This window comes from Lactuca virosa, chromosome 4 (genome assembly GCF_052849685.1).
Source record: "Lactuca virosa cultivar CGN04683 chromosome 4, Lactuca_virosa_CGN04683_v6, whole genome shotgun sequence".
NCBI lineage: Eukaryota > Viridiplantae > Streptophyta > Magnoliopsida > Asterales > Asteraceae > Lactuca > Lactuca virosa.
The window spans coordinates 133703204-133775292 of NC_136429.1; the positions used below are offsets into that span (position 1 = coordinate 133703204).

The 72089-nt window shown below is 34.0% G+C and overlaps 9 protein-coding genes across 9 annotated transcripts; all 9 read left to right on the forward strand.

The window, feature by feature from the left end:
• Positions 1–14752: 14752 nt before the first annotated feature.
• Positions 14753–15841, forward strand: LOC145105060 (uncharacterized). Its single transcript, XM_079042194.1, has 2 exons — positions 14753–14951; positions 15434–15841. The coding sequence occupies exons 1-2, from the start codon at positions 14753–14755 to the stop codon at positions 15739–15741; spliced, it is 507 nt and encodes a 168-aa protein (XP_078898320.1). The 3' UTR covers positions 15742–15841.
• A 1482-nt stretch (positions 15842–17323) lies between these two features.
• LOC145107431 (auxin-induced protein 15A-like) lies at positions 17324–17900 on the forward strand. Its single transcript, XM_079044329.1, has one exon. It carries the CDS (start codon positions 17402–17404, stop codon positions 17708–17710), a length of 309 nt encoding a protein of 102 aa, XP_078900455.1. The 5' UTR covers positions 17324–17401; the 3' UTR covers positions 17711–17900.
• Positions 17901–25708: 7808 nt separating this feature from the next.
• On the forward strand, positions 25709–26274 carry LOC145107434 (auxin-induced protein 15A-like). Its single transcript, XM_079044331.1, has one exon. The coding sequence runs from the start codon at positions 25775–25777 to the stop codon at positions 26081–26083; it is 309 nt and encodes a 102-aa protein (XP_078900457.1). The 5' UTR covers positions 25709–25774; the 3' UTR covers positions 26084–26274.
• Positions 26275–32181: 5907 nt separating this feature from the next.
• LOC145105061 (auxin-induced protein X15-like) lies at positions 32182–32594 on the forward strand (the record flags this gene model as incomplete). Its single annotated transcript, XM_079042195.1, has 1 exon — positions 32182–32594. A coding segment is annotated over one exon (306 nt), but the record flags the coding sequence as incomplete, so codon positions are not given.
• Positions 32595–34074: 1480 nt separating this feature from the next.
• LOC145107432 (auxin-induced protein 15A-like) lies at positions 34075–34652 on the forward strand. Its single transcript, XM_079044330.1, has one exon. It carries the CDS (start codon positions 34153–34155, stop codon positions 34459–34461), a length of 309 nt encoding a protein of 102 aa, XP_078900456.1. The 5' UTR covers positions 34075–34152; the 3' UTR covers positions 34462–34652.
• A 7796-nt stretch (positions 34653–42448) lies between these two features.
• Positions 42449–43026, forward strand: LOC145168483 (auxin-induced protein 15A-like). The gene has a single exon (XM_079087279.1). It carries the CDS (start codon positions 42527–42529, stop codon positions 42833–42835), a length of 309 nt encoding a protein of 102 aa, XP_078943405.1. The 5' UTR covers positions 42449–42526; the 3' UTR covers positions 42836–43026.
• Positions 43027–50826: 7800 nt separating this feature from the next.
• LOC145168484 (auxin-induced protein 15A-like) lies at positions 50827–51349 on the forward strand. The gene has a single exon (XM_079087280.1). It carries the CDS (start codon positions 50905–50907, stop codon positions 51211–51213), a length of 309 nt encoding a protein of 102 aa, XP_078943406.1. The 5' UTR covers positions 50827–50904; the 3' UTR covers positions 51214–51349.
• A 7853-nt stretch (positions 51350–59202) lies between these two features.
• Positions 59203–59780, forward strand: LOC145168485 (auxin-induced protein 15A-like). The gene has a single exon (XM_079087282.1). It carries the CDS (start codon positions 59281–59283, stop codon positions 59587–59589), a length of 309 nt encoding a protein of 102 aa, XP_078943408.1. The 5' UTR covers positions 59203–59280; the 3' UTR covers positions 59590–59780.
• A 7796-nt stretch (positions 59781–67576) lies between these two features.
• LOC145168486 (auxin-induced protein 15A-like) lies at positions 67577–68153 on the forward strand. Its single transcript, XM_079087283.1, has one exon. It carries the CDS (start codon positions 67655–67657, stop codon positions 67961–67963), a length of 309 nt encoding a protein of 102 aa, XP_078943409.1. The 5' UTR covers positions 67577–67654; the 3' UTR covers positions 67964–68153.
• The last annotated feature ends 3936 nt before the right edge of the window (positions 68154–72089 follow it).

A 72089-nucleotide genomic window follows, 5' to 3' on the forward strand; every position in this document is an offset into this window, starting at 1 on the left:
CTGCATCAATCTAAAGAGTTGGTGTTTGGCTGATGGGTTGATTACTTTTCTTTGGCGACATGATTATGTTACATGAAAAGAAAATGAGTTCGTGAGCGATTATGGTTGAACCTAGATGTATTTCGATCGCTCATGAAAAGAGTAGAAGTATGTTCTCGAGGGTTTGACCTACACCCCTATGATGTAGTCATAGTACATGGTAGGAGTAAGTTCATAGAATGGGTACAAGACGTCTGTCGTTCAAACCGGGGTTCCATTGGTTGGTGGATAACATGATCCAACCTTCGAAAGAGAAATGGGAATGATCCCTGAGTTAAATTACCCTAGTCCAATAACTTGACTAGAGTGGGTTTCAGATAGACTGCAACGATAGTATGATGAAAGTATTTGAACAAAGCGTGACACGGAAATTAGCCGACTGCCACAATCATTGATATTTAAGATGTAATACGCTTGGGAAAAATGACCTTGGAGTAGGTCTTACATCTTATACGAGGTAACAAAAGTTTTGACGGCATACTGGCCTAACTAGAAGGTACTTACAGTACAAAGTTAGCTACTTAGAAAGGTAGTACTTAGATGCATAGCTAAGAAGACTATTCTTTCAACTAGTGAAAGAAAGGTGGAATGTTTCCTACTGGGGACGGTTATCCCTTGGGTGAACCCTTAGTTCAGCCAGTTGGCGCTCCATATCAATTAGGTGCCTTTCGTACACCCTTTGGCGTACTCGGAGCTCTATGACTTCAGCTCGAGTTTCGGCTAGCTCTTGCTGCAGGGTCTCATGGTCTACTCCGGATCTGTCACGAGCATCTTCCAGACAAATGGTGCGGAGGGTATGCATTCTTGCATTGGTAACAACTTCCGTGATTTGATGGAGAGCTGTCCTGCCTTGAATCTCATTTCGGGCCACTCTGCGGACCAGGATTGGCAAGACTCTGTCTGCTGAGCCCCCTTCGCTCAGGTCATAAAAGCTTCGGTCTCCATTGAATGGCATGGGCTGATCCTGTCCTTGGCTCCATGTTTCCAAGCTTTCCACCCACGGAGGCGTTGGGCCTTGAAAAGCTGGACGAGGGTTAGGATTTGGAACAAGAGCCATCGGGGGTAGATTCTCAACTTCTGGCTCGGAGTCAGAACCATCTGCAAAGCCTTCAGCCTGGTGACCATCCATAGGGATTGGGTGATCATTTTCTGGCTCTTCTCCCAGCCATCCTGCATTGCCGTTGTTGGGATAGTACGGGTCTCCGGGAAAATGGAATCCAGCCATTATATCTACGCGAGAAAAGGGATAAGGAAATAATTAATAGACGAACTAACTAGATAATTATAAGATGATCTTTATCAGTTACTCCAACATTTGCGTAGTGCATACCAGTCATAGGTAACCTAGACATGATAGACCTTCGAATAAGTGACCCTAACTCTAAGCCCACAACCAAACAAGGAACAGGAAGTAGAGCAAATATCACATATTCTAAGTGTATGCCATCCTAGTTACCTATAACCTTAATGTATCCACCCCGCAACTATTGACATACCAATAAAGACCTTTTTAGTTCTCAGATAAGTAATTAATAGTCACACAAAATACTCCTATAGTATTTTAAGTTTATGTTCTGTTCTACTGTTCTCGTTGTAGTAGTGTTGGTAAGTTTTTAGACTTGTTGCAACCTCACAACCATACTTAGGCACATGCTAATCACTCCTCGGATAATATAGTTGATCAGGCTACATCTTCCCAGGGTTGACCATATGTCTCTAAGTCTACTTGTGCTGTCCAACAATCGTAATACTTTTGTTCTGTCCTAGTGACACTGATTTTAGTATGAATGAAGGTATGTATACTTAGTTAAATATTTTATTATTTAAAAGTATAAACTCTTTATCAGAGTATTTTAATCCCGCTGTGTTTATAGTTCGTATATCTTTTATGGGTTGATACACTCGATTCACTATAAACAATGCTCTGATACTAATCTGTCACACCCCAAAACCGGAACGGCGGAAACGTTCGGGGGTGGAGGACGTCATGTTCAGTATCACAACAATGCAAAGTAGTAAACAAGGAACAACATCATCCATTGCATTAATAAAATAATTTCATACAAGTGTGTTCTGTCAAGTTATATAGACACCAAAAATATACATCAAAAATAAAAGATGAGTCTTGAACGAACTCCATCTTCTAAGAACCTGGCACCGGTTCCTGTCTACTGGTGACCTGAGAATACCAGTTATTTTGAAAGAGTTTATCAGCTTTAAAGCTGGTGAGATCATAAGTATATCAATGTCTGTGTTTGTAGGAAAGCATTTGTAAGATGTTTGTAATGTATAAGTTTTGTAAAAGTTTGTATTTGTTTGAACTCTCCTAGAAAACCCTATGTTTCCTACTAAAAGTAGCCTTCTACCAAGGCATCTAGTGTCTGTGTGTGTGTCTCTTGTAAGAGTGTGTATTTTCCCAAATCTGACTATCATTAACCAAAAATATAGTTCTTACATTATTCTTTATTGTGTGAATATCACAAAGTAAATGTAAAGGGAAAATAAAATAGTACTGTAGTGTTGTATTAAGTAACTACTGCTGTACTAACTACTTTAAACTAATTGTTATTTAAAGTACCATGTGATCGGCCTGTATCCTGCTACCGACTCTAGTAAAACGACGATGTAAGACGCCGTAAGAAATGACGTTTGGCACCCGTAGACTTGCAAGTCCCACTGTAGCGAGCAACGAGGTGTAGGATAGTCAATCCAGTATAGATCTATACGCAAACTCATACGCTCCCCAATTAAGGAGATTCTGGATACAAAACGGGTCATGACAGGTAGTGCCATGTTCCCCCGTTAAGTGGCTCACATAACTGTATTTAATGTATATGTATATGTATGTGCTAGCTGTATTGTGTGTTCTTTCTCTGTCTAGCTTGTATGTTTTGTTTCTCATCACTGTGTATTATGTTTGTTTCTCATCACTATGTATTATGTTTGTTTCTCATCATTATGTATTATGTTTGTTTCTCATTACTATGTATTATGTTGGTTTCTCATCACTATGTATTATGTTGGTTTCTCATCACTATGTATTATGTTTGTTTCTCATTACTATGTATTATGTTTGTTTCTCATCACTATGTATTACTCATGAATGAACTGACTCATTGAATGTTTCATTGTTCTAGTAATAGTATCTTCCTAAACCATACCTATTATAGTTTACTAGTAATGTTGTTTGTGTATATGAACATGTTTGTATACCTTTGCTACCCAAAGGCATTGAACTGAATGAAAGAAGTAACCTTTTATATCTATACACATATACATGATATATAATTAGGATTCAAACGACCTTCGGACAAATAACCCGAATACCCTAAGTCCACAACCAAACAAGGAACAGGAAGTAAGGTGAGCTATCAGTCCTAAGTCCTTTCAATCCTACTTATATAACTATATCTATATAGATACACATAATATAAGTTAAAAGAGTTTAAGTAAAAGTATTTAACATGTAAACGAGTTTGATAAAAGCATTTGGTATGTAAAACAGTTTGGTAACACAGTTTGAAAAGTAAGAAATCCACTTGTTTGGTAGTTATTAATCACATGTGATTGATATAATAACTATAATTGTTCAACTTGTATTCCCCCCCATAAAAGCATTTAAAAATATTTAAAAGGTTAATTAAGGGGTACGAACTCACCTGTAGTGAGTGGTTTGGATGAACGGAATGTAGAGGATGCTAGGTGTCAAGTGAAGACTTGTACACACACAATGATCCTAGTTAACATATAATAACACATATATGTATCCAATTAGTCTTGAAACAACTAATTAACAAAGTTAAGACATCCTAGGACATGTTAAACACCTTCTATAAGTGTTATAAGTGCTAAGGATTGCATCTAAGTGTTGTAGGACATTGCTATTGATTTTAGGGTTCAAGGGAACCCTTTATTTGAGTTTACGGTTTTGTGACCATAACTCATTGAGTTTACGGTCGTAAACCCATGAGTTTACGGTCGTAAACCCATGATTTTACGGCCGTAAACTCATGTTTCTTTGACCATTTGCGTTTTGAAGCTTTACAAGTCCTTAGAAGCCTTTCTACTTGAAGTATAAGCCTTAGGAAGAGATTAGGGCACCATTTCACTCCTAATTGGAGTTTACGGTCCCTGGACCACTTCTCCTTGGGTTTACGGCCGTAAACCCATATGGTTTATGGTCTTTTGATGTTTTCAAGTACTAAACTCATTAAGGAAGGGATCTATGCAAGTTTCCAAGGCTTAGAAGGGACTAGGGCACACTTTGGCACCCATTTTACGGTTTACGGTCCAAGGTGTTCTTGGACCGTAAACACCTTTGATCCTTGGTTTCCTTGGTGTTTTCTTGATCTATAGAAGTGTAACAAGACTTATTATACTCTAGGATAGAAGTACTTACAATATAGAGGCTTGAAAAGGTGCTAAAAGTCCAAGAACACTAGTGTATGTTCTTGGTGTTCTTGGTGAAACTTGAAGATCTAACCTTTTGGAATGATTTCACGGATGGAAGTGTGTTAAATCACTAGATTAAGTAATATATCAACTTATTAGGGCTAGAAACACTTACAAGTTGAAGATCTTGAAGAATTGTTGGATGATACTTGAGAGAGAATTGAGTTTGGATCTTGAATTTGTGAAAAATGGTAAATAATGACTAAGTGTCATATATATACCCCCAATTTAGGGTTTACGGCCGTAAACACCTTTGTTTAGGCCGTAAACTCCAAACTCTTGGAGTTTTGGAATAATATTGTTGCACAATAAACCCTAGGGCATTCTCTCTCCTGTTATCTCTTGAAGTACTAATCTTAAAATACTCAAACTTATTCCAAAAAGCTTGAAAATTAGCAGAAACAGTTTTGACTCCTATTGAAGTGAATGGTTGTACAGAATAGAAATATCGGGTTGTCATAGGCACACAGCCGACCGCACACCCTCCCAGCCTCACACTCCAGCCTATATAAAGGACCCTAAGTCAACCTTACACCCTTTTCCCACTCCTTCAAAGCTGGAACTTTTTCTCTCAAGAATCCTTCAAGTTTTCTTCTCCAATCGGCAATACAAGTAAGTAAACATCCTTAGATCATTACTACAACACATTAGAAAGCCTTTGCCTCGAGTTTGATCCATGAAATCATCGTTCTAGATGATCTTCATGTGTGTACGGCCGCACACACATCATGTGTGACCATACACACATATTTTGGTCCTAAAATGGACTTAAACGCTCATCTAAGCATAGCATCGGCCAAAACATCTTCTTAGGATCATCACAAAGCCTTAAAAAATCGATTTGGACACATTTGTATGGGAGTGTACGGCCGCACACAGGCCTGGCCGCACACCCCTGGCCGCACATGCCATGTGCAACCGCACACACCCTTTTAAGGGTCCAAAATAGCAACAAACTTCCATTTCGGCTAAGAAATGGTCAAAACACCTTCACTAGAACATTCCTAAGGCTTGGAAACACGTTTTTGACACACTGCATAGTGAGTGTACGGCCGCACACAGGCTTGGCCGCACACTCTAGCCGCACACACACAAAACCCGTCGCCTTACACTCCAATATAGGGCCATACACCCCTTATGTGCAACCATATGAGTTGGTAACACTTAATTCTAAGTGTTTTTATGTCCTTAAGGCATGTCCCTATTACCATTAGTGGTTATATACATAAATGTATTCATATATGTGTAATTACATGTAAAATAGGATTCGTTTGTGCTCAAGACTCCAATTAACACCCGACGATCCTATATCGATCTTTCATTCGAGTTACTCACTGCAGGTGAGTTCATACCCCTAATCAACATTTGAAATGATTTTAAATGCTTTTATGGGGGGGATACAAGTTGAAATATTCTAGTTATTATATTAATCACATGTGATTAATGACTAGAATAAACAGAAAGATTTACTATTACTTTCAAGTTGCTATCAAACTTACGGATTTCAAGCACTTCAAAACCTTTTACTAAACTCTTTTAAATGCTAAAACTATTTTCAAAACTCTTTTAAACTTACATTACTGTCAAACTCATATCTATACAGCTATATTTATATAAGTAAGGTTTGAAGGACTTAGGACTGATAGCTTACCTTATTTCCTGTTCCTTGTTTGGTTGTGGACTTAGGGTATCCTGTTATTTGTCCGAATGTCGTTGAAATCTTAGTTATATATATCATATACATGTGTTTGGATATAAAAGCTTTCACATCAAGTTCAGTGCCTTTGTGTAATAAAGACATACAAACAACATTACTATTTAACTATAATAGGTATAGTTAAGGGTTTACTACTCACTACTACTATTACAACGACACATATAAGAGTCAGTACAGTTACGAGTCAATACACGCTATACACTATACAAGAGAACACACCATACACTATACAAGGGAATATACTATATACTAGTACAGAGAAAACATCACTACACTATGACATACAATACAAACTTTTGAATACGATAATCAGAATGTGACATACTACTTCTCGATACGACACTTCACTGTGGTATCACTTTGTAACCAGAGTCTCCTGGAGGGAGAGCGGGCATTGTGTGTATAAATCTATACGGGACAGACACTCCCACACCCCGACTGCTAGCTACAGTCCCAACCGATAAGGCCAAGGGGTGACAGAATGTTACCTCACTACATATGACACCGGAGAATCATCAGTTATTCAACCGTCGATTAACATGGTTACATACGAGTTCACATTCAAACCTTTAATTAACTAAGTAAGAGTTAAAGGAAAACGCTCTCCCCGAGGTGTATTGTACATTTAATACTACCTGGAGTCTGCATTTTCATCACATTTAACCGGCAGTGATACTGCTGGGGTAAAACATTATTTTCCCCTATTACCTCTACTTTGTATTCATCTCGCATCAGTGGGGTCCTAAACTATATTTTTCATAATGATAGTTTTATTGGGGAATACTCTTACCATTACAAAAGAACAAAGATACAAACAGTCGGGTCTTGGTAGAAGACTACATTTCAGTAGAAAATATAGGATTTTCTAGAGAGTTCAACTATTTACAAACATTTACGAACATCTATGAATAATTACACTACGTTGTTACAAACATTTTCATACAGGCAATGACACTAAATACTTATGAACTCACCAGCGTTAATGCTGATAAACTCTTTCAAAATAACTTGTATTCTCAGGTCATCAGTAGGCAGGTACCGATGAAGCTTTTGAGAAGATGGAGCACATACAAGACTCATCTTTTATTTTGATCATTCATTTTGGTGTCTTACAAACTATACAGAACACGCTTGTATTAAAATTATTCTATTAATGCAATGGATGTTGTTGCTTGTTACTATTATGCTTTGTTGTGATACTGTACATGACGTTCTCCACCCCAGAACGTTTCCGCCGTTCCGGTTTTAGGGTGTGACAGACCTACATTTTAAAGTGACCATAAGACCCATACGATGACGTCACCTTCCGTCACACTTTCAGTGAAAAAATAAAATGTCACTATACACATATGGTCACACTTTTTTGGTGTGACTGTATGTGATTTTTCTTGTAGTGCAGTCACAGGGATTTAAGACCATTTTTCACTTAAAACTCGATTCCATCAAAATCAGGCCTTAAACACTTGTATTTCTCCATTTTCTTTGGACCGTAAATATCATATATGATTTTTGAATCTCTTGATGATTAATTTACTCAGCCCATGGTCTTCATGCTTTGGGATTTCTAAAAAATCTTGGTGATGTTGTCTTAATATCAATATTTTTACTAATTATTGTTGATTCTCATTTACATAGTATTGGTTCCATACATTGGAGATATTATTTTGGATTATCAAACCATATGAAGATGCATGTTCGATTATTTGGAACTTTAAACTTCGACTGAGTTTTACCAATATTGATAAACTTTATTATTTTTGTTCATTTTTAACGAATATTATTGTGAAAGGCTTGCTAAAAACTAGTAGGACAAAGATGACATACAAAGGTTCTTTTTGACACGTCACAATTCGACTTTTTTTTTTAATTGTTATTTTCGCAATGTCAAAAAATATCTTATAAACAAGTTTATAAGCTAGGTTTTTAAAGAGCTACTCAAACTCACATTTCAATAAACTTTAAAATCTTTTTTAAAATCCTCCCTTCATATATGTTCATTTCCCTAGACAAAGGGCAAAGGAGCCAAAAGCGAAGATAGAGGAAAATTTGTCTGTTGGTTAGCTAGTTAGTTGGAGAAATACCTTTTTTTTGTTTTGTTTTTTTTCTTCTTTTTGTAAAAGTTAGCTATGCACTATTACAGAAAGCATTTGTTTATGTGGTTAACATGATTAACTAGTGTGAGTGTGGAACCACACCTTTTATAACCGCACCAATTAAACTTGCAATCACCTCCATTAAGCCTCCATAGACGATACTCTTCAAGATATAAAAAGATTTAGAATGGCGTCATTATGTTTGACCTTAGATCAATGCAGGAGAGGTGGCTACTCGAATATGTTTCATGTTTTATGGGTGCTTTACTTTTACCACCCAAATGAGAAAGGACATCATTAAAAGCCGATGAGTCTTTTCGCTTTGAATATGCTCCTACACTCGATCCATCATTTTCACCTCCACAACATTAGTTCATATTATAAGATTTTCAACCACAAAAAACTAGTAACGAAAAGATAGACAGAATATAGGATTTCATTTGGTTCCCTGACTTTTGGATCATTAACAATATTGTCGGGTTATAACTCGAAAGATGCTAAAACGCTTCCCTTCTTACATTTAACCAAAGTGTAAGACTTAAATCAGTACACAGATATAAAAAAACAACTAACTTACAACATGAACCAGACAGAATATAGTGATGAGGGTGGTAGTGATGGTGCTTCAAATGTTGGTAAACGAATGGTCGTGGTGACTAGAGCTTGTCTGCCTAAGCTTGAATGAAATATTAGAATGAAGAGGGAAGATTTGGGAATGCTATCTATATATACGGAGGGCACTAGCGCGAAATGAAATTTTTGAATGAAACTTTTAGAGGGATGATTACATGATTTTTTGGTGCGGTTTCTATGATAAAATGGTGCGGTATTGAGCTAATGCACCAATAAATACGCTTTTAATGCTTTTTATTGCGGTTATAGGAACGACAACGATAAATGCTTTAAATGGTGTGGTTGGTTGGTGTACTGATGCAAAATTCTTTTACTAGTACGGTTTAGCTACAACGGAACCAAAAAAACCCTATCACACCAAAAAGTTTTAGGCTACCACCGCACCAAAAAAAACCCTACCACACCAAAAAATAGGTTATGTTCTAGTGGTGTCATAAATGGTTGATATGAAATGGAATGAAAATTCTAGTCTTATATATGTGTAATACTACAAAAAGTGTAATTTGGTCAAAAGCGACAAAAATAAGAAAGTATGATTGTTATTACCTTTATATATGTTATTATAAGTAATATAATTTATTAGAAATGAGTTTCATGGAAATGAGGGTAAAATGAGAAGAATTGTGAAAAATTAAAATTTACTTGAAATAATGAAAGAATTAAATTTGGAGCAATGGGAGGCTAACCAAACGAAGGTGTTAAGGAACAAACAAGGTTGAAATTGAAAGAGTACGTATAATACTAAACAATGAAAAATGAATCAACTTAATTCGTAAAACAATGAGCAAATTATGAGCTTGCAAAGTTAAAAGACAATTCATTCATAAGTTATGGGTTATTTCAAAATTCCAAGGTACTAACTTTATAGGTTATTTCAAAATTCCAAGGCTTACCTACATGTTCATATGCTATGTGTACCACGCTGACCTCATTTAACTACCTAATTAACCTTATCGCTGCCCGGTTTCAGTTCGTTTAATTAAAAAAACACTTCCTAAAGTCATGTATGTGTGCTCTTGCTGAGAAAACTAGGTGAATGCTCTTAATCCAAATTTAAGATCAAATCAAAGGGATTATGATTATTAAAAGAAAAAACAAGGTAACACCCCAATCATTTTCATTTGTATGGATCAATTTCAAAATCATGAAAGTTCACATGAACCCTACTTAAGCACTTATTTACAAGTTTCAAATTATCATAGGGTAATTACTCAAAGATAAACATTAACATGTTATTAGGGCATATTAACATGTTTTAATCGAGGGCTATTGCTATATGATCATGATGCAAATTGTCATTACGTACTCCATAAAGTACATCATGATTAGTCTTGAATTATTGAAACTGGAATAATAATTATGAAGTAATTAGTGTGTGATTAGTATTAGTAAATATCATGATAAATTAATATTGGACCTAGCACATTTATAAATTTTTTTTAATAAAAGAGCAAGACAATTTTATAATAAAAGAAAATCCAAAAAAAAAGACACAATCCAAAATGCATATGCCATTTTTAGGGTTTGAACTCTCACAAACGAGTATGTATAAAGTGTCATATACATTAAGAATGTCTATTTTATTAACTTATTCAACTGTCTTATTAACTTATTCAACTATCTGGATATAAGTAGATGATGATTTTACCTGTATAATTGGGAATGATGATAAATATCAAATTGTCAACATAATAGATGTATAAATTAATATTTTTTTCAAACAACAATATATAAATGTAACTATATTTAATCACCAATATATTCAACTACTTAAATTAAACACCATTTACATATGTTTAACATATGATGGTAACCAAATTGAATTAATCATGACATAATCAAGCACATTTATTGTGTTTTTATGAATTAAAAAGGAAAGGCAATTTAAGAGCAAAAGTTTCTAAACACAAAGTTTTCCAAACCGGTAATTATAGATGATGAAGGGCTCTTGTGTCATCCTATAAGCATCTTCCTTGGCAAGCTATTGTAGTTTTCAAAAGAACAATTTGAGATACAACAAGATAACAAAAAATCGATTCACACCACATAAACATCAAAAGTTAAGAACGAAAGAAAGATTCACAACATAACAACATCAACGAATGAAATGGTAAATAATCTTATTTGAATCCACATCAATCGGTTAAAAGGTATACTTGTATTAAAATATAAGGTTATTTGCTAAAATGACAATATTAATTCTAACATTTTTATAATTTTATTGACAAACACCGAAAATTTCTAGCAACTTTATCAATTAGGGAAGTCACAAAGTTAAAAATAAAAGAAAAAAAATGGGACAAAAACTTTAATTCAACCACACCGTAAATAGAATCTTAAAAAAATAATAATAATAACAATCTCAAAGAGTTTTTATTTGGATATTATAAATCGTTTCAAAAACCATTGAAATTTCGAACTTATAGCTATGCAAATCGAAGGTTGGATACTTCTTGCCCACACAGTTGGTTTGAAAGCCAAAAAATTAATAACTATGATATAATAACCTCATAATAAAAGAGTCGAGAGGGAAACCAAATTGGGATATCAATTAGAACGTCCTTCGTCAAAAGGTACCAAAGTCAACATCGATCGACTAAAGTGCAAGTTGGTATATTGAGAAAGAGAAAATCAAAATTTTGGGATTTTTCAATATCAAAACGTTCACGGTCTCAATATGAAGACTTTTCCCGTCTTTCAGCATAAATCTAAAACTTGAGAAGAGAGTCAATTTTTTTCATTGCTCTGTGGGGTTTAGTCGGGATGGTCAAGAGATGATCAACGACGCTAAACATGATGCGGTCGGTCTCAAAAAGTTCAAGACATCGGTGAGAAGAGAAGGTGGTGACTATGGTTGTACCGAGAATGAAGACTAACAAGAAGAAAAGGAGAAGATATGGATTGGAGGCTGAAGTGAGATAATCAGGAAAAACCTGTCCCAATTCTCATTAAAGAAAAAGAATATATACTTGTAAAACATACATAAGCCGTATGTCAACATTAATGGGCCGGGTATGTATAAGTACATAGATATACATACCGAAATTGGCTAACAAATATGCCAGCTATAATAGTTACATGGAGTTTTGAGAGATAACAAGATTTTTAACCTAAGCTACCAAATTAAGATTAACATTTTCTTTCTGTTCAGCATCTACAAGAAATAAAAAATATAAAAATAAACCACATTCAAACAACTCTTCCTTTTTCAGGTTAGATGAAAGAAACAACATTTTCTTCTTGAATGGCCAAATTCCCCATAAATACATCCAATAACACTCTCGATTCCCATTTAGTTAGAGTGGAACATTTTCTTCAAAAGCATATTAGTAGGTGGTTTATTAATATTCCTAATTAGATTTGATCCCTTTTCATTTTTGATAGTGTTAACCACTTCACCACCTAAAATGGTGGAATGGTTATACTTCAAAAAATAAATTAATTATAAAGATGCAAAATATTACGATTTTTAATGAAACATAGCCATGTGAAAATATACATATGGGCCATAGTTTTGCTCACTCTTTTCCGCTTACATTGCAGAAAATATGTGGCATACTTCATTCAACGTCTAATCCTTTGGGTCCAATAACAAATTGGAAGACAAAACCATGTGATCTTGCATTTTGCTAGAATGTGTCACAATCTCTTCGCTAAAATTCCTACTATTACCCAATCTTATTGAAATCTTCTTACACCTATATAATGCATCCAATTGTGCAGATATCAAGCACAACTCTCCACAACACCTGCCACAAAAACGAAATCCTTTCATATTGCATTTCTTTACCAAAACAAATTAAGTGACCTTACCCTTCATATATACATGGCTATTCGTATGCCTCGGATCATTCAAGCAAAGAAAGTTCTTGGTCGATCATTGTGTTAGGATCGAGACACTTAACACACGGCTCTAAACACACACACAGCTCACGAAAAACAAGAACACAAGGATGAACACGAGGGATTTAACGTGGTTCGGTCCTTCTCTGACCTACGTCTACCGGTAACTAGGAATTTATATTTCTTGGTGCTAATCTGCACTCTTTCTGTGTTACTCTAGATACAAGTTTTACAAATACAGATGAATCTCTTATATAGAGATGGAAATCAGAAGTAGTCAAAAAACACAACCGGGTCTTCAGCCAACCTTTGAAAAAACTTCACATTCAACAATTGTGGCTTCACATTCAACAATCTCCCACTTGAAGCCACGGAACAATCTTCACCTGTGCTTCAACTGTGCATCTGTATTTTAAAAAAATTTGATCTTAACTCCTTCCTAGTTACCCGACCTTCTCTTCAATTTACCTGTTCTCTGTCTCCACCGGCTCCCACTGAAATGAACTGCCCGATCCTGGAACATCCTGAGAACAAACGACACTCTCCATGTGAAACAGATAATCTGGAGAGACTTTTACAGATGGAATACTGGTTCTCTTAACCCACTGTGTTCTGGGTATTCTAGCTGAAACAAAGCCCATGCTCCCACTGCTATGAATGCCCTTGACTGGTTTTTCTGAACCGTTCCAAACACGTTCAACCTGAATCTGACCTGTGACTCTGGGTTTGCCATCTGCAAAGCAAACCTTCTTCTGTCCACGAGACTCTATGAACCGGATTTTGTTTTTCTTATGAACTGGGACGGTTACTCCCTCAGACGGTAAACTGACCATATATAATGAACCCCTCTTATGTCCACGAGCTATCACAAGATTTCCTTTGACAACCTTACACTGCCCATTCCTGAACTTATCCTCGTGTCCCTGTTCATCCAACTGCCCAACAGAAATCAACTGTTTCTTCAGACTTGGAATTACCCGGACATCCTTCAAAGTCCATGGACCGACTGGAGTCTTCAGATCTAAGTCACCTATGCTTGTCACATCAAGAACCTCATCGTTCGCCAGTCTTACCTTACCAAAATCCCCTTCTTTCAGATTTCGCAGTGCTTCACGGATGTGGGTAGCGTGAAATGAAGCACCCGAATCCATAACCCAGGAATCCACATTGCTCTCCACACTACAGATCAAAACATCATCATCTGAATGGTCTACTGCAACGTTAACTTCTTTCTTGTCTTTTGGACATTGATTCCTGAAATATCCAACCTCTTTACAGTTCCAACAAGTCACATCATTTCGAGTCCTTGACTGACTCCTTCTCCTATTCCCGCTCCCACTACCTCTGTTATTTCTTCTACCTCTGACCGCATTCAATTGTTCACTTGATGATTCCCCGGAATTTCTTCGTCTGACGTCTTCGCCTAGAATTAAATCCCGAATTCCCTCAAAAGTGAGCTCTTTCGATCCTGCGGAACTAGTAACGGCTGTAACTGTTCCGGACCAACTGTCAGGTAATGATGATAACAGTAGTAAAGCTTGAACTTCGTCCTCAAATTTTATTCCCACTGACCCAAGTTTGGATAAAATCGAGTTCAAATTGTTGATGTGTACTGTAACTGAACTTCCTTCCCTCATCCTCGTGTTGACTAGTTCCCGAATCAGGAAGACTTTATTTGCTGCCGACGGCTTCTCGTACATATTAGACAATGCCTCCATGATTCCCTTTGCCGAGGTCTCCTTCAAAATATTGAAGGCAACATCCTTTGACAACGTCAGTCTAATAAATGCCTTGGCCTTCTTATCCAAAGTCTCCCAGTTTGCCTGTGTCATCGCCTCCGGTTTTTCACCTAAAACTGCGTCCAAGTCTTTCTGTACGAGCAAATCTTCAATTTGCATCTTCCACCAACCAAAATCTTTCCCATCAAACTTCTCAATCTGAAGCTTACTGCTTTCTGCCATTTTCTGAAAGAACAATGACCTATCTTGCAATTTTCTGGAAATTCAGGGGCCAAATTGCAAATTTTCAAATCTGCTACAGTGTTGCTACAGTGCCTGCTACAGTGTCTGCTGACGTCACTGCTGGCGTCGTGCTACAGTTCCTGCTACAGTGTCCTCTTCTCCGGCGGACTGCTACAGTGTCTGGTGCTACAGTGTCGTCTTCTCCGGCGAACTGTTTTCCAGTCACTATTCCGACAAACCTTTGACCGGCGATTTGGACGTCTTCCGGTGGTCAAAAAATTCAGAAAAAAATATTTTCGGAATCTTCGGAACGAGACCTTTCCAACGGTATACACCAAAATCTTTTTTGACGAAAAAAAATTTCGACCAAAAAACAGAAAATCACCCTCTGGAGCTAAACCAAGGCTCTGATACCACTTGTTAGGATCGAGACACTTAACACACGACTCTAAACACACACACAGCTCACGAAAAACAAGAACACAAGGATGAACACGAGGGATTTAACGTGGTTCGGTCCTTCTCTGACCTACGTCCACCGGTAACTAGGAATTTATATTTCTTGGTGCTAATCTGCACTCTTTCTGTGTTACTCTAGATACAAGTTTTACAAATACAGATGAATCTCTTATATAGAGATGGAAATCAGAAGTAGTCAAAAAACACAACCGGGTCTTCAGCCAACCTTTGAAAAAACTTCACATTCAACAATTGTGGCTTCACATTCAACAATTGTGGCTTCACATTCAACACATTGTCCAACGGAAGCCGTCCATGGTCATCTACAGAAATCATCCCTAAAGGACATTTTGCAGTTTATGTTGGTAATCAAGAGAAAAGACGATTTGTTGTTCCTTTATCATTATTAAACCAGCCTTCGTTCCAAGACTTGCTACATCAAGCAGAGGAAGAATTTGGATTTGATCATCCAATGGGCGGCCTCACAATTCCGTGTCGTGAGGAAGTGTTCATTGATGTTGCCTGCCGCCTTAGCTCGTTATGATGAAGAGCTTGGCATGCATCGTGTTTGCTAACAGTTTTGTACAGTCAAAATCACCATGATGATTAATTACTTGTAAATCAGAGGGAGTAATGTGGTTTCCAAATTAATTGTATGATAACAAAATTTAGTTTCAGCATTAATACATTAATGACGAGCATAGTTCAACTTATGGTGTTTATGTCTATGCCATTAGGGCTTTCTTTATCAATGTCCTCTAAGCCCACCAGAACCACGTACTTACTTTTGTTCTTTAGCTTGTATTTTCAATCTGTTCAAAAAAAGTGTGTATGCCACATCTTTCTCCATATATTATAGCCTTAAGGCCTGGATCAGTTGTTTCTATAACACCACCTACCCAAGAGCTATCAGTTATTGTTCTTTTCCTCTAACCTGTTATGATAGGGACTGATTGGTGAAGAGAAATCGGCCGATGACCAATGATCAATAGTTAGATAAAAATTCATGGTAGGATCTCACATGTTAGTGTATTAACTCAAGGGAACGACTTTGTAAAGGGCATGCTAATGTCTTTCTTGAGGAAGCTCGGAAGTTTAAAGAAAAGAACTCATATTGCGAATACCATGGTACTTAGCTTCTTCTGATGGCAAACTATTAGGCATATTTGTATTAGATCATGACCATATTACTAATTAGGAAGGTTTCAATATAAAGTCTAGCTACAACTCTTGTATAGATATCATGAAAACTAAGGAAAAAGGCAAGGCATTGAGTTTCAAATATTATAATCACAAAAGAATTCCAACAGAGACCCCTCTTGGAACATCCTAAACATCATCACATCCTACTTTCTTCCCAAGAGATTTATTCCGCTACAAATCTTAATTACTCAAGCAACATGGCAGTCACTGACAACCTACCAAAATAGTTAGAAAGACCCCACAATACATGGACCTATATATATCAAGTTTTCAACATCACAAGTTACTGCTTGTAATCAATAAATGAATAATATAAAAAAACAATGGGTCACTTAATTAGTTGATATCAGAGTTACGGAAAAGCAAACAGCCAATCGGCTATCAGTTAAAGTCAAATAGCGGATCCTTTTGTATCGATCATTGATAACAGAACAACCTTCAGAAGATATATATCTGATTTTCTTCAGGAGGGAAAAGCAAAATATTTAAGTGCATACTATGTGTTTAATTCATATATCAGATTAGATATGAGCATTGATTTTTTTTGGATGTTTTGTTGATTTCAGGACCTGAAATTGTGGACTTGTTGCACTTGAAAAAAAGATGCCTAACCTTCTGATATTTTTTACAAACATGGCCATGTGAGAAATAATGATGTGTGTCCATAAGACTCACTTGTACATGGGCCCATAGTGTAGCTCAAGCTTGGCCACTCAGCATTACTGAAATTTTGTGGCATACTTCATTGTACATATATAATTCGTTGGGGCCAATAACAAGTTAGAAGACAAAACCATGTGATTTTTCTTTTTGGTAGAATGTGTCACCATCTCTTCTTTGAAATTCCTACTATTATTTGATCTTCATTGAAATCTTCATAGACCTATAAAATGGATACAATTGGGCTGATATGAAGCACAACTCCTACCAAAATCCATCACAACATCTTTCACATAAAAGAAATCCTTTCAGAAGAAAGAGACCGTAGCCTTCATATAAAAATGGCCATTCGTATGCCTCGAATCATTCAGGCCAAAAAAGTTCTCTGTCGATCATTCTCCAATGGAATCCGCTCATCATCATCATCGGTAGACATCATCCCCAAAGGACATTTTGCAGTTTATGTTGGTGATCAAGAAAAAAGACGATTTGTTGTTCCTTTATCGTTATTAGACCAGCCTTCATTCCAAGATCTGCTACGTCAATCAGAGGAAGAATTTGGTTATGATCATCCAATGGGTGGCCTCACAATTCCATGTCGTGAGGATGTCTTCATTCAACTTGCATCTGGCCTGATCTGCTCATTATGACCCAGAATTTTGCATTGTATTTAATAACATATACATAATTTTGTACAGTAGAAACCACCATGAAACCTAAGTATTTGTAAAGCAGACTCCAAATTGTACGATAACCAACACTATTTTGACTATTAACATAGCAATGAAGAACATCATTCAAAATTTTTTATGTATATATCCATATGCCACCTTCCTTTATTAATGTACTATTATAAGGTGCTCAAAATCACATACTTCAAACTTTCTACATCGATCTCACAAGTGTTCAAAAATGGTGTTTATTTCACATCTTTTTCTATATAGTTAATACTACATTTCTTCTGCGATAAGACAGCCACACGATTTCAATCAAGCGCCCAATTTCGCTGAACTGAACACAAAGACTCCTCCAGATAGATATACTGTGCGGCTTCCTCGTGTGATCCACATTCCACAATCTCATCGGCACGACATCATCACGACCTTCCAATTCGCGTTATAGGCAGTCACAGGGATTTAAGACCATTTTTCACTTAAAATTCAATTCCATCAAAATCAGGCCTTAAACGCTTGTATTTCTCCATTTTCTTTGGACCGTAAATATCATATATGATTTTTGAATCTCTTGATGATTAATTTACTCTGCCCATGGTCTTCATGCTTTGGGCTTTCTAAAAAAATCTTGGTGATGTTGTCTTAATATCAATATTTTTACTAATTATTGTTGATTCTCATTTACATAGTATTGGTTCCATACATTGGAGGTATTATTTTGGATTATCAAATCATATGAAGATGCATGTTCGATTATTTGGAACTTTAAACTTCGACTGAGTTTTACCAATATTGATAAACTTTATTATTTTTGTTCATTTTTAACGAATATTATTGTGAAAGGCTTGCTAAAAACTAGTAGGACAAAGATGACATACGAAGGTTCTTTTTGACACGTCACAATTCGACTTTTTATTTTTAATTGTTATTTTCGCAATGTCAAAAAAAAATCTTACAAACTAGTTTATAAGCTAGGTTTTTAAAGAGTTACTCAAACTCGCATTTCAATAAATCTTTTTTAAAATCCTCCCTTCATATACATTCATTTCCATAGACCAAGGGCGAAGGAGCCAAAAGCGAAGATAAAGGAAAATTAGTCTGTTGGTTAGCTAGCTAGTTAGCTGGAGAAATAGCTTTTTTTTGTTTTTTTTTTCTTTTTGTAAAAGTTAGCTGCACTATTACAGAAAGCATTTGTTTATGTGGTTAACATGATTAACTAGTGTGAGTATGGAACCACACCTTTTATAACCGCACCAATTAAACTTGCAATCACCTCCATTAAGCCTCCATAGACGATACTCTTCAAGATCTCAAAAGATTTAGAATGGCGTCATTGTGTTTGACCTTAGATCAATGAAGGAGAGGTGGCTACTCGAATATGGTTCATGTTTTATGGGTGCTTTACTTTTACCACCCAAATGAGAAAGGACATCATTAAAAGCCGATGAGTCTTTTCGCTTTGAATATGCTCCTACACTCGATCCATCATTTTCACCTCCACAACATTAGTTCATATTATAAGATTTTCAACCACAAAAAACTAGTAACGAAAAGATAGACAGAATATAGGATTTCATTTGGTTCCCTGACTTTTGGATCATTAACAATATTGTCGGGTTATAACTCGAAAGATGCTAAAACGCTTCCCTTCTTACATTTAACCAAAGTGTAAGACTTAAATCAGTACACAGATATAAAAAAACAACTAACTTACAACATGAACCAGACAGAATATAGTGATGAGGGTGGTAGTGATGGTGCTTCAAATGTTGGTAAACGAATGGTCGTGGTGACTAGAGCTTGTCTGCCTAAGCTTGAATGAAATATTAGAATGAAGAGGGAAGATTTGGGAATGCTATCTATATATACGGAGGGCACTAGCGCGAAATGAAATTTTTGAATGAAACTTTTAGAGGGATGATTACATGATTTTTTGGTGCGGTTTCTATGATAAAATGGTGCGGTATTGAGCTAATGCACCAATAAATACGCTTTTAATGCTTTTTATTGCGGTTATAGGAACGACAACGATAAATGCTTTAAATGGTGTGGTTGGTTGGTGTACTGATGCAAAATTCTTTTACTAGTACGGTTTAGCTACAACGGAACCAAAAAAACCCTATCACACCAAAAAGTTTTAGGCTACCACCGCACCAAAAAAAACCCTACCACACCAAAAAATAGGTTATGTTCTAGTGGTGTCATAAATGGTTGATATGAAATGGAATGAAAATTCTAGTCTTATATATGTGTAATACTACAAAAAGTGTAATTTGGTCAAAAGCGACAAAAATAAGAAAGTATGATTGTTATTACCTTTATATATGTTATTATAAGTAATATAATTTATTAGAAATGAGTTTCATGGAAATGAGGGTAAAATGAGAAGAATTGTGAAAAATTAAAATTTACTTGAAATAATGAAAGTATTAAATTTGGAGCAATGGGAGGCTAACCAAACGAAGGTGTTAAGGAACAAACAAGGTTGAAATTGAAAGAGGACGTATAATACTAAACAATGAAAAATGAATCAACTTAATTGGTAAAACAATGAGCAAATTATGAGTTTGCAAAGTTAAAAGACAATTCATTCATAAGTTATGGGTTATTTCAAAATTCCAAGGTACTAACTTTAGAGGTTATTTCAAAATTCCAAGGCTTACGTACATGTTCATATGCTATGTGTACCACGCTGACCTCATTTAACTACCTAATTAACCTTATTGCTGCCTGGTTTCAGATCGTTTAATTAAAAAAAAAACACTTCCTAAAGTCATGTATGTGTGCTCTTGCTGAGAAAACTAGGTGAATGCTCTTAATCCAAATTTAAGATCAAATCAAAGGGATTATGATTATTAAAGGAAAAAACAAGGTAACACCCCAATCATTTTCATTTGTATGGATCAATTTCAAAATCATGAAAGTTCACATGAACCCTACTTAAGCACTTATTTACAAGTTTCAAATTATCATAGGGTAATTACTCAAAGATAGAAATTAACATGTTATTAGGGCATATTAACATGTTTTAATCGAGGGCTATTGCTATATGATCATGATGCAAATTGTCATTACGTACTCCATAAAGTACATCATGATTAGTCTTGAATTATTGAAACTGGAATAATAATTATGAAGTAATTAGTGTGTGATTAGTATTAGTAAATATCATGATAAATTAATATTGGATCTACATTATATCAATGATGAAAGATTAACACAAGGATGTTAAATCTTATAGCCAGCAGGGTCGGTCTATTGGTATTCCATGCCTACAGCAAGATAAGAAAAAAAAGCCCCTATGTTTGTACCTTATGACAGACCCAACACATTTATAATTTTTTTTAATAAAAGAGCACGACAACTTTATAATAAAAGAAAATACAAGAAAAAAAAAGACACAATCCAAAATGCATATGCCATTTTTAGGGTTTGAACTCTCACAAACGAGTGTGGATAAAGTGTCATATACATTAAGAATGTCTATTTTATTAACTTATTCAACTGTCTTATTAACTTATTCAACTGTCTGGATATAAGTAGATGATGATTTTACCTGTATAATTGAGAATGATGATAAATATCAAATTGTCAACATAATAGATGTATAAATTAATATTTTTTTCAAACAACAATATATAAATGTAACTAATTTAATCACCAATATATTCAATTACTTAAATTAAACACCATTTACATATGTTTAACATATGATGGTAACCAAATTGAATTAATCATGACATAATCAAGCACATTTATTGTGTCTTTATGAATTAAAAAGGAAGGGCAATTTAAGAGCAAAAGTTTCTAAACACAAAGTTTTCCAAACCGGTAATTATAGATGATGAAGGGCTCTTGTGTTATCCTATAAGCATCTTCCTTGGCAAGCTATTGTAGTTTTCAAAAGAACAATTTGAGATACAACAAGATAACAAAAAATCGATTCACACCACATAAACATCAAAAGTTAAGAACGAAAGAAAGATTCACAACATAACAACATCAACGAATGAAATGGTAAATAATCTTATTTGAATCCACATCAATCGGTTAAAAGGTATACTTGTATTAAAATATAAGGTTATTTGCTAAAATGACAATATTAATTCTAACATTTTTATAATTTTATTGACAAACACCGAAAATTTCTAGCAACTTTATCAATTAGGGAAGTCACAAAGTTAAAAATAAAAGAAAAAAAATGGGACAAAAACTTTAATTCAACCACACCGTAAATAGAATCTTAAAAAAATAATAATAATAACAATCTCAAAGAGTTTTTATTTGGATATTATAAATCGTTTCAAAAACCATTGAAATTTCGAACTTATAGCTATGCAAATCGAAGGTTGGATACTTCTTGCCCACACAGTTGGTTTGAAAGCCAAAAAATTAATAACTATGATATAATAACCTCATAATAAAAGAGTCGAGAGGGAAACCAAATTGGGATATCAATTAGAACGTCCTTCGTCAAAAGGTACCAAAGTCAACATCGATCGACTAAAGTGCAAGTTGGTATATTGAGAAAGAGAAAATCAAAATTTTGGGATTTTTCAATATCAAAACGTTCACGGTCTCAATATGAAGACTTTTCCCGTCTTTCAGCATAAATCTAAAACTTGAGAAGAGAGTCAATTTTTTTCATTGCTCTGTGGGGTTCAGTCGGGATGGTCAAGAGATGATCAACGACGCTAAACATGATGCGGTCGGTCTCAAAAAGTTCAAGACATCGGTGAGAAGAGAAGGTGGTGACTATGGTTGTACCGAGAATGAAGACTAACAAGAAGAAAAGGAGAAGATATGGATTGGAGGCTGAAGTGAGATAATCAGGAAAAACCTGTCCCAATTCTCATTAAAGAAAAAGAATATATACTTGTAAAACATACATAAGCCGTATGTCAACATTAATGGGCCGGGTATGTATAAGTACATAGATATACATACCGAAATTGGCTAACAAATATGCCAGCTATAATAGTTACATGGAGTTTTGAGAGATAACAAGATTTTTAACCTAAGCTACCAAATTAAGATTAACATTTTCTTTCTGTTCAGCATCTACAAGAAATAAAAAATATAAAAATAAACCACATTCAAACATCTCTTCCTTTTTCAGGTTAGATGAAAGAAACAACATTTTCTTCTTGAATGGCCAAATTCCCCATAAATACATCCAATAACACTGTCGATTCCCATTTAGTTAGAGTGGAACATTTTCTTCAAAAGCATATTAGTAGGTGGTTTATTAATATTCCTAATTAGATTTGATCCCTTTTCATTTTTGATAGTGTTAACCACTTCACCACCTAAAATGGTGGAATGGTTATACTTCAAAAAATAAATTAATTATAAAGATGCAAAATATTACGATTTTTAATGAAACATAGCCATGTGAAAATATACATATGGGCCATAGTTTTGCTCACTCTTTTCCGCTTACATTGCAGAAAATATGTGGCATACTTCATTCAACGTCTAATCCTTTGGGTCCAATAACAAATTGGAAGACAAAACCATGTGATCTTGCATTTTGCTAGAATGTGTCACAATCTCTTCGCTAAAATTCCTACTATTACCCAATCTTATTGAAATCTTCTTACACCTATATAATGCATCCAATTGTGCAGATATCAAGCACAACTCTCCACAACACCTGCCACAAAAACGAAATCCTTTCATATTGCATTTCTTTACCAAAACAAATTAAGTGACCTTACCCTTCATATATACATGGCTATTCGTATGCCTCGGATCATTCAAGCAAAGAAAGTTCTTGGTCGATCATTGTGTTAGGATCGAGACACTTAACACACGGCTCTAAACACACACACAGCTCACGAAAAACAAGAACACAAGGATGAACACGAGGGATTTAACGTGGTTCGGTCTTTCTCTGACCTACGTCTACCGGTAACTAGGAATTTATATTTCTTGGTGCTAATCTGCACTCTTTCTGTGTTACTCTAGATACAAGTTTTACAAATACAGATGAATCTCTTATATAGAGATGGAAATCAGAAGTAGTCAAAAAACACAACCGGGTCTTCAGCCAACCTTTGAAAAAACTTCACATTCAACAATTGTGGCTTCACATTCAACAATTGTGGCTTCACATTCAACACATTGTCCAACGGAAGCCGTCCATGGTCATCTACAGAAATCATCCCTAAAGGACATTTTGCAGTTTATGTTGGTAATCAAGAGAAAAGACGATTTGTTGTTCCTTTATCATTATTAAACCAGCCTTCGTTCCAAGACTTGCTACATCAAGCAGAGGAAGAATTTGGATTTGATCATCCAATGGGCGGCCTCACAATTCCGTGCCGTGAGGAAGTGTTCATTGATGTTGCCTGCCGCCTTAGCTCGTTATGATGAAGAGCTTGGCATGCATCGTGTTTGCTAACAGTTTTGTACAGTCAAAATCACCATGATGATTAATTACTTGTAAATCAGAGGGAGTAATGTGGTTTCCAAATTAATTGTATGATAACAAAATTTAGTTTCAGCATTAATACATTAATGACGAGCATAGTTCAACTTATGGTGTTTATGTCTATGCCATTAGGGCTTTCTTTATCAATGTCCTCTAAGCCCACCAGAACCACGTACTTACTTTTGTTCTTTAGCTTGTATTTTCAATCTGTTCAAAAAAAGTGTGTATGCCACATCTTTCTCCATATATTATAGCCTTAAGGCCTGGATCAGTTGTTTCTATAACACCACCTACCCAAGAGCTATCAGTTATTGTTCTTTTCCTCTAACCTGTTATGATAGGGACTGATTGGTGAAGAGAAATCGGCCGATGACCAATGATCAATAGTTAGATAAAAATTCATGGTAGGATCTCACATGTTAGTGTATTAACTCAAGGGAACGACTTTGTAAAGGGCATGCTAATGTCTTTCTTGAGGAAGCTCGGAAGTTTAAAGAAAAGAACTCATATTGCGAATACCATGGTACTTAGCTTCTTCTGATGGCAAACTATTAGGCATATTTGTATTAGATCATGACCATATTACTAATTAGGAAGGTTTCAATATAAAGTCTAGCTACAACTCTTGTATAGATATCATGAAAACTAAGGAAAAAGGCAAGGCATTGAGTTTCAAATATTATAATCACAAAAGAATTCCAACAGAGACCCCTCTTGGAACATCCTAAACATCATCACATCCTACTTTCTTCCCAAGAGATTTATTCCGCTACAAATCTTAATTACTCAAGCAACATGGCAATCACTGACAACCTACCAAAATAGTTAGAAAGACCCCACAATACATGGACCTATATATATCAAGTTTTCAACATCACAAGTTACTGCTTGTAATCAATAAATGAATAATATAAAAAAACAATGGGTCACTTAATTAGTTGATATCAGAGTTACGGAAAAGCAAACAGCCAATCGGCTATCAGTTAAAGTCAAATAGCGGATCCTTTTGTATCGATCATTGATAACAGAACAACCTTCAGAAGATATATATCTGATTTTCTTCAGGAGGGAAAAGCAAAATATTTAAGTGCATACTATGTGTTTAATTCATATATCAGATTAGATATGAGCATTGATTTTTTTTTGGATGTTTTGTTGATTTCAGGACCTGAAATTGTGGACTTGTTGCACTTGAAAAAAAGATGCCTAACCTTCTGATATTTTTTACAAACATGGCCATGTGAGAAATAATGATGTGTGTCCATAAGACTCACTTACTTGTACATGGGCCCATAGTGTAGCTCAAGCTTGGCCACTCAGCATTACTGAAATTTTGTGGCATACTTCATTGTACATATATAATTCGTTGGGGCCAATAACAAGTTAGAAGACAAAACCATGTGATTTTTCTTTTTGGTAGAATGTGTCACCATCTCTTCTTTGAAATTCCTACTATTATTTGATCTTCATTGAAATCTTCATAGACCTATAAAATGGATACAATTGGGCTGATATGAAGCACAACTCCTACCAAAATCCATCACAACATCTTTCACATAAAAGAAATCCTTTCAGAAGAAAGAGACCGTAGCCTTCATATAAAAATGGCCATTCGTATGCCTCGAATCATTCAGGCCAAAAAAGTTCTCTGTCCATCATTCTCCAATGGAATCCGCTCATCATCATCATCGGTAGACATCATCCCCAAAGGACATTTTGCAGTTTATGTTGGTGATCAAGAAAAAAGACGATTTGTTGTTCCTTTATCGTTATTAGACCAGCCTTCATTCCAAGATCTGCTACGTCAATCAGAGGAAGAATTTGGTTATGATCATCCAATGGGTGGCCTCACAATTCCATGTCGTGAGGACGTCTTCATTCAACTTGCATCTGGCCTGATCTGCTCATTATGACCCAGAATTTTGCATTGTATTTAATAACATATACATAATTTTGTACAGTAGAAACCACCATGAAACCTAAGTATTTGTAAAGCAGACTCCAAATTGTACGATAACCAACACTATTTTGACTATTAACATAGCAATGAAGAACATCATTCAAAATTTTTTATGTATATATCCATATGCCACCTTCCTTTATTAATGTACTATTATAAGGTGCTCAAAATCACATACTTCAAACTTTCTACATCGATCTCACAAGTGTTCAAAAATGGTGTTTATTTCACATCTTTTTCTATATAGTTAATACTACATTTCTTCTGCGATAAGACAGCCACACGATTTCAATCAAGCGCCCAATTTCGCTGAACTGAACACAAAGACTCCTCCAGATAGATATACTGTGCGGCTTCCTCGTGTGATCCACATTCCACAATCTCATCGGCACGACATCATCACGACCTTCCAATTCGCGTTATAGGCAGTCACAGGGATTTAAGACCATTTTTCACTTAAAATTCAATTCCATCAAAATCAGGCCTTAAACGCTTGTATTTCTCCATTTTCTTTGGACCGTAAATATCATATATGATTTTTGAATCTCTTGATGATTAATTTACTCTGCCCATGGTCTTCATGCTTTGGGCTTTCTAAAAAAATCTTGGTGATGTTGTCTTAATATCAATATTTTTACTAATTATTGTTGATTCTCATTTACATAGTATTGGTTCCATACATTGGAGGTATTATTTTGGATTATCAAATCATATGAAGATGCATGTTCGATTATTTGGAACTTTAAACTTCGACTGAGTTTTACCAATATTGATAAACTTTATTATTTTTGTTCATTTTTAACGAATATTATTGTGAAAGGCTTGCTAAAAACTAGTAGGACAAAGATGACATACGAAGGTTCTTTTTGACACGTCACAATTCGACTTTTTATTTTTAATTGTTATTTTCGCAATGTCAAAAAAAAATCTTACAAACTAGTTTATAAGCTAGGTTTTTAAAGAGTTACTCAAACTCGCATTTCAATAAATCTTTTTTAAAATCCTCCCTTCATATACATTCATTTCCATAGACCAAGGGCGAAGGAGCCAAAAGCGAAGATAAAGGAAAATTAGTCTGTTGGTTAGCTAGCTAGTTAGCTGGAGAAATAGCTTTTTTTTGTTTTTTTTTTCTTTTTGTAAAAGTTAGCTGCACTATTACAGAAAGCATTTGTTTATGTGGTTAACATGATTAACTAGTGTGAGTATGGAACCACACCTTTTATAACCGCACCAATTAAACTTGCAATCACCTCCATTAAGCCTCCATAGACGATACTCTTCAAGATCTCAAAAGATTTAGAATGGCGTCATTGTGTTTGACCTTAGATCAATGCAGGAGAGGTGGCTACTCGAATATGTTTCATGTTTTATGGGTGTTTTACTTTTACCACCCAATTGAGAAAGGACATCATTACTAGCCGGTGACTCTTTTGGCTTTGAATATGCTCCTACACTGGATCCATCATTTTCACCTCCAAAACATTAGTTCATATGATAAAATTTTGAACCACAAAAAACTAGTAACGAAAAGATAGACATAATAAAGGATTTCATTTGGTTCCCCGACTTCTGGATCATTAACAATATTGTTGGGTTATAACTCGAAAAATGCTAACACGCTTCCCATCTTACATTTAACCAAAGTGTAAGACTTAATTTAGTACACAGATATAAAAAAAAACAACTAACTTACAACATGAACCAGACAGAATATAGTGATGAGGGTGGTAGTGATGGTGCTTCAAATGTTGGTAAACGAATGGTCGTGGTGACTAGAGCTTGTCTGCCTAAGCTTGAATGAAATATTAGAATTAAGAGGGAAGATTTGGGAATGCTATCTATACATACGGAGGGAACTAGCGCGAAATGAAAGTTTTGAATGAAACTTTTAGAGGGATGATTACATGATTTTTTGGTGCGGTTTCTATGATAAAATGGTGTGATATTGATCTAATGCACCAATAAATACGCTTTTAATGCTTTTTATTGCGGTTATAGGAACGACAACGATAAATGCTTTAAATGGTGTGGTTGGTTGGTGTATCGATGCAAAATTCGTTTACTAGTACGGTTTAGCTACAACGGCACCAAAAAAAACCCTATCACACCAAAAAGTTTTAGGCTACCACCGCACCAAAAAAAACCCTACCGCACCAAAAAAAAGGTTATGTTCTAGTTGTGTCATAAATGGTTAATATGAAATGGAATGAAAATTCTAGTCTTATATATGTGTAATACTACAAAAAGTGTAATTTGGTCAAAAGCGACAAAAATAAGAAAGTATGATTGTTATTACCTTTATATATGTTATTATTATAAGTCGTATAATTTATTAGAAATGAGTTTCATGGAAATGAGGGTAAAATGAGAAGAATTGTGAAAAATTAAAATTTACTTGAAATAATGAAAGTATTAAATTTGGAGCAATGGGAGGCTAATCAAACGAAGGTGTTAAGGAACAAACAAGGTTGAAATTGAAAGAGGACGTATAATACTAAACAATGAAAAATGAATCAACTTAATTGGTAAAACAATGAGCAAATTATGAGTTTGCAAAGTTAAAAGACAATTCATTCATAAGTTATGGGTTATTTCAAAATTCCAAGGTACTAACTTTAGAGGTTATTTCAAAATTCCAAGGCTTACGTACATGTTCATATGCTATGTGTACCACGCTGACCTCATTTAACTACCTAATTAACCTTATTGCTGCCCGGTTTTAGATCGTTTAATTAAAAAAAAAACACTTCCTAAAGTCATGTATGTGTGCTCTTGCTGAGAAAACTAGGTGAATGCTCTTAATCCAAATTTAAGATCAAATCAAAGGGATTATGATTATTAAAGGAAAAAACAAGGTAACACCCCAATCATTTTCATTTGTATGGATCAATTTCAAAATCATGAAAGTTCACATGAACCCTACTTAAGCACTTATTTACAAGTTTCAAATTATCATAGGGTAATTACTCAAAGATAGAAATTAACATGTTATTAGGGCATATTAACATGTTTTAATCGAGGGCTATTGCTATATGATCATGATGCAAATTGTCATTACGTACTCCATAAAGTACATCATGATTAGTCTTGAATTATTGAAACTGGAATAATAATTATGAAGTAATTAGTGTGTGATTAGTATTAGTAAATATCATGATAAATTAATATTAGATCTACATTATATCAATGATGAAAGATTAACACAAGGTTGTTAAATCTTATAGCCAGCAGGGTCGGTCTATTGGTATTCCATGCCTACAGCAAGATAAGAAAAAAAAGCCCCTATGTTTGTACCTTATGACAGACCCAACACATTTATAATTTTTTTTTAATAAAAGAGCAAGACAACTTTATAATAAAAGAAAATACAAGAAAAAAAAGACACAATCCAAAATGCATATGCCATTTTTAGGGTTTGAACTCTCACAAACGAGTGTGGATAAAGTGTCATATACATTAAGAATGTCTATTTTATTAACTTATTCAACTGTCTTATTAACTTATTCAACTGTCTGGATATAAGTAGATGATGATTTTACCTGTATAATTGAGAATGATGATAAATATCAAATTGTCAACATAATAGATGTATAAATTAATATTTTTTTCAAACAACAATATATAAATGTAACTAATTTAATCACCAATATATTCAATTACTTAAATTAAACACCATTTACATATGTTTAACATATGATGGTAACCAAATTGAATTAATCATGACATAATCAAGCACATTTATTGTGTCTTTATGAATTAAAAAGGAAGGGCAATTTAAGAGCAAAAGTTTCTAAACACAAAGTTTTCCAAACCGGTAATTATAGATGATGAAGGGCTCTTGTGTTATCCTATAAGCATCTTCCTTGGCAAGCTATTGTAGTTCTCAAAAGAACAATTTGAGATACAACAAGATAACAAAAAATCGATTCACACCACATAAACATCAAAAGTTAAGAACGAAAGAAAGATTCACAACATAACAACATCAACGAATGAAATGGTAAATAATCTTATTTGAATCCACATCAATCGGTTAAAAGGTATACTTGTATTAAAATATAAGGTTATTTGCTAAAATGACAATATTAATTCTAACATTTTTATAATTTTATTGACAAACACCGAAAATTTCTAGCAACTTTATCAATTAGGGAAGTCACAAAGTTAAAAATAAAAGAAAAAAAATGGGACAAAAACTTTAATTCAACCACACCGTAAATAGAATCTTAAAAAATAATAATAATAACAATCTCAAAGAGTTTTTATTTGGATATTATAAATCGTTTCAAAAACCATTGAAATTTCGAACTTATAGCTATGCAAATCGAAGGTTGGATACTTCTTGCCCACACAGTTGGTTTGAAAGCCAAAAAATTAATAACTATGATATAATAACCTCATAATAAAAGAGTCGAGAGGGAAACCAAATTGGGATATCAATTAGAACGTCCTTCGTCAAAAGGTACCAAAGTCAACATCGATCGACTAAAGTGCAAGTTGGTATATTGAGAAAGAGAAAATCAAAATTTTGGGATTTTTCAATATCAAAACGTTCACGGTCTCAATATGAAGACTTTTCCCGTCTTTCAGCATAAATCTAAAACTTGATAAGAGAGTCAATTTTTTTCATTGCTCTGTGGGGTTCTGTCGGGATGGTCAAGAGATGATCAACGACGCTAAACATGATGCGGTCGGTCTCAAAAAGTTCAAGACATCGGTGAGAAGAGAAGGTGGTGACTATGGTTGTACCGAGAATGAAGACTAACAAGAAGAAAAGGAGAAGATATGGATTGGAGGCTGAAGTGAGATAATCAGGAAAAACCTGTCCCAATTCTCATTAAAGAAAAAGAATATATACTTGTAAAACATACATAAGCCGTATGTCAACATTAATGGGCCGGGTATGTATAAGTACATAGATATACATACCGAAATTGGCTAACAAATATGCCAGCTATAATAGTTACATGGAGTTTTGAGAGATAACAAGATTTTTAACCTAAGCTACCAAATTAAGATTAACATTTTCTTTCTGTTCAGCATCTACAAGAAATAAAAAATATAAAAATAAACCACATTCAAACAACTCTTCCTTTTTCAGGTTAGATGAAAGAAACAACATTTTCTTCTTGAATGGCCAAATTCCCCATAAATACATCCAATAACACTCTCGATTCCCATTTAGTTAGAGTGGAACATTTTCTTCAAAAGCATATTAGTAGGTGGTTTATTAATATTCCTAATTAGATTTGATCCCTTTTCATTTTTGATAGTGTTAACCACTTCACCACCTAAAATGGTGGAATGGTTATACTTCAAAAAATAAATTAATTATAAAGATGCAAAATATTACGATTTTTAATGAAACATAGCCATGTGAAAATATACATATGGGCCATAGTTTTGCTCACTCTTTTCCGCTTACATTGCAGAAAATATGTGGCATACTTCATTCAACGTCTAATCCTTTGGGTCCAATAACAAATTGGAAGACAAAACCATGTGATCTTGCATTTTGCTAGAATGTGTCACAATCTCTTCGCTAAAATTCCTACTATTACCCAATCTTATTGAAATCTTCTTACACCTATATAATGCATCCAATTGTGCAGATATCAAGCACAACTCTCCACAACACCTGCCACAAAAACGAAATCCTTTCATATTGCATTTCTTTACCAAAACAAATTAAGTGACCTTACCCTTCATATATACATGGCTATTCGTATGCCTCGGATCATTCAAGCAAAGAAAGTTCTTGGTCGATCATTGTGTTAGGATCGAGACACTTAACACACGGCTCTAAACACACACACAGCTCACGAAAAACAAGAACACAAGGATGAACACGAGGGATTTAACGTGGTTCGGTCCTTCTCTGACCTACGTCTACTGGTAACTAGGAATTTATATTTCTTGGTGCTAATCTGCACTCTTTCTGTGTTACTCTAGATACAAGTTTTACAAATACAGATGAATCTCTTATATAGAGATGGAAATCAGAAGTAGTCAAAAAACACAACCGGGTCTTCAGCCAACCTTTGAAAAAACTTCACATTCAACAATTGTGGCTTCACATTCAACAATTGTGGCTTCACATTCAACACATTGTCCAACGGAAGCCGTCCATGGTCATCTACAGAAATCATCCCTAAAGGACATTTTGCAGTTTATGTTGGTAATCAAGAGAAAAGACGATTTGTTGTTCCTTTATCATTATTAAACCAGCCTTCGTTCCAAGACTTGCTACATCAAGCAGAGGAAGAATTTGGATTTGATCATCCAATGGGCGGCCTCACAATTCCGTGCCGTGAGGAAGTGTTCATTGATGTTGCCTGCCGCCTTAGCTCGTTATGATGAAGAGCTTGGCATGCATCGTGTTTGCTAACAGTTTTGTACAGTCAAAATCACCATGATGATTAATTACTTGTAAATCAGAGGGAGTAATGTGGTTTCCAAATTAATTGTATGATAACAAAATTTAGTTTCAGCATTAATACATTAATGACGAGCATAGTTCAACTTATGGTGTTTATGTCTATGCCATTAGGGCTTTCTTTATCAATGTCCTCTAAGCCCACCAGAACCACGTACTTACTTTTGTTCTTTAGCTTGTATTTTCAATCTGTTCAAAAAAAGTGTGTATGCCACATCTTTCTCCATATATTATAGCCTTAAGGCCTGGATCAGTTGTTTCTATAACACCACCTACCCAAGAGCTATCAGTTATTGTTCTTTTCCTCTAACCTGTTATGATAGGGACTGATTGGTGAAGAGAAATCGGCCGATGACCAATGATCAATAGTTAGATAAAAATTCATGGTAGGATCTCACATGTTAGTGTATTAACTCAAGGGAACGACTTTGTAAAGGGCATGCTAATGTCTTTCTTGAGGAAGCTCGGAAGTTTAAAGAAAAGAACTCATATTGCGAATACCATGGTACTTAGCTTCTTCTGATGGCAAACTATTAGGCATATTTGTATTAGATCATGACCATATTACTAATTAGGAAGGTTTCAATATAAAGTCTAGCTACAACTCTTGTATAGATATCATGAAAACTAAGGAAAAAGGCAAGGCATTGAGTTTCAAATATTATAATCACAAAAGAATTCCAACAGAGACCCCTCTTGGAACATCCTAAACATCATCACATCCTACTTTCTTCCCAAGAGATTTATTCCGCTACAAATCTTAATTACTCAAGCAACATGGCAATCACTGACAACCTACCAAAATAGTTAGAAAGACCCCACAATACATGGACCTATATATATCAAGTTTTCAACATCACAAGTTACTGCTTGTAATCAATAAATGAATAATATAAAAAAACAATGGGTCACTTAATTAGTTGATATCAGAGTTACGGAAAAGCAAACAGCCAATCGGCTATCAGTTAAAGTCAAATAGCGGATCCTTTTGTATCGATCATTGATAACAGAACAACCTTCAGAAGATATATATCTGATTTTCTTCAGGAGGGAAAAGCAAAATATTTAAGTGCATACTATGTGTTTAATTCATATATCAGATTAGATATGAGCATTGATTTTTTTTTGGATGTTTTGTTGATTTCAGGACCTGAAATTGTGGACTTGTTGCACTTGAAAAAAAGATGCCTAACCTTCTGATATTTTTTACAAACATGGCCATGTGAGAAATAATGATGTGTGTCCATAAGACTCACTTACTTGTACATGGGCCCATAGTGTAGCTCAAGCTTGGCCACTCAGCATTACTGAAATTTTGTGGCATACTTCATTGTACATATATAATTCGTTGGGGCCAATAACAAGTTAGAAGACAAAACCATGTGATTTTTCTTTTTGGTAGAATGTGTCACCATCTCTTCTTTGAAATTCCTACTATTATTTGATCTTCATTGAAATCTTCATAGACCTATAAAATGGATACAATTGGGCTGATATGAAGCACAACTCCTACCAAAATCCATCACAACATCTTTCACATAAAAGAAATCCTTTCAGAAGAAAGAGACCGTAGCCTTCATATAAAAATGGCCATTCGTATGCCTCGAATCATTCAGGCCAAAAAAGTTCTCTGTCGATCATTCTCCAATGGAATCCGCTCATCATCATCATCGGTAGACATCATCCCCAAAGGACATTTTGCAGTTTATGTTGGTGATCAAGAAAAAAGACGATTTGTTGTTCCTTTATCGTTATTAGACCAGCCTTCATTCCAAGATCTGCTACGTCAATCAGAGGAAGAATTTGGTTATGATCATCCAATGGGTGGCCTCACAATTCCATGTCGTGAGGACGTCTTCATTCAACTTGCATCTGGCCTGATCTGCTCATTATGACCCAGAATTTTGCATTGTATTTAATAACATATACATAATTTTGTACAGTAGAAACCACCATGAAACCTAAGTATTTGTAAAGCAGACTCCAAATTGTACGATAACCAACACTATTTTGACTATTAACATAGCAATGAAGAACATCATTCAAAATTTTTTATGTATATATCCATATGCCACCTTCCTTTATTAATGTACTATTATAAGGTGCTCAAAATCACATACTTCAAACTTTCTACATCGATCTCACAAGTGTTCAAAAATGGTGTTTATTTCACATCTTTTTCTATATAGTTAATACTACATTTCTTCTGCGATAAGACAGCCACACGATTTCAATCAAGCGCCCAATTTCGCTGAACTGAACACAAAGACTCCTCCAGATAGATATACTGTGCGGCTTCCTCGTGTGATCCACATTCCACAATCTCATCGGCACGACATCATCACGACCTTCCAATTCGCGTTATAGGCAGTCACAGGGATTTAAGACCATTTTTCACTTAAAATTCAATTCCATCAAAATCAGGCCTTAAACGCTTGTATTTCTCCATTTTCTTTGGACCGTAAATATCATATATGATTTTTGAATCTCTTGATGATTAATTTACTCTGCCCATGGTCTTCATGCTTTGGGCTTTCTAAAAAAATCTTGGTGATGTTGTCTTAATATCAATATTTTTACTAATTATTGTTGATTCTCATTTACATAGTATTGGTTCCATACATTGGAGGTATTATTTTGGATTATCAAATCATATGAAGATGCATGTTCGATTATTTGGAACTTTAAACTTCGACTGAGTTTTACCAATATTGATAAACTTTATTATTTTTGTTCATTTTTAACGAATATTATTGTGAAAGGCTTGCTAAAAACTAGTAGGACAAAGATGACATACGAAGGTTCTTTTTGACACGTCACAATTCGACTTTTTATTTTTAATTGTTATTTTCGCAATGTCAAAAAAAAATCTTACAAACTAGTTTATAAGCTAGGTTTTTAAAGAGTTACTCAAACTCGCATTTCAATAAATCTTTTTTAAAATCCTCCCTTCATATACATTCATTTCCATAGACCAAGGGCGAAGGAGCCAAAAGCGAAGATAAAGGAAAATTAGTCTGTTGGTTAGCTAGCTAGTTAGCTGGAGAAATAGCTTTTTTTTGTTTTTTTTTTCTTTTTGTAAAAGTTAGCTGCACTATTACAGAAAGCATTTGTTTATGTGGTTAACATGATTAACTAGTGTGAGTATGGAACCACACCTTTTATAACCGCACCAATTAAACTTGCAATCACCTCCATTAAGCCTCCATAGACGATACTCTTCAAGATCTCAAAAGATTTAGAATGGCGTCATTGTGTTTGACCTTAGATCAATGCAGGAGAGGTGGCTACTCGAATATGTTTCATGTTTTATGGGTGTTTTACTTTTACCACCCAATTGAGAAAGGACATCATTACTAGCCGGTGACTCTTTTGGCTTTGAATATGCTCCTACACTGGATCCATCATTTTCACCTCCAAAACATTAGTTCATATGATAAAATTTTGAACCACAAAAAACTAGTAACGAAAAGATAGACATAATAAAGGATTTCATTTGGTTCCCCGACTTCTGGATCATTAACAATATTGTTGGGTTATAACTCGAAAAATGCTAAAACGCTTCCCATCTTACATTTAACCAAAGTGTAAGACTTAATTCAGTACACAGATATAAAAAAAACAACTAACTTACAACATGAACCAGACAGAATATAGTGATGAGGGTGGTAGTGATGGTGCTTCAAATGTTGGTAAACGAATGGTCATGGTGACTAGAGCTTGTCTGCCTAAGCTTGAATGAAATATTAGAATTAAGAGGGAAGATTTGGGAATGCTATCTATACATACAGAGGGAACTAGCGCGAAATGAAAGTTTTGAATGAAACTTTTAGAGGGATGATTACATGATTTTTTGGTGCGGTTTCTATGATAAAATGGTGTGATATTGATCTAATGCACCAATAAATACGCTTTTAATGCTTTTTATTGCGGTTATAGGAACGACAACGATAAATGCTTTAAATGGTGTGGTTGGTTGGTGTATTGATGCAAAATTCGTTTACTAGTACGGTTTAGCTACAACGGCACCAAAAAAAACCCTATCACACCAAAAAGTTTTAGGCTACCACCGCACCAAAAAAAACCCTACCGCACCAAAAAAAAGGTTATGTTCTAGTTGTGTCATAAATGGTTAATATGAAATGGAATGAAAATTCTAGTCTTATATATGTGTAATACTACAAAAAGTGTAATTTGGTCAAAAGCGACAAAAATAAGAAAGTATGATTGTTATTACCTTTATATATGTTATTATTATAAGTCGTATAATTTATTAGAAATGAGTTTCATGGAAATGAGGGTAAAATGAGAAGAATTGTGAAAAATTAAAATTTACTTGAAATAATGAAAGTATTAAATTTGGAGCAATGGGAGGCTAATCAAACGAAGGTGTTAAGGAACAAACAAGGTTGAAATTGAAAGAGGACGTATAATACTAAACAATGAAAAATGAATCAACTTAATTGGTAAAACAATGAGCAAATTATGAGTTTGCAAAGTTAAAAGACAATTCATTCATAAGTTATGGGTTATTTCAAAATTCCAAGGTACTAACTTTAGAGGTTATTTCAAAATTCCAAGGCTTACGTACATGTTCATATGCTATGTGTACCACGCTGACCTCATTTAACTACCTAATTAACCTTATTGCTGCCCGGTTTTAGATCGTTTAATTAAAAAAAAAACACTTCCTAAAGTCATGTATGTGTGCTCTTGCTGAGAAAACTAGGTGAATGCTCTTAATCCAAATTTAAGATCAAATCAAAGGGATTATGATTATTAAAGGAAAAAACAAGGTAACACCCCAATCATTTTCATTTGTATGGATCAATTTCAAAATCATGAAAGTTCACATGAACCCTACTTAAGCACTTATTTACAAGTTTCAAATTATCATAGGGTAATTACTCAAAGATAGAAATTAACATGTTATTAGGGCATATTAACATGTTTTAATCGAGGGCTATTGCTATATGATCATGATGCAAATTGTCATTACGTACTCCATAAAGTACATCATGATTAGTCTTGAATTATTGAAACTGGAATAATAATTATGAAGTAATTAGTGTGTGATTAGTATTAGTAAATATCATGATAAATTAATATTAGATCTACATTATATCAATGATGAAAGATTAACACAAGGTTGTTAAATCTTATAGCCAGCAGGGTCGGTCTATTGGTATTCCATGCCTACAGCAAGATAAGAAAAAAAAGCCCCTATGTTTGTACCTTATGACAGACCCAACACATTTATAATTTTTTTTTAATAAAAGAGCAAGACAACTTTATAATAAAAGAAAATACAAGAAAAAAAAGACACAATCCAAAATGCATATGCCATTTTTAGGGTTTGAACTCTCACAAACGAGTGTGGATAAAGTGTCATATACATTAAGAATGTCTATTTTATTAACTTATTCAACTGTCTTATTAACTTATTCAACTGTCTGGATATAAGTAGATGATGATTTTACCTGTATAATTGAGAATGATGATAAATATCAAATTGTCAACATAATAGATGTATAAATTAATATTTTTTTCAAACAACAATATATAAATGTAACTAATTTAATCACCAATATATTCAATTACTTAAATTAAACACCATTTACATATGTTTAACATATGATGGTAACCAAATTGAATTAATCATGACATAATCAAGCACATTTATTGTGTCTTTATGAATTAAAAAGGAAGGGCAATTTAAGAGCAAAAGTTTCTAAACACAAAGTTTTCCAAACCGGTAATTATAGATGATGAAGGGCTCTTGTGTTATCCTATAAGCATCTTCCTTGGCAAGCTATTGTAGTTCTCAAAAGAACAATTTGAGATACAACAAGATAACAAAAAATCGATTCACACCACATAAACATCAAAAGTTAAGAACGAAAGAAAGATTCACAACATAACAACATCAACGAATGAAATGGTAAATAATCTTATTTGAATCCACATCAATCGGTTAAAAGGTATACTTGTATTAAAATATAAGGTTATTTGCTAAAATGACAATATTAATTCTAACATTTTTATAATTTTATTGACAAACACCGAAAATTTCTAGCAACTTTATCAATTAGGGAAGTCACAAAGTTAAAAATAAAAGAAAAAAAATGGGACAAAAACTTTAATTCAACCACACCGTAAATAGAATCTTAAAAAAATAATAATAATAACAATCTCAAAGAGTTTTTATTTGGATATTATAAATCGTTTCAAAAACCATTGAAATTTCGAACTTATAGCTATGCAAATCGAAGGTTGGATACTTCTTGCCCACACAGTTGGTTTGAAAGCCAAAAAATTAATAACTATGATATAATAACCTCATAATAAAAGAGTCGAGAGGGAAACCAAATTGGGATATCAATTAGAACGTCCTTCGTCAAAAGGTACCAAAGTCAACATCGATCGACTAAAGTGCAAGTTGGTATATTGAGAAAGAGAAAATCAAAATTTTGGGATTTTTCAATATCAAAACGTTCACGGTCTCAATATGAAGACTTTTCCCGTCTTTCAGCATAAATCTAAAACTTGAGAAGAGAGTCAATTTTTTTCATTGCTCTGTGGGGTTCTGTCGGGATGGTCAAGAGATGATCAACGACGCTAAACATGATGCGGTCGGTCTCAAAAAGTTCAAGACATCGGTGAGAAGAGAAGGTGGTGACTATGGTTGTACCGAGAATGAAGACTAACAAGAAGAAAAGGAGAAGATATGGATTGGAGGCTGAAGTGAGATAATCAGGAAAAACCTGTCCCAATTCTCATTAAAGAAAAAGAATATATACTTGTAAAACATACATAAGCCGTATGTCAACATTAATGGGCCGGGTATGTATAAGTACATAGATATACATACCGAAATTGGCTAACAAATATGCCAGCTATAATAGTTACATGGAGTTTTGAGAGATAACAAGATTTTTAACCTAAGCTACCAAATTAAGATTAACATTTTCTTTCTGTTCAGCATCTACAAGAAATAAAAAATATAAAAATAAACCACATTCAAACAACTCTTCCTTTTTCAGGTTAGATGAAAGAAACAACATTTTCTTCTTGAATGGCCAAATTCCCCATAAATACATCCAATAACACTCTCGATTCCCATTTAGTTAGAGTGGAACATTTTCTTCAAAAGCATATTAGTAGGTGGTTTATTAATATTCCTAATTAGATTTGATCCCTTTTCATTTTTGATAGTGTTAACCACTTCACCACCTAAAATGGTGGAATGGTTATACTTCAAAAAATAAATTAATTATAAAGATGCAAAATATTACGATTTTTAATGAAACATAGCCATGTGAAAATATACATATGGGCCATAGTTTTGCTCACTCTTTTCCGCTTACATTGCAGAAAATATGTGGCATACTTCATTCAACGTCTAATCCTTTGGGTCCAATAACAAATTGGAAGACAAAACCATGTGATCTTGCATTTTGCTAGAATGTGTCACAATCTCTTCGCTAAAATTCCTACTATTACCCAATCTTATTGAAATCTTCTTACACCTATATAATGCATCCAATTGTGCAGATATCAAGCACAACTCTCCACAACACCTGCCACAAAAACGAAATCCTTTCATATTGCATTTCTTTACCAAAACAAATTAAGTGACCTTACCCTTCATATATACATGGCTATTCGTATGCATCGGATCATTCAAGCAAAGAAAGTTCTTGGTCGATCATTGTGTTAGGATCGAGACACTTAACACACGGCTCTAAACACACACACAGCTCACGAAAAACAAGAACACAAGGATGAACACGAGGGATTTAACGTGGTTCGGTCCTTCTCTGACCTACGTCTACTGGTAACTAGGAATTTATATTTCTTGGTGCTAATCTGCACTCTTTCTGTGTTACTCTAGATACAAGTTTTACAAATACAGATGAATCTCTTATATAGAGATGGAAATCAGAAGTAGTCAAAAAACACAACCGGGTCTTCAGCCAACCTTTGAAAAAACTTCACATTCAACAATTGTGGCTTCACATTCAACAATTGTGGCTTCACATTCAACACATTGTCCAACGGAAGCCGTCCATGGTCATCTACAGAAATCATCCCTAAAGGACATTTTGCAGTTTATGTTGGTAATCAAGAGAAAAGACGATTTGTTGTTCCTTTATCATTATTAAACCAGCCTTCGTTCCAAGACTTGCTACATCAAGCAGAGGAAGAATTTGGATTTGATCATCCAATGGGCGGCCTCACAATTCCGTGCCGTGAGGAAGTGTTCATTGATGTTGCCTGCCGCCTTAGCTCGTTATGATGAAGAGCTTGGCATCGTGTTTGCTAACAGTTTTGTACAGTCAAAATCACCATGATGATTAATTACTTGTAAATCAGAGGGAGTAATGTGGTTTCCAAATTAATTGTATGATAACAAAATTTAGTTTCAGCATTAATACATTAATGACGAGCATAGTTCAACTTATGGTGTTTATGTCTATGCCATTAGGGCTTTCTTTATCAATGTCCTCTAAGCCCACCAGAACCACGTACTTACTTTTGTTCTTTAGCTTGTATTTTCAATCTGTTCAAAAAAAGTGTGTATGCCACATCTTTCTCCATATATTATAGCCTTAAGGCCTGGATCAGTTGTTTCTATAACACCACCTACCCAAGAGCTATCAGTTATTGTTCTTTTCCTCTAACCTGTTATGATAGGGACTGATTGGTGAAGAGAAATCGGCCGATGACCAATGATCAATAGTTAGATAAAAATTCATGGTAGGATCTCACATGTTAGTGTATTAACTCAAGGGAACGACTTTGTAAAGGGCATGCTAATGTCTTTCTTGAGGAAGCTCGGAAGTTTAAAGAAAAGAACTCATATTGCGAATACCATGGTACTTAGCTTCTTCTGATGGCAAACTATTAGGCATATTTGTATTAGATCATGACCATATTACTAATTAGGAAGGTTTCAATATAAAGTCTAGCTACAACTCTTGTATAGATATCATGAAAACTAAGGAAAAAGGCAAGGCATTGAGTTTCAAATATTATAATCACAAAAGAATTCCAACAGAGACCCCTCTTGGAACATCCTAAACATCATCACATCCTACTTTCTTCCCAAGAGATTTATTCCGCTACAAATCTTAATTACTCAAGCAACATGGCAATCACTGACAACCTACCAAAATAGTTAGAAAGACCCCACAATACATGGACCTATATATATCAAGTTTTCAACATCACAAGTTACTGCTTGTAATCAATAAATGAATAATATAAAAAAACAATGGGTCACTTAATTAGTTGATATCAGAGTTACGGAAAAGCAAACAGCCAATCGGCTATCAGTTAAAGTCAAATAGCGGATCCTTTTGTATCGATCATTGATAACAGAACAACCTTCAGAAGATATATATCTGATTTTCTTCAGGAGGGAAAAGCAAAATATTTAAGTGCATACTATGTGTTTAATTCATATATCAGATTAGATATGAGCATTGATTTTTTTTTGGATGTTTTGTTGATTTCAGGACCTGAAATTGTGGACTTGTTGCACTTGAAAAAAAGATGCCTAACCTTCTGATATTTTTTACAAACATGGCCATGTGAGAAATAATGATGTGTGTCCATAAGACTCACTTACTTGTACATGGGCCCATAGTGTAGCTCAAGCTTGGCCACTCAGCATTACTGAAATTTTGTGGCATACTTCATTGTACATATATAATTCGTTGGGGCCAATAACAAGTTAGAAGACAAAACCATGTGATTTTTCTTTTTGGTAGAATGTGTCACCATCTCTTCTTTGAAATTCCTACTATTATTTGATCTTCATTGAAATCTTCATAGACCTATAAAATGGATACAATTGGGCTGATATGAAGCACAACTCCTACCAAAATCCATCACAACATCTTTCACATAAAAGAAATCCTTTCAGAAGAAAGAGACCGTAGCCTTCATATAAAAATGGCCATTCGTATGCCTCGAATCATTCAGGCCAAAAAAGTTCTCTGTCGATCATTCTCCAATGGAATCCGCTCATCATCATCATCGGTAGACATCATCCCCAAAGGACATTTTGCAGTTTATGTTGGTGATCAAGAAAAAAGACGATTTGTTGTTCCTTTATCGTTATTAGACCAGCCTTCATTCCAAGATCTGCTACGTCAATCAGAGGAAGAATTTGGTTATGATCATCCAATGGGTGGCCTCACAATTCCATGTCGTGAGGACGTCTTCATTCAACTTGCATCTGGCCTGATCTGCTCATTATGACCCAGAATTTTGCATTGTATTTAATAACATATACATAATTTTGTACAGTAGAAACCACCATGAAACCTAAGTATTTGTAAAGCAGACTCCAAATTGTACGATAACCAACACTATTTTGACTATTAACATAGCAATGAAGAACATCATTCAAAATTTTTTATGTATATATCCATATGCCACCTTCCTTTATTAATGTACTATTATAAGGTGCTCAAAATCACATACTTCAAACTTTCTACATCGATCTCACAAGTGTTCAAAAATGGTGTTTATTTCACATCTTTTTCTATATAGTTAATACTACATTTCTTCTGCGATAAGACAGCCACACGATTTCAATCAAGCGCCCAATTTCGCTGAGCTGAACACAAAGACTCCTCCAGATAGATATACTGTGCGGCTTCCTCGTGTGATCCACATTCCACAATCTCATCGGCACGACATCATCACGACCTTCCAATTCGCGTTATAGGCAGTCACAGGGATTTAAGACCATTTTTCACTTAAAATTCAATTCCATCAAAATCAGGCCTTAAACGCTTGTATTTCTCCATTTTCTTTGGGCCGTAAATATCATATATGATTTTTGAATCTCTTGATGATTAATTTACTCTGCCCATGGTCTTCATGCTTTGGGCTTTCTAAAAAAATCTTGGTGATGTTGTCTTAATATCAATATTTTTACTAATTATTGTTGATTCTCATTTACATAGTATTGGTTCCATACATTGGAGGTATTATTTTGGATTATCAAATCATATGAAGATGCATGTTCGATTATTTGGAACTTTAAACTTCGACTGAGTTTTACCAATATTGATAAACTTTATTATTTTTGTTCATTTTTAACGAATATTATTGTGAAAGGCTTGCTAAAAACTAGTAGGACAAAGATGACATACGAAGGTTCTTTTTGACACGTCACAATTCGACTTTTTATTTTTAATTGTTATTTTCGCAATGTCAAAAAAAAATCTTACAAACTAGTTTATAAGCTAGGTTTTTAAAGAGTTACTCAAACTCGCATTTCAATAAATCTTTTTTAAAATCCTCCCTTCATATACATTCATTTCCATAGACCAAGGGCGAAGGAGCCAAAAGCGAAGATAAAGGAAAATTAGTCTGTTGGTTAGCTAGCAGGTTAGCTGGAGAAATAGCTTTTTTTTGTTTTTTTTTTCTTTTTGTAAAAGTTAGCTGCACTATTACAGAAAGCATTTGTTTATGTGGTTAACATGATTAACTAGTGTGAGTATGGAACCACACCTTTTATAACCGCACCAATTAAACTTGCAATCACCTCCATTAAGCCTCCATAGACGATACTCTTCAAGATCTCAAAAGATTTAGAATGGCGTCATTGTGTTTGACCTTAGATCAATGCAGGAGAGGTGGCTACTCGAATATGTTTCATGTTTTATGGGTGTTTTACTTTTACCACCCAATTGAGAAAGGACATCATTACTAGCCGGTGACTCTTTTGGCTTTGAATATGCTCCTACACTGGATCCATCATTTTCACCTCCAAAACATTAGTTCATATGATAAAATTTTGAACCACAAAAAACTAGTAACGAAAAGATAGACATAATAAAGGATTTCATTTGGTTCCCCGACTTCTGGATCATTAACAATATTGTTGGGTTATAACTCGAAAAATGCTAACACGCTTCCCATCTTACATTTAACCAAAGTGTAAGACTTAATTCAGTACACAGATATAAAAAAAACAACTAACTTACAACATGAACCAGACAGAATATAGTGATGAGGGTGGTAGTGATGGTGCTTCAAATGTTGGTAAACGAATGGTCGTGGTGACTAGAGCTTGTCTGCCTAAGCTTGAATGAAATATTAGAATTAAGAGGGAAGATTTGGGAATGCTATCTATACATACGGAGGGAACTAGCGCGAAATGAAAGTTTTGAATGAAACTTTTAGAGGGATGATTACATGATTTTTTGGTGCGGTTTCTATGATAAAATGGTGTGATATTGATCTAATGCACCAATAAATACGCTTTTAATGCTTTTTATTGCGGTTATAGGAACGACAACGATAAATGCTTTAAATGGTGTGGTTGGTTGGTGTACTGATGCAAAATTCGTTTACTAGTATGGTTTAGCTACAACGACACCAAAAAAAACCCTATCACACCAAAAAGTTTTAGGCTACCACCGCACCAAAAAAAACCCTACCGCACCAAAAAACAGGTTATGTTCTAGTTGTGTCATAAATGGTTAATATGAAATGGAATGAAAATTCTAGTCTTATATATGTGTAATACTACAAAAAGTGTAATTTGGTCAAAAGCGACAAAAATAAGAAAGTATGATTGTTATTACCTTTATATATGTTATTATTATAAGTCGTATAATTTATTAGAAATGAGTTTCATGGAAATGAGGGTAAAATGAGAAGAATTGTGAAAAATTAAAATTTACTTGAAATAATGAAAGTATTAAATTTGGAGCAATGGGAGGCTAATCAAACGAAGGTGTTAAGGAACAAACAAGGTTGAAATTGAAAGAGGACGTATAATACTAAACAATGAAAAATGAATCAACTTAATTGGTAAAACAATGAGCAAATTATGAGTTTGCAAAGTTAAAAGACAATTCATTCATAAGTTATGGGTTATTTCAAAATTCCAAGGTACTAACTTTAGAGGTTATTTCAAAATTCCAAGGCTTACGTACATGTTCATATGCTATGTGTACCACGCTGACCTCATTTAACTACCTAATTAACCTTATTGCTGCCCGGTTTCAGATCGTTTAATTAAAAAAAAAACACTTCCTAAAGTCATGTATGTGTGCTCTTGCTGAGAAAACTAGGTGAATGCTCTTAATCCAAATTTAAGATCAACTCAAAGGGATTATGATTATTAAAGGAAAAAACAAGGTAACACCCCAATCATTTTCATTTGTATGGATCAATTTCAAAATCATGAAAGTTCACATGAACCCTACTTAAGCACTTATTTACAAGTTTCAAATTATCATAGGGTAATTACTCAAAGATAGAAATTAACATGTTATTAGGGCATATTAACATGTTTTAATCGAGGGCTATTGCTATATGATCATGATGCAAATTGTCATTACGTACTCCATAAAGTACATCATGATTAGTCTTGAATTATTGAAACTGGAATAATAATTATGAAGTAATTAGTGTGTGATTAGTATTAGTAAATATCATGATAAATTAATATTGGATCTACATTATATCAATGATGAAAGATTAACACAAGGATGTTAAATCTTATAGCCAGCAGGGTCGGTCTATTGGTATTCCATGCCTACAGCAAGATAAGAAAAAAAAAGCCCCTATGTTTGTACCTTATGACAGACCCAGCACATTTATAATTTTTTTTAATAAAAGAGCACGACAACTTTATAATAAAAGAAAATACAAGAAAAAAAAGACACAATCCAAAATGCATATGCCATTTTTAGGGTTTGAACTCTCACAAACGAGTGTGGATAAAGTGTCATATACATTAAGAATGTCTATTTTATTAACTTATTCAACTGTCTTATTAACTTATTCAACTGTCTGGATATAAGTAGATGATGATTTTACCTGTATAATTGAGAATGATGATAAATATCAAATTGTCAACATAATAGATGTATAAATTAATATTTTTTTCAAACAACAATATATAAATGTAACTAATTTAATCACCAATATATTCAATTACTTAAATTAAACACCATTTACATATGTTTAACATATGATGGTAACCAAATTGAATTAATCATGACATAATCAAGCACATTTATTGTGTCTTTATGAATTAAAAAGGAAGGGCAATTTAAGAGCAAAAGTTTCTAAACACAAAGTTTTCCAAACCGGTAATTATAGATGATGAAGGGCTCTTGTGTTATCCTATAAGCATCTTCCTTGGCAAGCTATTGTAGTTTTCAAAAGAACAATTTGAGATACAACAAGATAACAAAAAATCGATTCATACCACATAAACATCAAAAGTTAAGAACGAAAGAAAGATTCACAACATAACAACATCAACGAATGAAATGGTAAATAATCTTATTTGAATCCACATCAATCGGTTAAAAGGTATACTTGTATTAAAATATAAGGTTATTTGCTAAAATGACAATATTAATTCTAACATTTTTATAATTTTATTGACAAACACCGAAAATTTCTAGCAACTTTATCAATTAGGGAAGTCACAAAGTTAAAAATAAAAGAAAAAAAATGGGACAAAAACTTTAATTCAACCACACCGTAAATAGAATCTTAAAAAAATAATAATAATAACAATCTCAAAGAGTTTTTATTTGGATATTATAAATCGTTTCAAAAACCATTGAAATTTCGAACTTATAGCTATGCAAATCGAAGGTTGGATACTTCTTGCCCACACAGTTGGTTTGAAAGCCAAAAAATTAATAACTATGATATAATAACCTCATAATAAAAGAGTCGAGAGGGAAACCAAATTGGGATATCAATTAGAACGTCCTTCGTCAAAAGGTACCAAAGTCAACATCGATCGACTAAAGTGCAAGTTGGTATATTGAGAAAGAGAAAATCAAAATTTTGGGATTTTTCAATATCAAAACGTTCACGGTCTCAATATGAAGACTTTTCCCGTCTTTCAGCATAAATCTAAAACTTGAGAAGAGAGTCAATTTTTTTCATTGCTCTGTGGGGTTCTGTCGGGATGGTCAAGAGATGATCAACGACGCTAAACATGATGCGGTCGGTCTCAAAAAGTTCAAGACATCGGTGAGAAGAGAAGGTGGTGACTATGGTTGTACCGAGAATGAAGACTAACAAGAAGAAAAGGAGAAGATATGGATTGGAGGCTGAAGTGAGATAATCAGGAAAAACCTGTCCCAATTCTCATTAAAGAAAAAGAATATATACTTGTAAAACATACATAAGCCGTATGTCAACATTAATGGGCCGGGTATGTATAAGTACATAGATATACATACCGAAATTGGCTAACAAATATGCCAGCTATAATAGTTACATGGAGTTTTGAGAGATAACAAGATTTTTAACCTAAGCTACCAAATTAAGATTAACATTTTCTTTCTGTTCAGCATCTACAAGAAATAAAAAATATAAAAATAAACCACATTCAAACAACTCTTCCTTTTTCAGGTTAGATGAAAGAAACAACATTTTCTTCTTGAATGGCCAAATTCCCCATAAATACATCCAATAACACTCTCGATTCCCATTTAGTTAGAGTGGAACATTTTCTTCAAAAGCATATTAGTAGGTGGTTTATTAATATTCCTAATTAGATTTGATCCCTTTTCATTTTTGATAGTGTTAACCACTTCACCACCTAAAATGGTGGAATGGTTATACTTCAAAAAATAAATTAATTATAAAGATGCAAAATATTACGATTTTTAATGAAACATAGCCATGTGAAAATATACATATGGGCCATAGTTTTGCTCACTCTTTTCCGCTTACATTGCAGAAAATATGTGGCATACTTCATTCAACGTCTAATCCTTTGGGTCCAATAACAAATTGGAAGACAAAACCATGTGATCTTGCATTTTGCTAGAATGTGTCACAATCTCTTCGCTAAAATTCCTACTATTACCCAATCTTATTGAAATCTTCTTACACCTATATAATGCATCCAATTGTGCAGATATCAAGCACAACTCTCCACAACACCTGCCACAAAAACGAAATCCTTTCATATTGCATTTCTTTACCAAAACAAATTAAGTGACCTTACCCTTCATATATACATGGCTATTCGTATGCCTCGGATCATTCAAGCAAAGAAAGTTCTTGGTCGATCATTGTGTTAGGATCGAGACACTTAACACACGGCTCTAAACACACACACAGCTCACGAAAAACAAGAACACAAGGATGAACACGAGGGATTTAACGTGGTTCGGTCCTTCTCTGACCTACGTCTACTGGTAACTAGGAATTTATATTTCTTGGTGCTAATCTGCACTCTTTCTGTGTTACTCTAGATACAAGTTTTACAAATACAGATGAATCTCTTATATAGAGATGGAAATCAGAAGTAGTCAAAAAACACAACCGGGTCTTCAGCCAACCTTTGAAAAAACTTCACATTCAACAATTGTGGCTTCACATTCAACAATTGTGGCTTCACATTCAACACATTGTCCAACGGAAGCCGTCCATGGTCATCTACAGAAATCATCCCTAAAGGACATTTTGCAGTTTATGTTGGTAATCAAGAGAAAAGACGATTTGTTGTTCCTTTATCATTATTAAACCAGCCTTCGTTCCAAGACTTGCTACATCAAGCAGAGGAAGAATTTGGATTTGATCATCCAATGGGCGGCCTCACAATTCCGTGCCGTGAGGAAGTGTTCATTGATGTTGCCTGCTGCCTTAGCTCGTTATGATGAAGAGCTTGGCATGCATCGTGTTTGCTAACAGTTTTGTACAGTCAAAATCACCATGATGATTAATTACTTGTAAATCAGAGGGAGTAATGTGGTTTCCAAATTAATTGTATGATAACAAAATTTAGTTTCAGCATTAATACATTAATGACGAGCATAGTTCAACTTATGGTGTTTATGTCTATGCCATTAGGGCTTTCTTTATCAATGTCCTCTAAGCCCACCAGAACCACGTACTTACTTTTGTTCTTTAGCTTGTATTTTCAATCTGTTCAAAAAAAGTGTGTATGCCACATCTTTCTCCATATATTATAGCCTTAAGGCCTGGATCAGTTGTTTCTATAACACCACCTACCCAAGAGCTATCAGTTATTGTTCTTTTCCTCTAACCTGTTATGATAGGGACTGATTGGTGAAGAGAAATCGGCCGATGACCAATGATCAATAGTTAGATAAAAATTCATGGTAGGATCTCACATGTTAGTGTATTGACTCAAGGGAACGACTTTGTAAAGGGCATGCTAATGTCTTTCTTGAGGAAGCTCGGAAGTTTAAAGAAAAGAACTCATATTGCGAATACCATGGTACTTAGCTTCTTCTGATGGCAAACTATTAGGCATATTTGTATTAGATCATGACCATATTACTAATTAGGAAGGTTTCAATATAAAGTCTAGCTACAACTCTTGTATAGATATCATGAAAACTAAGGAAAAAGGCAAGGCATTGAGTTTCAAATATTATAATCACAAAAGAATTCCAACAGAGACCCCTCTTGGAACATCCTAAACATCATCACATCCTACTTTCTTCCCAAGAGATTTATTCCGCTACAAATCTTAATTACTCAAGCAACATGGCAATCACTGACAACCTACCAAAATAGTTAGAAAGACCCCACAATACATGGACCTATATATATCAAGTTTTCAACATCATAAGTTACTGCTTGTAATCAATAAATGAATAATATAAAAAAACAATGGGTCACTTAATTAGTTGATATCAGAGTTACGGAAAAGCAAACAGCCAATCGGCTATCAGTTAAAGTCAAATAGCGGATCCTTTTGTATCGATCATTGATAACAGAACAACCTTCAGAAGATATATATCTGATTTTCTTCAGGAGGGAAAAGCAAAATATTTAAGTGCATACTATGTGTTTAATTCATATATCAGATTAGATATGAGCATTGATTTTTTTTTGGATGTTTTGTTGATTTCAGGACCTGAAATTGTGGACTTGTTGCACTTGAAAAAAAGATGCCTAACCTTCTGATATTTTTTACAAACATGGCCATGTGAGAAATAATGATGTGTGTCCATAAGACTCACTTACTTGTACATGGGCCCATAGTGTAGCTCAAGCTTGGCCACTCAGCATTACTGAAATTTTGTGGCATACTTCATTGTACATATATAATTCGTTGGGGCCAATAACAAGTTAGAAGACAAAACCATGTGATTTTTCTTTTTGGTAGAATGTGTCACCATCTCTTCTTTGAAATTCCTACTATTATTTGATCTTCATTGAAATCTTCATAGACCTATAAAATGGATACAATTGGGCTGATATGAAGCACAACTCCTACCAAAATCCATCACAACATCTTTCACATAAAAGAAATCCTTTCAGAAGAAAGAGACCGTAGCCTTCATATAAAAATGGCCATTCGTATGCCTCGAATCATTCAGGCCAAAAAAGTTCTCTGTCGATCATTCTCCAATGGAATCCGCTCATCATCATCATCGGTAGACATCATCCCCAAAGGACATTTTGCAGTTTATGTTGGTGATCAAGAAAAAAGACGATTTGTTGTTCCTTTATCGTTATTAGACCAGCCTTCATTCCAAGATCTGCTACGTCAATCAGAGGAAGAATTTGGTTATGATCATCCAATGGGTGGCCTCACAATTCCATGTCGTGAGGACGTCTTCATTCAACTTGCATCTGGCCTGATCTGCTCATTATGACCCAGAATTTTGCATTGTATTTAATAACATATACATAATTTTGTACAGTAGAAACCACCATGAAACCTAAGTATTTGTAAAGCAGACTCCAAATTGTACGATAACCAACACTATTTTGACTATTAACATAGCAATGAAGAACATCATTCAAAATTTTTTATGTATATATCCATATGCCACCTTCCTTTATTGATGTACTATTATAAGGTGCTCAAAATCACATACTTCAAACTTTCTACATCGATCTCACAAGTGTTCAAAAATGGTGTTTATTTCACATCTTTTTCTATATAGTTAATACTACATTTCTTCTGCGATAAGACAGCCACACGATTTCAATCAAGCGCCCAATTTCGCTGAACTGAACACAAAGACTCTTCCAGATAGATATACTGTGCGGCTTCCTCGTGTGATCCACATTCCACAATCTCATCGGCACGACATCATCACGACCTTCCAATTCGCGTTATAGGCAGTCACAGGGATTTAAGACCATTTTTCACTTAAAATTCAATTCCATCAAAATCAGGCCTTAAACGCTTGTATTTCTCCATTTTCTTTGGACCGTAAATATCATATATGATTTTTGAATCTCTTGATGATTAATTTACTCTGCCCATGGTCTTCATGCTTTGGGCTTTCTAAAAAAATCTTGGTGATGTTGTCTTAATATCAATATTTTTACTAATTATTGTTGATTCTCATTTACATAGTATTGGTTCCATACATTGGAGGTATTATTTTGGATTATCAAATCATATGAAGATGCATGTTCGATTATTTGGAACTTTAAACTTCGACTGAGTTTTACCAATATTGATAAACTTTATTATTTTTGTTCATTTTTAACGAATATTATTGTGAAAGGCTTGCTAAAAACTAGTAGGACAAAGATGACATACGAAGGTTCTTTTTGACACGTCACAATTCGACTTTTTATTTTTAATTGTTATTTTCGCAATGTCAAAAAAAATCTTACAAACTAGTTTATAAGCTAGGTTTTTAAAGAGTTACTCAAACTCGCATTTCAATAAATCTTTTTTAAAATCCTCCCTTCATATACATTCATTTCCATAGACCAAGGGCGAAGGAGCCAAAAGCGAAGATAAAGGAAAATTAGTCTGTTGGTTAGCTAGCTAGTTAGCTGGAGAAATAGCTTTTTTTTGTTTTTTTTTTCTTTTTGTAAAAGTTAGCTGCACTATTACAGAAAGCATTTGTTTATGTGGTTAACATGATTAACTAGTGTGAGTATGGAACCACACCTTTTATAACCGCACCAATTAAACTTGCAATCACCTCCATTAAGCCTCCATAGACGATACTCTTCAAGATCTCAAAAGATTTAGAATGGCGTCATTGTGTTTGACCTTAGATCAATGCAGGAGAGGTGGCTACTCGAATATGTTTCATGTTTTATGGGTGTTTTACTTTTACCACCCAATTGAGAAAGGACATCATTACTAGCCGGTGACTCTTTTGGCTTTGAATATGCTCCTACACTGGATCCATCATTTTCACCTCCAAAACATTAGTTCATATGATAAAATTTTGAACCACAAAAAACTAGTAACGAAAAGATAGACATAATAAAGGATTTCATTTGGTTCCCCGACTTTGGATCATTAACAATATTGTTGGGTTATAACTCGAAAAATGCTAAAACGCTTCCCATCTTACATTTAACCAAAGTGTAAGACTTAATTCAGTACACAGATATAAAAAAAACAACTAACTTACAACATGAACCAGACAGAATATAGTGATGAGGGTGGTAGTGATGGTGCTTCAAATGTTGCTAAACGAATGGTCGTGGTGACTAGAGCTTGTCTGCCTAAGCTTGAATGAAATATTAGAATTAAGAGGGAAGATTTGGGAATGCTATCTACACATACGGAGGGAACTAGCGCGAAATGAAAGTTTTGAATGAAACTTTTAGAGGGATGATTACATGATTTTTTGGTGCGGTTTCTATGATAAAATGGTGTGATATTGATCTAATGCACCAATAAATACGCTTTTAATGCTTTTTATTGCGGTTATAGGAACGACAACGATAAATGCTTTAAATGGTGTGGTTGGTTGGTGTACTGATGCAAAATTCGTTTACTAGTACGGTTTAGCTACAACGGCACCAAAAAAAACCCTATCACACCAAAAAGTTTTAGGCTACCACCGCACCAAAAAAAAACCCTACCGCACCAAAAAACAGGTTATGTTCTAGTTGTGTCATAAATGGTTAATATGAAATGGAATGAAAATTCTAGTCTTATATATGTGTAATACTACAAAAAGTGTAATTTGGTCAAAAGCGACAAAAATAAGAAAGTATGATTGTTATTACCTTTATATATGTTATTATTATAAGTCGTATAATTTATTAGAAATGAGTTTCATGGAAATGAGGGTAAAACGAGAAGAATTGTGAAAAATTAAAATTTACTTGAAATAATGAAAGTATTAAATTTGGAGCAATGGGAGGCTAATCAAACGAAGGTGTTAAGGAACAAACAAGGTTGAAATTGAAAGAGGACGTATAATACTAAACAATGAAAAATGAATCAACTTAATTGGTAAAACAATGAGCAAATTATGAGTTTGCAAAGTTAAAAGACAATTCATTCATAAGTTATGGGTTATTTCAAAATTCCAAGGTACTAACTTTAGAGGTTATTTCAAAATTCCAAGGCTTACGTACATGTTCATATGCTATGTGTACCACGCTGACCTCATTTAACTACCTAATTAACCTTATTGCTGCCCGGTTTCAGATCGTTTAATTAAAAAAAAAACACTTCCTAAAGTCATGTATGTGTGCTCTTGCTGAGAAAACTAGGTGAATGCTCTTAATCCAAATTTAAGATCAAATCAAAGGGATTATGATTATTAAAGGAAAAAACAAGGTAACACCCCAATCATTTTCATTTGTATGGATCAATTTCAAAATCATGAAAGTTCACATGAACCCTACTTAAGCACTTATTTACAAGTTTCAAATTATCATAGGGTAATTACTCAAAGATAGAAATTAACATGTTATTAGGGCATATTAACATGTTTTAATCGAGGGCTATTGCTATATGATCATGATGCAAATTGTCATTACGTACTCCATAAAGTACATCATGATTAGTCTTGAATTATTGAAACTGGAATAATAATTATGAAGTAATTAGTGTGTGATTAGTATTAGTAAATATCATGATAAATTAATATTGGATCTACATTATATCAATGATGAAAGATTAACACAAGGATGTTAAATCTTATAGCCAGCAGGGTCGGTCTATTGGTATTCCATGCCTACAGCAAGATAAGAAAAAAAAGCCCCTATGTTTGTACCTTATGACAGACCCAACACATTTATAATTTTTTTTAATAAAAGAGCACGACAACTTTATAATAAAAGAAAATACAAGAAAAAAAAGACACAATCCAAAATGCATATGCCATTTTTAGGGTTTGAACTCTCACAAACGAGTGTGGATAAAGTGTCATATACATTAAGAATGTCTATTTTATTAACTTATTCAACTGTCTTATTAACTTATTCAACTGTCTGGATATAAGTAGATGATGATTTTACCTGTATAATTGAGAATGATGATAAATATCAAATTGTCAACATAATAGATGTATAAATTAATATTTTTTTCAAACAACAATATATAAATGTAACTAATTTAATCACCAATATATTCAATTGCTTAAATTAAACACCATTTACATATGTTTAACATATGATGGTAACCAAATTGAATTAATCATGACATAATCAAGCACATTTATTGTGTCTTTATGAATTAAAAAGGAAGGGCAATTTAAGAGCAAAAGTTTCTAAACACAAAGTTTTCCAAACCGGTAATTATAGATGATGAAGGGCTCTTGTGTTATCCTATAAGCATCTTCCTTGGCAAGCTATTGTAGTTTTCAAAAGAACAATTTGAGATACAACAAGATAACAAAAAGTCGATTCACACCACATAAACATCAAAAGTTAAGAACGAAAGAAAGATTCACAACATAACAACATCAACGAATGAAATGGTAAATAATCTTATTTGAATCCACATCAATCGGTTAAAAGGTATACTTGTATTAAAATATAAGGTTATTTGCTAAAATGACAATATTAATTCTAACATTTTTATAATTTTATTGACAAACACCGAAAATTTCTAGCAACTTTATCAATTAGGGAAGTCACAAAGTTAAAAATAAAAGAAAAAAAATGGGACAAAAACTTTAATTCAACCACACCGTAAATAGAATCTTAAAAAAATAATAATAATAACAATCTCAAAGAGTTTTTATTTGGATATTATAAATCGTTTCAAAAACCATTGAAATTTCGAACTTATAGCTATGCAAATCGAAGGTTGGATACTTCTTGCCCACACAGTTGGTTTGAAAGCCAAAAAATTAATAACTATGATATAATAACCTCATAATAAAAGAGTCGAGAGGGAAACCAAATTGGGATATCAATTAGAACGTCCTTCGTCAAAAGGTACCAAAGTCAACATCGATCGACTAAAGTGCAAGTTGGTATATTGAGAAAGAGAAAATCAAAATTTTGGGATTTTTCAATATCAAAACGTTCACGGTCTCAATATGAAGACTTTTCCCGTCTTTCAGCATAAATCTAAAACTTGAGAAGAGAGTCAATTTTTTTCATTGCTCTGTGGGGTTCTGTCGGGATGGTCAAGAGATGATCAACGACGCTAAACATGATGCGGTCGGTCTCAAAAAGTTCAAGACATCGGTGAGAAGAGAAGGTGGTGACTATGGTTGTACCGAGAATGAAGACTAACAAGAAGAAAAGGAGAAGATATGGATTGGAGGCTGAAGTGAGATAATCAGGAAAAACCTGTCCCAATTCTCATTAAAGAAAAAGAATATATACTTGTAAAACATACATAAGCCGTATGTCAACATTAATGGGCCGGGTATGTATAAGTACATAGATATACATACCGAAATTGGCTAACAAATATGCCAGCTATAATAGTTACATGGAGTTTTGAGAGATAACAAGATTTTTAACCTAAGCTACCAAATTAAGATTAACATTTTCTTTCTGTTCAGCATCTACAAGAAATAAAAAATATAAAAATAAACCACATTCAAACAACTCTTCCTTTTTCAGGTTAGATGAAAGAAACAACATTTTCTTCTTGAATGGCCAAATTCCCCATAAATACATCCAATGACACTCTCGATTCCCATTTAGTTAGAGTGGAACATTTTCTTCAAAAGCATATTAGTAGGTGGTTTATTAATATTCCTAATTAGATTTGATCCCTTTTCATTTTTGATAGTGTTAACCACTTCACCACCTAAAATGGTGGAATGGTTATACTTCAAAAAATAAATTAATTATAAAGATGCAAAATATTACGATTTTTAATGAAACATAGCCATGTGAAAATATACATATGGGCCATAGTTTTGCTCACTCTTTTCCGCTTACATTGCAGAAAATATGTGGCATACTTTATTCAACGTCTAATCCTTTGGGTCCAATAACAAATTGGAAGACAAAACCATGTGATCTTGCATTTTGCTAGAATGTGTCACAATCTCTTCGCTAAAATTCCTACTATTACCCAATCTTATTGAAATCTTCTTACACCTATATAATGCATCCAATTGTGCAGATATCAAGCACAACTCTCCACAGCACCTGCCACAAAAACAAAATCCTTTCATATTGCATTTCTTTACCAAAACAAATTAAGTGACCTTACCCTTCATATATACATGGCTATTCGTATGCCTCGGATCATTCAAGCAAAGAAAGTTCTTGGTCGATCATTGTGTTAGGATCGAGACACTTAACACACGACTCTAAACACACACACAGCTCACGAAAAACAAGAACACAAGGATGAACACGAGGGATTTAACGTGGTTCGGTCCTTCTTTGGCCTACGTCTACCGGTAACTAGGAATTTATATTTCTTGGTGCTAATCTGCACTCTTTCTGTGTTACTCTAGATACAAGTTTTACAAATACAGATGAATCTCTTATATAGAGATGGAAATCAGAAGTAGTCAAAAAACACAACCGGGTCTTCAGCCAACCTTTGAAAAAACTTCACATTCAACAATTGTGGCTTCACATTCAACAATTGTGGCTTCACATTCAACACATTGTCCAACGGAAGCCGTCCATGGTCATCTACAGAAATCATCCCTAAAGGACATTTTGCAGTTTATGTTGGTAATCAAGAGAAAAGACGATTTGTTGTTCCTTTATCATTATTAAACCAGCCTTCGTTCCAAGACTTGCTACATCAAGCAGAGGAAGAATTTGGATTTGATCATCCAATGGGCGGCCTCACAATTCCGTGCCGTGAGGAAGTGTTCATTGATGTTGCCTGCCGCCTTAGCTCGTTATGATGAAGAGCTTGGCATGCATCGTGTTTGCTAACAGTTTTGTACAGTCAAAATCACCATGATGATTAATTACTTGTAAATCAGAGGGAGTAATGTGGTTTCCAAATTAATTGTATGATAACAAAATTTAGTTTCAGCATTAATACATTAATGACGAGCATAGTTCAACTTATGGTGTTTATGTCTATGCCATTAGGGCTTTCTTTATCAATGTCCTCTAAGCCCACCAGAACCACGTACTTACTTTTGTTCTTTAGCTTGTATTTTCAATCTGTTCAAAAAAAGTGTGTATGCCACATCTTTCTCCATATATTATAGCCTTAAGGCCTGGATCAGTTGTTTCTATAACACCACCTACCCAAGAGCTATCAGTTATTGTTCTTTTCCTCTAACCTGTTATGATAGGGACTGATTGGTGAAGAGAAATCGGCCGATGACCAATGATCAATAGTTAGATAAAAATTCATGGTAGGATCTCACATGTTAGTGTATTAACTCAAGGGAACGACTTTGTAAAGGGCATGCTAATGTCTTTCTTGAGGAAGCTCGGAAGTTTAAAGAAAAGAACTCATATTGCGAATACCATGGTACTTAGCTTCTTCTGATGGCAAACTATTAGGCATATTTGTATTAGATCATGACCATATTACTAATTAGGAAGGTTTCAATATAAAGTCTAGCTACAACTCTTGTATAGATATCATGAAAACTAAGGAAAAAGGCAAGGCATTGAGTTTCAAATATTATAATCACAAAAGAATTCCAACAGAGACCCCTCTTGGAACATCCTAAACATCATCACATCCTACTTTCTTCCCAAGAGATTTATTCCGCTACAAATCTTAATTACTCAAGCAACATGGCAATCGCTGACAACCTACCAAAATAGTTAGAAAGACCCCACAATACATGGACCTATATATATCAAGTTTTCAACATCACAAGTTACTGCTTGTAATCAATAAATGAATAATATAAAAAAACAATGGGTCACTTAATTAGTTGATATCAGAGTTACGGAAAAGCAAACAGCCAATCGGCTATCAGTTAAAGTCAAATAGCGGATCCTTTTGTATCGATCATTGATAACAGAACAACCTTCAGAAGATATATATCTGATTTTCTTCAGGAGGGAAAAGCAAAATATTTAAGTGCATACTATGTGTTTAATTCATATATCAGATTAGATATGAGCATTGATTTTTTTTTGGATGTTTTGTTGATTTCAGGACCTGAAATTGTGGACTTGTTGCACTTGAAAAAAAGATGCCTAACCTTCTGATATTTTTTACAAACATGGCCATGTGAGAAATAATGATGTGTGTCCATAAGACTCACTTACTTGTACATGGGCCCATAGTGTAGCTCAAGCTTGGCCACTCAGCATTACTGAAATTTTGTGGCATACTTCATTGTACATATATAATTCGTTGGGGCCAATAACAAGTTAGAAGACAAAACCATGTGATTTTTCTTTTTGGTAGAATGTGTCACCATCTCTTCTTTGAAATTCCTACTATTATTTGATCTTCATTGAAATCTTCATAGACCTATAAAATGGATACAATTGGGCTGATATGAAGCACAACTCCTACCAAAATCCATCACAACATCTTTCACATAAAAGAAATCCTTTCAGAAGAAAGAGACCGTAGCCTTCATATAAAAATGGCCATTCGTATGCCTCGAATCATTCAGGCCAAAAAAGTTCTCTGTCGATCATTCTCCAATGGAATCCGCTCATCATCATCATCGGTAGACATCATCCCCAAAGGACATTTTGCAGTTTATGTTGGTGATCAAGAAAAAAGACGATTTGTTGTTCCTTTATTGTTATTAGACCAGCCTTCATTCCAAGATCTGCTACGTCAATCAGAGGAAGAATTTGGTTATGATCATCCAATGGGTGGCCTCACAATTCCATGTCGTGAGGACGTCTTCATTCAACTTGCATCTGGCCTGATCTGCTCATTATGACCCAGAATTTTGCATTGTATTTAATAACATATACATAATTTTGTACAGTAGAAACCACCATGAAACCTAAGTATTTGTAAAGCAGACTCCAAATTGTACGATAACCAACACTATTTTGACTATTAACATAGCAATGAAGAACATCATTCAAAATTTTTTATGTATATATCCATATGCCACCTTCCTTTATTAATGTACTATTATAAGGTGCTCAAAATCACATACTTCAAACTTTCTACATCGATCTCACAAGTGTTCAAAAATGGTGTTTATTTCACATCTTTTTCTATATAGTTAATACTACATTTCTTCTGCGATAAGACAGCCACACGATTTCAATCAAGCGCCCAATTTCGCTGAGCTGAACACAAAGACTCCTCCAGATAGATATACTGTGCGGCTTCCTCGTGTGATCCACATTCCACAATCTCATCGGCACGACATCATCACGACCTTCCAATTCGCGTTATAGGCAGTCACAGGGATTTAAGACCATTTTTCACTTAAAATTCAATTCCATCAAAATCAGGCCTTAAACGCTTGTATTTCTCCATTTTCTTTGGGCCGTAAATATCATATATGATTTTTGAATCTCTTGATGATTAATTTACTCTGCCCATGGTCTTCATGCTTTGGGCTTTCTAAAAAAATCTTGGTGATGTTGTCTTAATATCAATATTTTTACTAATTATTGTTGATTCTCATTTACATAGTATTGGTTCCATACATTGGAGGTATTATTTTGGATTATCAAATCATATGAAGATGCATGTTCGATTATTTGGAACTTTAAACTTCGACTGAGTTTTACCAATATTGATAAACTTTATTATTTTTGTTCATTTTTAACGAATATTATTGTGAAAGGCTTGCTAAAAACTAGTAGGACAAAGATGACATACGAAGGTTCTTTTTGACACGTCACAATTCGACTTTTTATTTTTAATTGTTATTTTCGCAATGTCAAAAAAAATCTTACAAACTAGTTTATAAGCTAGGTTTTTAAAGAGTTACTCAAACTCGCATTTCAATAAATCTTTTTTAAAATCCTCCCTTCATATACATTCATTTCCATAGACCAAGGGCGAAGGAGCCAAAAGCGAAGATAAAGGAAAATTAGTCTGTTGGTTAGCTAGCTAGTTAGCTGGAGAAATAGTTTTTTTTGTTTTTTTTTTCTTTTTGTAAAAGTTAGCTGCACTATTACAGAAAGCATTTGTTTATGTGGTTAACATGATTAACTAGTGTGAGTATGGAACCACACCTTTTATAACCGCACCAATTAAACTTGCAATCACCTCCATTAAGCCTCCATAGACGATACTCTTCAAGATCTCAAAAGATTTAGAATGGCGTCATTGTGTTTGACCTTAGATCAATGCAGGAGAGGTGGCTACTCGAATATGTTTCATGTTTTATGGGTGTTTTACTTTTACCACCCAATTGAGAAAGGACATCATTACTAGCCGGTGACTCTTTTGGCTTTGAATATGCTCCTACACTGGATCCATCATTTTCACCTCCAAAACATTAGTTCATATGATAAAATTTTGAACCACAAAAAACTAGTAACGAAAAGATAGACATAATAAAGGATTTCATTTGGTTCCCCGACTTCTGGATCATTAACAATATTGTTGGGTTATAACTCGAAAAATGCTAAAACGCTTCCCATCTTACATTTAACCAAAGTGTAAGACTTAATTCAGTACATAGATATAAAAAAAAACAACTAACTTACAACATGAACCAGACAGAATATAGTGATGAGGGTGGTAGTGATGGTGCTTCAAATGTTGGTAAACGAATGGTCGTGGTGACTAGAGCTTGTCTGCCTAAGCTTGAATGAAATATTAGAATTAAGAGGGAAGATTTGGGAATGCTATCTATACATACGGAGGGAACTAGCGCGAAATGAAAGTTTTGAATGAAACTTTTAGAGGGATGATTACATGATTTTTTGGTGCGGTTTCTATGATAAAATGGTGTGATATTGATCTAATGCACCAATAAATACGCTTTTAATGCTTTTTATTGCGGTTATAGGAACGACAACGATAAATGCTTTAAATGGTGTGGTTGGTTGGTGTACTGATGCAAAATTCGTTTACTAGTACGGTTTAGCTACAACGGCACCAAAAAAAACCCTATCACACCAAAAAGTTTTAGGCTACCACCGCACCAAAAAAAACCCTACCGCACCAAAAAACAGGTTATGTTCTAGTTGTGTCATAAATGGTTAATATGAAATGGAATGAAAATTCTAGTCTTATATATGTGTAATACTACAAAAAGTGTAATTTGGTCAAAAGCGACAAAAATAAGAAAGTATGATTGTTATTACCTTTATATATGTTATTATTATAAGTCGTATAATTTATTAGAAATGAGTTTCATGGAAATGAGGGTAAAACGAGAAGAATTGAGAAAAATTAAAATTTACTTGAAATAATGAAAGTATTAAATTTGGAGCAATGGGAGGCTAATCAAACGAAGGTGTTAAGGAACAAACAAGGTTGAAATTGAAAGAGGACGTATAATACTAAACAATGAAAAATGAATCAACTTAATTGGTAAAACAATGAGCAAATTATGAGTTTGCAAAGTTAAAAGACAATTCATTCATAAGTTATGGGTTATTTCAAAATTCCAAGGTACTAACTTTAGAGGTTATTTCAAAATTCCAAGGCTTACGTACATGTTCATATGCTATGTGTACCACGCTGACCTCATTTAACTACCTAATTAACCTTATTGCTGCCCGGTTTCAGATCGTTTAATTAAAAAAAAAACACTTCCTAAAGTCATGTATGTGTGCTCTTGCTGAGAAAACTAGGTGAATGCTCTTAATCCAAATTTAAGATCAACTCAAAGGGATTATGATTATTAAAGGAAAAAACAAGGTAACACCCCAATCATTTTCATTTGTATGGATCAATTTCAAAATCATGAAAGTTCACATGAACCCTACTTAAGCACTTATTTACAAGTTTCAAATTATCATAGGGTAATTACTCAAAGATAGAAATTAACATGTTATTAGGGCATATTAACATGTTTTAATCGAGGGCTATTGCTATATGATCATGATGCAAATTGTCATTACGTACTCCATAAAGTACATCATGATTAGTCTTGAATTATTGAAACTGGAATAATAATTATGAAGTAATTAGTGTGTGATTAGTATTAGTAAATATCATGATAAATTAATATTGGATCTACATTATATCAATGATGAAAGATTAACACAAGGATGTTAAATCTTATAGCCAGCAGGGTCGGTCTATTGGTATTCCATGCCTACAGCAAGATAAGAAAAAAAAGCCCCTATGTTTGTACCTTATGACAGACCCAACACATTTATAATTTTTTTTAATAAAAGAGCACGACAACTTTATAATAAAAGAAAATACAAGAAAAAAAAGACACAATCCAAAATGCATATGCCATTTTTAGGGTTTGAACTCTCACAAACGAGTGTGGATAAAGTGTCATATACATTAAGAATGTCTATTTTATTAACTTATTCAACTGTCTTATTAACTTATTCAACTGTCTGGATATAAGTAGATGATGATTTTACCTGTATAATTGAGAATGATGATAAATATCAAATTGTCAACATAATAGATGTATAAATTAATATTTTTTTCAAACAACAATATATAAATGTAACTAATTTAATCACCAATATATTCAATTACTTAAATTAAACACCATTTACATATGTTTAACATATGATGGTAACCAAATTGAATTAATCATGACATAATCAAGCACATTTATTGTGTCTTTATGAATTAAAAAGGAAGGGCAATTTAAGAGCAAAAGTTTCTAAACACAAAGTTTTCCAAACCGGTAATTATAGATGATGAAGGGCTCTTGTGTTATCCTATAAGCATCTTCCTTGGCAAGCTATTGTAGTTTTCAAAAGAACAATTTGAGATACAACAAGATAACAAAAAATCGATTCACACCACATAAACATCAAAAGTTAAGAACGAAAGAAAGATTCACAACATAACAACATCAACGAATGAAATGGTAAATAATCTTATTTGAATCCACATCAATCGGTTAAAAGGTATACTTGTATTAAAATATAAGGTTATTTGCTAAAATGACAATATTAATTCTAACATTTTTATAATTTTATTGACAAACACCGAAAATTTCTAGCAACTTTATCAATTAGGGAAGTCACAAAGTTAAAAATAAAAGAAAAAAAATGGGACAAAAACTTTAATTCAACCACACCGTAAATAGAATCTTAAAAAAATAATAATAATAACAATCTCAAAGAGTTTTTATTTGGATATTATAAATCGTTTCAAAAACCATTGAAATTTCGAACTTATAGCTATGCAAATCGAAGGTTGGATACTTCTTGCCCACACAGTTGGTTTGAAAGCCAAAAAATTAATAACTATGATATAATAACCTCATAATAAAAGAGTCGAGAGGGAAACCAAATTGGGATATCAATTAGAACGTCCTTCGTCAAAAGGTACCAAAGTCAACATCGATCGACTAAAGTGCAAGTTGGTATATTGAGAAAGAGAAAATCAAAATTTTGGGATTTTTCAATATCAAAACGTTCACGGTCTCAATATGAAGACTTTTCCCGTCTTTCAGCATAAATCTAAAACTTGAGAAGAGAGTCAATTTTTTTCATTGCTCTGTGGGGTTCTGTCGGGATGGTCAAGAGATGATCAACGACGCTAAACATGATGCGGTCGGTCTCAAAAAGTTCAAGACATCGGTGAGAAGAGAAGGTGGTGACTATGGTTGTACCGAGAATGAAGACTAACAAGAAGAAAAGGAGAAGATATGGATTGGAGGCTGAAGTGAGATAATCAGGAAAAACCTGTCCCAATTCTCATTAAAGAAAAAGAATATATACTTGTAAAACATACATAAGCCGTATGTCAACATTAATGGGCCGGGTATGTATAAGTACATAGATATACATACCGAAATTGGCTAACAAATATGCCAGCTATAATAGTTACATGGAGTTTTGAGAGATAACAAGATTTTTAACCTAAGCTACCAAATTAAGATTAACATTTTCTTTCTGTTCAGCATCTACAAGAAATAAAAAATATAAAAATAAACCACATTCAAACAACTCTTCCTTTTTCAGGTTAGATGAAAGAAACAACATTTTCTTCTTGAATGGCCAAATTCCCCATAAATACATCCAATGACACTCTCGATTCCCATTTAGTTAGAGTGGAACATTTTCTTCAAAAGCATATTAGTAGGTGGTTTATTAATATTCCTAATTAGATTTGATCCCTTTTCATTTTTGATAGTGTTAACCACTTCACCACCTAAAATGGTGGAATGGTTATACTTCAAAAAATAAATTAATTATAAAGATGCAAAATATTACGATTTTTAATGAAACATAGCCATGTGAAAATATACATATGGGCCATAGTTTTGCTCACTCTTTTCCGCTTACATTGCAGAAAATATGTGGCATACTTCATTCAACGTCTAATCCTTTGGGTCCAATAACAAATTGGAAGACAAAACCATGTGATCTTGCATTTTGCTAGAATGTGTCACAATCTCTTCGCTAAAATTCCTACTATTACCCAATCTTATTGAAATCTTCTTACACCTATATAATGCATCCAATTGTGCAGATATCAAGCACAACTCTCCACAGCACCTGCCACAAAAACAAAATCCTTTCATATTGCATTTCTTTACCAAAACAAATTAAGTGACCTTACCCTTCATATATACATGGCTATTCGTATGCCTCGGATCATTCAAGCAAAGAAAGTTCTTGGTCGATCATTGTGTTAGGATCGAGACACTTAACACACGACTCTAAACACACACACAACTCACAAAAAACAAGAACACAAGGATGAACACGAGGGATTTAACGTGGTTCGGTCCTTCTCTGGTCTACGTCTACCGGTAACTAGGAATTTATATTTCTTGGTGCTAATCTGCACTCTTTCTGTGTTACTCTAGATACAAGTTTTACAAATACAGATGAATCTCTTATATAGAGATGGAAATCAGAAGTAGTCAAAAAACACAACCGGGTCTTCAGCCAACCTTTGAAAAAACTTCACATTCAACAATTGTGGCTTCACATTCAACAATTGTGGCTTCACATTCAACACATTGTCCAACGGAAGCCGTCCATGGTCATCTACAGAAATCATCCCTAAAGGACATTTTGCAGTTTATGTTGGTAATCAAGAGAAAAGACGATTTGTTGTTCCTTTATCATTATTAAACCAGCCTTCGTTCCAAGACTTGCTACATCAAGCAGAGGAAGAATTTGGATTTGATCATCCAATGGGCGGCCTCACAATTCCGTGCCGTGAGGAAGTGTTCATTGATGTTGCCTGCCGCCTTAGCTCGTTATGATGAAGAGCTTGGCATGCATCGTGTTTGCTAACAGTTTTGTACAGTCAAAATCACCATGATGATTAATTACTTGTAAATCAGAGGGAGTAATGTGGTTTCCAAATTAATTGTATGATAACAAAATTTAGTTTCAGCATTAATACATTAATGACGAGCATAGTTCAACTTATGGTGTTTATGTCTATGCCATTAGGGCTTTCTTTATCAATGTCCTCTAAGCCCACCAGAACCACGTACTTACTTTTGTTCTTTAGCTTGTATTTTCAATCTGTTCAAAAAAAGTGTGTATGCCACATCTTTCTCCATATATTATAGCCTTAAGGCCTGGATCAGTTGTTTCTATAACACCACCTACCCAAGAGCTATCAGTTATTGTTCTTTTCCTCTAACCTGTTATGATAGGGACTGATTGGTGAAGAGAAATCGGCCGATGACCAATGATCAATAGTTAGATAAAAATTCATGGTAGGATCTCACATGTTAGTGTATTAACTCAAGGGAACGACTTTGTAAAGGGCATGCTAATGTCTTTCTTGAGGAAGCTCGGAAGTTTAAAGAAAAGAACTCATATTGCGAATACCATGGTACTTAGCTTCTTCTGATGGCAAACTATTAGGCATATTTGTATTAGATCATGACCATATTACTAATTAGGAAGGTTTCAATATAAAGTCTAGCTACAACTCTTGTATAGATATCATGAAAACTAAGGAAAAAGGCAAGGCATTGAGTTTCAAATATTATAATCACAAAAGAATTCCAACAGAGACCCCTCTTGGAACATCCTAAACATCATCACATCCTACTTTCTTCCCAAGAGATTTATTCCGCTACAAATCTTAATTACTCAAGCAACATGGCAATCGCTGACAACCTACCAAAATAGTTAGAAAGACCCCACGATACATGGACCTATATATATATCAAGTTTTCAACATCACAAGTTACTGCTTGTAATCAATAAATGAATAATATAAAAAAACAATGGGTCACTTAATTAGTTGATATCAGAGTTACGGAAAAGCAAACAGCCAATCGGCTATCAGTTAAAGTCAAATAGCGGATCCTTTTGTATCGATCATTGATAACAGAACAACCTTCAGAAGATATATATCTGATTTTCTTCAGGAGGGAAAAGCAAAATATTTAAGTGCATACTATGTGTTTAATTCATATATCAGATTAGATATGAGCATTGATTTTTTTTTGGATGTTTTGTTGATTTCAGGACCTGAAATTGTGGACTTGTTGCACTTGAAAAAAAGATGCCTAACCTTCTGATATTTTTTACAAACATGGCCATGTGAGAAATAATGATGTGTGTCCATAAGACTCACTTGTACATGGGCCCATAGTGTAGCTCAAGCTTGGCCACTCAGCATTACTGAAATTTTGTGGCATACTTCATTGTACATATATAATTCGTTGGGGCCAATAACAAGTTAGAAGACAAAACCATGTGATTTTTCTTTTTGGTAGAATGTGTCACCATCTCTTCTTTGAAATTCCTACTATTATTTGATCTTCATTGAAATCTTCATAGACCTATAAAATGGATACAATTGGGCTGATATGAAGCACAACTCCTACCAAAATCCATCACAACATCTTTCACATAAAAGAAATCCTTTCAGAAGAAAGAGACCGTAGCCTTCATATAAAAATGGCCATTCGTATGCCTCGAATCATTCAGGCCAAAAAAGTTCTCTGTCGATCATTCTCCAATGGAATCCGCTCATCATCATCATCGGTAGACATCATCCCCAAAGGACATTTTGCAGTTTATGTTGGTGATCAAGAAAAAAGACGATTTGTTGTTCCTTTATCGTTATTAGACCAGCCTTCATTCCAAGATCTGCTACGTCAATCAGAGGAAGAATTTGGTTATGATCATCCAATGGGTGGCCTCACAATTCCATGTCGTGAGGATGTCTTCATTCAACTTGCATCTGGCCTGATCTGCTCATTATGACCCAGAATTTTGCATTGTATTTAATAACATATACATAATTTTGTACAGTAGAAACCACCATGAAACCTAAGTATTTGTAAAGCAGACTCCAAATTGTACGATAACCAACACTATTTTGACTATTAACATAGCAATGAAGAACATCATTCAAAATTTTTTATGTATATATCCATATGCCACCTTCCTTTATTAATGTACTATTATAAGGTGCTCAAAATCACATACTTCAAACTTTCTACATCGATCTCACAAGTGTTCAAAAATGGTGTTTATTTCACATCTTTTTCTATATAGTTAATACTACATTTCTTCTGCGATAAGACAGCCACACGATTTCAATCAAGCACCCAATTTCGCTGAACTGAACACAAAGACTCTTCCAGATAGATATACTGTGCGGCTTCCTCGTGTGATCCACATTCCACAATCTCATCGGCACGACATCATCACGACCTTCCAATTCGCGTTATAGGCAGTCACAGGGATTTAAGACCATTTTTCACTTAAAATTCAATTCCATCAAAATCAGGCCTTAAACGCTTGTATTTCTCCATTTTCTTTGGACCGTAAATATCATATATGATTTTTGAATCTCTTGATGATTAATTTACTCTGCCCATGGTCTTCATGCTTTGGGCTTTCTAAAAAAATCTTGGTGATGTTGTCTTAATATCAATATTTTTACTAATTATTGTTGATTCTCATTTACATAGTATTGGTTCCATACATTGGAGGTATTATTTTGGATTATCAAATCATATGAAGATGCATGTTCGATTATTTGGAACTTTAAACTTCGACTGAGTTTTACCAATATTGATAAACTTTATTATTTTTGTTCATTTTTAACGAATATTATTGTGAAAGGCTTGCTAAAAACTAGTAGGACAAAGATGACATACGAAGGTTCTTTTTGACACGTCACAATTCGACTTTTTATTTTTAATTGTTATTTTCGCAATGTCAAAAAAAATCTTACAAACTAGTTTATAAGCTAGGTTTTTAAAGAGTTACTCAAACTCGCATTTCAATAAATCTTTTTTAAAATCCTCCCTTCATATACATTCATTTCCATAGACCAAGGGCGAAGGAGCCAAAAGCGAAGATAAAGGAAAATTAGTCTGTTGGTTAGCTAGCTGGTTAGCTGGAGAAATAGCTTTTTTTTGTTTTTTTTTTCTTTTTGTAAAAGTTAGCTGCACTATTACAGAAAGCATTTGTTTATGTGGTTAACATGATTAACTAGTGTGAGTATGGAACCACACCTTTTATAACCGCACCAATTAAACTTGCAATCACCTCCATTAAGCCTCCATAGACGATACTCTTCAAGATCTCAAAAGATTTAGAATGGCGTCATTGTGTTTGACCTTAGATCAATGCAGGAGAGGTGGCTACTCGAATATGTTTCATGTTTTATGGGTGTTTTACTTTTACCACCCAATTGAGAAAGGACATCATTACTAGCCGGTGACTTTTTTGGCTTTGAATATGCTCCTACACTGGATCCATCATTTTCACATCCACAACATTAGTTCATATTATAAGATTTTTAAGCACAAAAAACTAGTAACGAAAAAATAGACATAATAAAGGATTTCATTTGGTTCCCCGACTTCTGGATCATTAACAATATTGTTGGGTTATAACTCGAAAGATGCAAAAACGCTTCCCTTCTTACATTTAACCAAAGTGTAAGACTTAAGTCAGTACACAGATATAAAAAAAAACAACTAACTTACAACATGAACCAGACAGAATATAGTGATGAGGGTGGTAGTGATGGTGCTTCAAATGTTGGTAAACGAATGGTCGTGGTGACTAGAGCTTGTCTGCGTAAGCTTGAATGAAATATTACAATAAAGAGGGGAGATTTGGGAATGCTATCTATACATACGGAGGGAACTAGCGCGAAATGAAATTTTTGAATGAAACTTTTAGAGCGATGATTACATGATTTTTTGGTGCGGTTTCTATGATAAAATGGTGCGGTAATGAACTAATGCACCAATAAATACGCTTTTAATACCTTTTATTGCGGTTATACGAACGACAACGATAAATGCTTTAAATGGTGTGGTTGGTTAGTGTATTGATGCGAAATTCTTTTACTAGTACGGTTTAGCTACAACGGCACCAAAAAAAACCCTATCACACCAAAAAGTTTTAGGCTACCACCGCACCAAAAAAAACCCTACCGCACCAAAAAAATAGGTTATGTTCTAGTGGTGTCATAAATGGTTGATATGAAATGGAATGAAAATTCTAGTCTTATATATGTGTAATACTACAAAAAGTGTAATTTGGTCAAAAGCGACAAAAATAAGAAAGTATGATTGTTATTACCTTTATATATGTTATTATAAGTCATATAATTTATTAGAAATGAGTTTCATGGAAATGAGGGTAGAATGAGAAGAATTGTGAAAAATTAAAATTTACTTGAAATAATGAAAGTATTAAATTTGGAGCAATGGGAGGCTAACCAAACGAAGGTGTTAAGGAACAAACAAGGTTGAAATGGAAAGAGGACGTATAATACTAAACAATGAAAAATGAATCAACTTAATTGGTAAAACAATGAGCAAATTATGTGCTTGCAAAGTTAAAAGACAATTCATTCATAAGTTATGGGTTATTTCAAAATTCCAAGGTACTAAGTTTAGAGGTTATTTCAAAATTCCAAGGTACTAAGTTTAGAGGTTATTTCAAAATTCCAAGGCTTACCTACACGTTCATATGCTATGTGTACCACGTTGACCTCATTTAACTACCTAATTAACCTTGTCGCTGTCCGGTTTCAGTTCGTTTAATTAAAAAAACACTTCCTAAACTCATGTATGTGTGCTCTTGCTGAGAAAACTAGGTGAATGCTCTTAATCCAAATTTAAGATCAGATCAAAGGGCTTATGATTATTAAAGGAAAAAACAAGGTAACACCCCAATCATTTTCATTTGTATGGATCAATTTCAAAATCATGAAGGTTCACATGAACCCTACTTAAGCACCTATTTACAAGTTTCAAATTATCATAGGGTAATTACTCAAAGATAGAAATTAACATGTTATTAGGGCATATTAACATGTTTTAATCAAGGGCTATTGCTATATGATCATGATGCAAATTGTCATTACGTACTCCATAAAGTACATCATGATTAGTCTTGAATTATTGAAACTGGAATAATAATTATGAAGTAATTAGTGTATGATTAGTAGTGATTAGTAATATTACGATAGATTAATATGGGATCTACATTATATCAATGATGAAAGATTAACACAAGGATGTTAAATCTTATAGCCAACATGGTCGGTCTATATATGGTCGGTCTATTGGTATTCCATGCCTACAACAAGATAAGAAAAAGGAAGCCCCTAAGTTTGTACCTTATGACAGACCCAACATATTTATAAGTTTTTTTTAATAAAAGAGCAAGATAACTTTATAATAAAAGAAAATACAAAAAAATGACACAATCCAAAATGCATATGCCATTTTTAGGGTTTGAACTCTCACAAACGAGTGTGGATAAAGTGTCATATACATTAAGAATGTCTATTTTATTAACTTATTCAACTGTCTGGATATAAGTAAATGATGATTTTACCTGTATGATTGGGAATGATGATAAATATCAAATTGTTAACATAATAGATGTATAAATTAATAATTTTTTCAAACAACAATATATAAATGTAACTATATTTAATCACCAATATATTCAATTACTTAAATTAAACACCATTTACATATGTTTAACATATGACGGTAACCAAATTGAATTAATCATGCCATAATCAAGCACATGTATTGTGTCTTTATGAATTAAAAAGGAAAGGCAATTTAAGAGCAAAAGTTTGTAAACACAAAGTTTTCCAAACCGGTAATTATAGATGATGAAGGGCTCTTGTGTCATCCTATAAGCATCTTTCTTGGCAAGCTATTGTAGTTTTCAAAAGAACAATTTGAGATACAAGAAGATAACAAAAAATCGATTCACACCACATAATTAAACATCAAAAGTTAAGAACGAAAGAAAGATTCACAACACAACAACATCAACACATGAAATGGTAAATAATCTTATTTGAATCCACATCAATCGGTTAAAAGGTATACTTGTA

Bases quoted from the DNA above. Each gene is read 5' to 3' on its own strand.
- LOC145107431 (XM_079044329.1), top strand. From the start codon at position 17,402: ATGGCCATTCGTATGCCTCGAATCATTCAGGCCAAAAAAGTTCTCTGT.
- LOC145107434 (XM_079044331.1), top strand. From the start codon at position 25,775: ATGGCCATTCGTATGCCTCGAATCATTCAGGCCAAAAAAGTTCTCTGT.
- LOC145105060 (XM_079042194.1), top strand. From the start codon at position 14,753: ATGACCTATCTTGCAATTTTCTGGAAATTCAGGGGCCAAATTGCAAAT. The intron at 14,952-15,433 runs GTTTTCCAGTCA...ACCTTTGAAAAA, and splicing joins GTCGTCTTCTCCGGCGAACT to ACTTCACATTCAACAATTGT.
- LOC145168485 (XM_079087282.1), top strand. From the start codon at position 59,281: ATGGCCATTCGTATGCCTCGAATCATTCAGGCCAAAAAAGTTCTCTGT.
- LOC145168484 (XM_079087280.1), top strand. From the start codon at position 50,905: ATGGCCATTCGTATGCCTCGAATCATTCAGGCCAAAAAAGTTCTCTGT.
- LOC145107432 (XM_079044330.1), top strand. From the start codon at position 34,153: ATGGCCATTCGTATGCCTCGAATCATTCAGGCCAAAAAAGTTCTCTGT.
- LOC145168483 (XM_079087279.1), top strand. From the start codon at position 42,527: ATGGCCATTCGTATGCCTCGAATCATTCAGGCCAAAAAAGTTCTCTGT.
- LOC145168486 (XM_079087283.1), top strand. From the start codon at position 67,655: ATGGCCATTCGTATGCCTCGAATCATTCAGGCCAAAAAAGTTCTCTGT.